This window comes from Trachurus japonicus, chromosome 17 (genome assembly GCF_045865225.1).
Source record: "Trachurus japonicus isolate A0001 chromosome 17, Traja_1.0".
Taxonomy (NCBI): domain Eukaryota; kingdom Metazoa; phylum Chordata; class Actinopteri; order Carangiformes; family Carangidae; genus Trachurus; species Trachurus japonicus.
Window position 1 is genome coordinate 26,396,043 of NC_140923.1, and position 59,515 is coordinate 26,455,557.

Genomic DNA, 59,515 nt, shown 5'->3' on the forward strand with positions numbered 1-59,515 from the left:
CAAAGTGCAACTTTCTACTGCAAAAATGATTTTTTCAGAAAATAAACATAAAACTGATTAACCCATGCAACAGCATCAGCAAACTAAACAACATCAACAAAATGCTACTGTATTAAAATGAAAGAATAGACTGCTCTGTTGAGGCTGCAGGAGCTGTTTATTTGATTTAGCATCTCTAGCAATTGACATTAACTGTAATCAAAACCAGAGACTTAAAGGGATAGTTCAACATTTTGGAAAATTGGCCCTTTGCCATAATCCCTATAGTCATAGCAGTAGGCTTGTTACCTTTAATTGTTGGTGCTATATTACGGCGGAGCAGAGCTGCGAGCTGCTCAGAGCTACGCTATGGAGGCTAATGGGATTTCTTTGTTTCCCTCATCAAACTCATCAAATACACAATCCAACAACTCCAAAACGCTCTCGTGGACAAGTTGTGACCTGCACATTCACCACGCTATGAGATAATAACAGAACGTTACCAAACAGAGCAAAATTAGCTTGTACTGACAATTAAAGGTAACAAAACTTCTTCTAAAACTATTGGGATTATGGCAATGGGCCAGTTTGTTGAACTATCCCTTTAAACAACCAGGACAAAACCATGAGCCCGCAAACAACTTTTTTAATTATTATTTTTATCTCTTATTAAATATCAAAATCGGGGACATTTTCAGGGGACAGCTTTCACCGGGGACAGGTCAGCCAAATTGGGCACTTCCCCCGAAAATGGGGGACACCTGGTCATCCATATCCTTGTTGGCTATGTTTACAAGTTTGAAAATATGCTGGCCTTCCCTCTGCTGCTGCTGCAGAGCCAAGATGGCCGCCACTGGGGGTGTGAAGTGGGAGGCACTTCTGCACTAGCTGATTCTAACATTTGCTAGTTAACACTAAACACAAATGGACACTGATGTCAGTAAGTATTTAGTCATCATTTTTGATGTGGTTTCAAAAGTCATATCCTGGGGGATGTGCAAAATAGAGATCCATCCATTGTCTGTTGATATGGTAAGCTATTTCTGTCAAAGTCTTATTGAATTTGGATGCCTGGAAAATGTCATGGTAATTCATCCAATTGCTTTCAGATATCTGAACCAGAGCGGTTGGACCAACACTGGCATCCATACGGCTACTGTACCTCGTTAGCACCAACAAGCGGTGAAATGTAACTTAGTATACTCATCACTGCAAAAATCTCAGTGCAATTGTAAGGTAGGCTATTTAGACTTTGTTTCACATTTATTTTAGCAATATTCACTTTACAGATAGGAATTTAACAAACAGCACATACACCATGACTTGTAACTGTTTATTTTTACATAGGCGAATTGTTGTCTTTATTTGAATACCGGCCGACTGAAGCTGATCACAGCCCGGCATCCAGAAAAAAACCTCAGGTCTCTGTATCTATCCCTTTACTCAATGCAAAGGAGTGATGAGAAGATGTGCATGACTAGATCCTGCAAATATTTCCTCACTCTCGTTCCTTTCCTTCATCCTGTGCCCCGTAGCCCTCTGTGAGAAACATCAATATCGCTGACAGATGGTTGAAACACAGCGAGAGAGTGGGGGAATAAAAGAGAGTATCAGCCACATACAGTAGGACTATTTGTGCAACGTGTGCAGCCTCATCTTGTTTAATTTAAAGCCAAAGAATTTCCATTTTTGCTTGTGTTAATACTAAATGAGGCTCTGATTCCTGAATATTCATCCACTGACGCTGCAGCACACTCGACTGGCTGATACAAACTATAGCAACACATTAGAGTCAGTGCCATCTTAACAAATTCACTTTCACCTGTCACATTAATGCAAACGACTGACACTTAATGTTGTGCATGATGCAACAAGACACTCACACACACACAAACACACACACACACACACACACACACACACACACACACACACTCAGAGCTGACATGGAGCTAAGCTTTAATAAGGGGATTTTGATTTTGAATGGATCATCGTGCACAGGCATGTTTTGTGTGGCTATTTGTCAGCAGCATGTATAAAAAGTTGACTGTGTGGCTTGTTGTTGAGAATATGCTGGAGTTTATAGGGGCTACATGATGAATAGCTGGTGTCAGGTGTTACCATGGGGATGATTACTTGAAAGCAGCCAAGGCAGTATAAGCATTTGGGATTTCTAGCCAACCCATCAAATGCTTGGCAGGCCATTTATTTCAAATATACAGGTAGTTTCAGGCAATAAGAATCTGCCTGTGTTCGTGTTTGTTTGTGTCTCTTTGTGACACAGCAGACAAAAAGAGATCACGCTGCATTTCAGTCAAGCAGCCTCTTCCCATTTAATTACAAACTTGCAGTGACACATATCACTGTCAGCATCGGCGCCGTTGACCCTGGTAACAGGACGAGACAGTGCGACATACTGGCTTGTCGCTGCTCTCAGCACGGACGGCGAGGAAGTGTTTTTGTTCCTTGTCTCTCCTCATCTTTCCAGCGAACTGTAAAGCCCTCCACATGTAGAGGAGAGTCCCTGAAGCCAGCCAGCCAGCCTTCTCACTCACGGCCTTGTTGCTAACACGCCCCACAGGCCACAACAAAAGGGGCTCTGAAAACAACCTCTCAAAACTTTGACTGGCAGCCCGGTGGTGTGAACCGCCCCGACGCTCCGCACAGATACTTTACAGATTTAGAAAGATAGGAGTTAAGCCTAGGATCCACCAGTCCCTTTGGTCTTCTTTTCTATTCTTTGCCAATTTGGGACATCTGCTCTGAAACCACAGCATCTCACACCCCCACTACGTTTACTCAAAAGCCTAAAGTCTGTCTCTTCCTTCTCTATCCATGGCCTTTCCCCTCCCCTGGTGGGGATTTGTGATTCAAACTGGGCTGAGGGACCTAAACCCCTCTATCTCATCAGCAAACATACAAATGCATAATCTGGTCTTTCTTTCCATCCCATTCACATGCATGCTAATGATCTGTGTTGGCCCCTCTTTTCACCGGGAGTTCACTGCTTTGGTGTTTGAGACACACCCTGGCAGGCTGATACGGCCCTTTAGATGCTTCATCTGCCTGGATTTTGTTATGTTTTACAGTGTACAATAGACAGTGTCACAGTGTCTGATGATTTTTCACCTCATGGCAACACGACAGCACAGTCATGGCCTCCTGGTCGATCACACAGACAGCTCAGCTGTGAAATGCTGCATCTTTCCCCAATCACAGTCACAGCAGCAGCCACCAATTAAAAGAACAGCTTGATTTTTTAAAAACAAAATAAGCTTCTTCATTTTCATGCCTAAGTGATACCACTCTCTTATAGTGCCTTTGTAAAGATGCAGCTGGAGATAGCCGCTGGTTAGCTTAGCTTAGCAAAGAGACTGAAGAGTAACAGGTTGGTTCTGTCAGACAGTAATAAAATCTGTCTGCAGCACCTCCAGCGCTCAATAATCAACAGGTTGTATCTGGTTTGTTTCATCTGCAGTTATAGTTACAATTTGCCATGTCACAGGAAACTGAAGTCCTGCGGTCATGTAAAGTGGCTTCCTCTGGTTTACTTTCCATTAGACATTCACAGTATCCACAACAACACATGCTGTGTAGTCTAGGGCTTATGGGAAATGGTGTGTTTTTTTAAAGGTGTTATAAATACACAATATTGTGGTAGTCTGCCTCCACCACTCTGGTTTCAGCTTTCAGTCCTGTTTATCAAGTCACATGAAATATGAAGCATTTGAGTGAACATTTGTCATAATTGCATCGTCGCTTATCACCGTCAGAGTAAATATGACCTTTGGCCACCAAAGTCTAATTTTCTTCCTTGAGTCCAAGTGAATGTGATAAATGTGAAGAAATTCTCTTGTTCTGATTGGTCGAGTTGTGGTGGTTGGTAGACTCACAATGTTGCAAGAAACCATACACATGCACCAAGCACAGCAACAGATCAACCAATCAAAATAAGGCTACAAACGAGCTTGGCTTTTAATCTTTAAACACCAAAATCTAATCAGTTTGTTACTGAGGAGAACATAGGTACCAAATTTGTGGAAATTCCCTCAGGGCGTTAACTGAAATATGAGACTCACAAGGCCAAAACCGGGTTTGTGAGTTCACTGTGACCTTGATTTTTGATCACCAAAATCCAATCAGTTCACGGTTGAATCCTAGCGAATGTTTGTGCCAGAGTCCCTTTTTGCGTTACTGGCGTGATATTCACGAGAATGGGACGGACAGACAATCCAAAAACATTACGCCCTTGGCTTCGGCTGTCGCTGGCACAGAGACATAGAAATGTGCCGTCCATATCTAGACGTATGCAGCAAAAGATCCAAAGCTGGATTTTCACTTATTATCAGTTATCGGCTACAAATGGATTTTGGATGAAGTTTTCCTGGTGCGGCAGCAGAACCTGGAAGTTCATGTTTCACTTTGATTCTCTATTTCTAACACAGGTAACACAACTAGCTTGCAACAAAGACTCAAACTAATAATGACTTATCCCCTTGCACTCTCCCACTCTCCTCCCCTGCTCTTTTCCTCCTCCTGACCTCATTCGCTGCTCTGTCCCCGCTGATTCTCCTCAAACTGTGGGTGGCTGCGGCCCAGAGATCAGCAGCCCTGGCAGCATCAGTAATGTATCAGAGGTGGAGGGATGGAGAGGGGTTAGCGGCGAACAGCCACTTTTCTGATGCGCGGTATCCTGTCCTTCAAATCCAACTGGGTACTGACACCCGTTAATCAATGGTCAGGGCTTAATGGATCACACACTGCAGTGACTGAGCCACAGACAGGCAGAGGTGGGGAAGCCTCTCAGAGCACTGAGTGCACTGTCATGCTAATCATCAGCTCCTGCAGCACTGAGGGCTTTTATGAGGAGTGCTGGGAGGTAAAGGAGAAATCGGGAAGCATTATTTACCACCACCACGGATGTGTGCGTACGTGTGGCTGTGTGTGTGAGCTTGTTTCTGTGCTGCAGCTTTTTTAATTAAATGTGAACAAATCATTTGAGGGGAAAATTATTTTTCTGTATTTCTGTAATGAGATGTTTGTAGCCTTCCATTTATATTTTTCATTAGTCGTGACGCTGCAGCAGAGATTATGGTCGCATTTAGTGCCAGCTGCTATACGCTGAAATGTTCAGATATAATACTTGAAGACCAGGGTTAGGGAGTGACGGATTATCTTTAACAAGATTACAATAATCTGGTTACAAGAAATGCTAAATGTAATCCATTAATTTAGATTTAAAAAGAAGAATGTCTTTTAACTTTATGGCTTTATTATGAAATGTAGATTTAGGAGAAAAAGGGAAATTATATAGCTTTCCCCAAAGCTTCCTAATGGTTAATTAGTGTCTGTCAGTATGGGAAATTAAATCAATGTCTTAAGTTACATGTAAGTGACCAATATATCACATATTAGACTACATTTTTAGTTGATAGAAGAAAGAACTGCTGCAGTGATCAAATTTTCATGCCATGAGGAGTGTGGGAAGTGATCATGAAGGTTGAGCTTCATTGAGAGACTCTACAGCTCTAATTCTGGTGCATAATATTGATGATATGAATATGCATTATTAAAATCTGACACTTTGGGATTCATACAAGGAACATTTTATAGACAATATAGCTAACATTTTAAAGAAAGAGTAAGGTGAACTAAAATAGGTGATTGACAAAGTGAAATCAAAGCTGATTAAAGTAGAAATATAACAGTTTCCCCTCAACTGTCCCATATATAGGGTATTTATTGAGACGTGTTCATGCGTGCACGTCCCTCATTTGCTGCCTTCACATGATGACACTTTCATTAAAACAGAGCCCGTGCTACATAAAAAATGATTGCTGAAAAGACTTTGATTTCCATTTGTGCTTGCAGTGCAGAGATGCAGACATTCCTCTGCACAGTGTGAAAAAGAGCCGGTACCGAGTCGTTAAAAAGCCTGATATTTTTGTGTCTCTCCTCACAGCTTCGGCTTAGTGCTGCATGCGCTTCACCATAAAGAGGGTAGTTTTCCATTGATGAGCCGGTACAGGCGGCTTCAGCACCAGCAGCAGCAAATCACTTCTCTGTTAAAAGGCCCTGATGCGTAGCAAACTCTCCTGCCAAGCCTCCTCGCTCCAAATCTGCCTGCTTGCAGACCCCCTGTAATTGGAGGCATTAAACTTGCTTTGGACAGGATGGCAAATGAGTGCTTTGAGCTCGGAAGAAAACTGACTGGTGCATTCAGAAGGGGTACACAAGGAGATGCAGCTAAATCTAACAAATCACTGCCAATCCAGCAGATCTGTTAGAGTGCACGAGCGTGTACAGTTATGCATTTGAATGTCTATGTATGTGTGTGTCGTTTTTTTTTTTCATGTGTCCTGTCTTGACTGGTGTTCGTGCATGATTTTACAGCCTACATCCGGTATAACGGCAGAGCTGCTGTTAATCTTGCAGTAATCGTCGGGAATCACTCTGGTGATGTAGGGATTTGACGTTGAACCGCAAACTGTCTGGTCACTGACGAGCAACCAGCAGCCATGAAATAAAAACTGTCTGTCATCCTGCCATCACTTCCTCAGCTTTCACTCCACCAAGCACGCTCATTAAAATCTCTGTGAGAAAGTGTCGCAGTTGATTTCTCATCACTTAATGGTCTGTAATAAGATAATGAGATCTTTTCCTTTAGGTTTGCTGCCATTTTGCATCATCTTTAAGATGCAGCAGCGAAAAAAAAAAACATTACAGCTCCAGCTCTGCGGAGATGCAGAGGCTGCGAATCTCAACTCTGGTGTAAGCAGCCAGCCACAGCAGGCCGCGAGGCTGGAAACGCTTCAAATGTTTAATGGTAAGCAGGATGCAGAATCTCACTTTTGACATTGTGTCAGAGCTCAGACGTGATAGGAAACACCAAGAAAACGCATTTAGAATAAGCCTTTTGTTGTGTTTTTAGCTCTTGATTAAAAGCTGGGTGCTGTTCAAAACAGGCTCTGTGAAAAAGAAAAACACAACTTTTCACTGGAAGACTTCCTTCTCAGTTGTGTGCATGCATAATATTCTGCTCCAAGGTTGACATTTTTTTCTACACATCTTCTTTCTTGCATCGACAGAAAGAGCAGCCATACCACCACAAAGCATGTCTGCTCTCTGCCTGCAAAAGCTTTGACACAGGATAAATATCACGCTTCGCAGGTCACCCGGTGGAATTACATTCACTGGCTCGGTGTCTGCATATATTGCACATTGCGATGTGTGTGCTGCTGTGGGCCTTTGTGTTGACCTGGTGTGTGTACATCCTGTGAGAGCAGCAGACATGATTAAAGAACATGTGCAGAACACAACACCACCAGTCCTCCCTTTGGTGGATGATCATACAGCTGCTGCCTGAGCAGCCAGTCAAAAATGGTTAAGTATGAACCCTCAGAGCCCCCCTCCTCCTCCCCCCCCCTCCCTTCCCAGTAGACCAGCTTCCTCTCAGTCACTAAAAGCAGGAGGTGACGGCTTCACTCATCTGCAGCGCGATGGAAAGAGACCCGGTTTGTGTCCTAGTTGACAGATTAAAGCCAAACAACACTGACATTTGGTGTGAAGCCAGATTAACTTTGCTTCGTTGAAGCCTCTCCAGAAGCAGCAGAGACTGAAATCCCCAGAATAGTCCTGTGGTCTCGCTAATTGGCGAGCTGCGTGGACCGGCCTTTGATTAATCTCAAATCTTAATGAGTCCATCCAAAGCTGCTGTGATATTCTGACTGAGGAGGTAAAACACACTTACTATTCCCTCTTTTCATCCCTTGGCCGGATGAGAGGAGACCTGGAACTTCAGCCTAGTGAACCCGCGGAAAAATCAAAGAGAATACCAGAGATCCATTTAATAATTTATTTGCATATGATTATCGTAAAAATACTGAAAGAGAAATGCTTATTTTTGTTCTAGTTTTCTGGCAATTTTTTTTTACAATCTAATACACCTTTAATTGCACAGGAAAAAGTCTGCCCTAACAGACACACATTTCATTTTCTGCTTTCCTTGTGACACATAGTTTCAGATATGTAATGACCATTAAACTGTAATTTGTCCATTTGTTTGCTCCTCCACAATAAACAAACAAGCATATAAACGAGGGTCATAGAGAGGCCAAAGTCAGGTCAGATAGTTGTAAATGCTGAGCGGATTGGTCTAATAGAAATATAGTATTATATACAGGCAGTTGTATTAAATAGGAACTGCACTGATAGCCGGCGTGCTGAAGAAAACACATGTCAGGAGAAATGAACCCATGAGTGATTTGTTCTACATCAGTGTTTGTAGGTCAGGTCAATATTAAGGTCACGAAGCTATCATCTGATCATCTGGATAGTGACCTTTTTAATTCTCGCTGATCTGCAACACATGTGCCAAAAGTAAAATATACAACACAGCACTTCCACGGGCGCTTTTTCATAAAATGAAAAATAAAATAAGATAAAAACATGTCAAACAGCAATCTGGACAAAATCTCCTCAGTGTTTTTAAAGGTAATTTTTCCTGTCGGAGAATGCGTCCTCCTTACTTCAAATCATTCATGTCTGTCCGGTTTGTTAATGTGTGAAAAAACAAGCATTGTAATAAAAAAGTTAAGCCCCCTGGTACTTGTTAAAAAAACACACACCAAAAAAAACACCTCTTTGTAATAATAGATAATAACTTAGCATTCAAAAACAATGCGTATATGAATCAAATAAGATTAAGAAAACATGGACGTTAAAGCCCATACAGCAAAATGCCACCAAAGCAACAGTTAATGTGGAAACTATTTGTACTTTTCTCATGAAGAAGCTTCCACTTTGGCATGCACATGATGTGTCCCGCACAGTGTCAGTTACGTCTCCCCTCTGACAGACAGAGAGACAGTGTGAAGACTCAGATGCTTTGTACAGGTTTGTAACACTTATAGCTCCCAGTACATGTGGAAGACAGTATTTAAGAGGAAGCAGATGAGAAGTGTGTTTTTTTTTCTTTCCAAAAAACAAAACAAAACAAAACAAAACAAAACAAAAGCAAACTAAAATAAGAAAGTTGGTTGGGTTTGAAAAAAAAGGAAGAAAAAAGATCGATTGGATTGAAGGTCTACAGATGTCGAGCTGTCTCAGGAGTTTGTTTTAAGCAAATGTTTGCTTTATCTTGGCACTGTTGTCTCATCTAGACACTGAATCCTATCATCTGTGTGAGCTCTCCCATCCTCAGTCTGAGGGTGAGCAGAGGGAAGAAGAATTGATTCCCAACCAGCAGAAAACACATGCAGACATGCAAACACAACCTGAGAGGGGGGGCAATAGGAAGTTTGGCTTTTTATGTCAATAGTCACAAATCCACAAGTGTCTAGTAATGAACACACACACTGCGATGGAAAGTTCGGACATTAAATCTCCAGCCGGGAGGAAATCTCCAAAAGCGGTCCTCTGTCTCTGTAGCCGGAGCTTCCTTCTTTTCTTTTCTTCTTTTTATTTTACATCAGGCTCTTTGCGTCAGAGTTTCTAGGTAGTTTCTTTTTCTTTTTTTTCTTCATTTTATTATCATCGGTTCCGAATCCTCAGCTTTGCAGCAGCTCACACTCGGATGGGAAGAGTTTGGCTCATCTGTTGCCGAACGATTTCCTGACTGCTGTCCGGACTCTTTCTGTTGTGTCCCGGCAGCGTCCCTCCGAGCCGCAGCAGGTCCCTGCCAAGGCAAGATCCACACAGGTCAGCAGCAGGTTGACACACACACTTTAAACAGAAGATACAGCTCATTATTACTGTGCTAAGTGATCTCATTGGAGGTGGATTAAGGCCTAAATCCAGCTCAGTGTCAGCGTTGCTCACAGTTAAAAACAATGCAAGAAGAAAAAGAAAAAAAAAAAAACAGCACCATGCTCAAAGCCTCAGCTGCTGTAAACAAAGTCCAGCTCAAATGACGAGCCAAATCTATTCATCACATTTCCAGTTTTAATAAAAGTTGTGTATTTCTCAGCTATCTTGGAAAAACCCGCGGCAGCCTCGCAGTGTCCTTTGTTCCTCGGCCAGTGTCCTTGTTTTTAAGGCCCTCGTGGCTGAAGATACTCCACAGATAGCGCTGCATCTCATATCCTCCCCCTCCCTCTGTTATCTGGCCCAGCATCATCCAACAGCCAATGGCAGGTGAGCAGCAGCGAGCGTTTCGCCGCCTCACATGCACACGCAAACACGGGAGACGCTCTCTAAATCATGCTCTGACAACATGATCCTTTCTCTCTCCTCCTCTTCCTCCCGCTCCTGTGCCGTCTATCTCTCTTGCTGTTGCATACAGATGAGGCTATAAATTAATCATTGGCGTGTCATCTGCACACAGAGACACGTAGCATAACATGCACAAACAGACACACACACACAAAACATCACACACACGTATCCCTCTCTTACTCGCCCATCACAGCATCGGGCGCGCCCTCCCCTGATGCATTAAAAAGCTCATTAGCAACCTAATTAAACACATTCCTCTCTTTTAGCTTCTCCTCAATCTCCCTTATTACTCACACTTCATCACTTCCTGCTTTTCCACATCAGCAGCTCTGGCTGCTGTCTGTCCTATCACCTATATTCCAGCATCCAGCCAAGTATAGGGGAATTAAACTGAGGTCAGCCATTACATTTCCACACACAATTAGCTTCGCTGAGCCCAAATCCTGGCATAGGAATCGCCCTTGGGGCTCGGTGTTAGAGTGAAACTGTGAGCCAAGGAGCTGGCACAGGACCTGGAAACTGCATGTATGAATCCTGCCTTTTGTGCCTGAAACAGGAAACGATCGCATAGTCAGAGCCACAGAGTTGAAGATGTGCGTTTGATTCATTATACATCACTACAGAGCTGAGGAGCCGGCATCTAAACCAGCGCTAATCACACTGTTGACTGGATGCCAGGCGAACAAAATTCAGAACAAACGCATCGGTAAAGATGGTGTCACTGCCAGAGACTCGTATGAGGCAAGGACGTCCACCTCTGAGTGAGTCACCCTCTACATTTCCAAGGGAAGTGTCAGTAAGCAAAAGGCAAAAAAAAAACTCTCAGCTCAGAGTAAAAAAGTAAATAGAGTAAAGTATCCTCCCAAATCAAGCTCAAGTAGAAAAAACAAACCGGGCCCAACAAGCACGAACCTTGTGCCTCTCTTTAGGCCAGCCATAATTTTTTTTCTCTGTGACATCTTATTCCAACAACCCAGAGGCTCTGTGTGCTGCTCGTCTCCCCGCCGGGAGGAGTCTTCACCCTCAGCTTCACAGCTGTCACATGCAGTGCAGGGGACAATTTCACACAAGGTGAAAGAGAAGAAATTGCATCACCCCATTTTTTGGTGTTTGCGCAATTTCTGCTGCTATTGTGAACAAAAAACAAAAAAGCACAAAAACAAACAAAAAAAAAACATTTTGTGCGGCGCCTATGTGGATAAACCAGCAGTATAATGCATATATTTCAACAAAGGTCAGCTGCAGTTGCTGCCAAGTCAGCCAACTGAGCAACAGACTGCACCACACAGACTTCAGACTTAATGATTACAGTTCCAGCAAATTGGTGACCCAATATTATAACGTTTCAACCACAAGCCTCTGCCTTTACCTCTCTTTACCTTTGCTGTAGTGCACTGAGACTCCTCGGATGTCAGGCTCTGTCCATTTCTTACAACAGCACAGAAACCCACTGAGATTTCTGTGCTGCAACAAATCAGAACGTCAGCTCTGAAAGTTTGTCTGGAAAGTTGCTAAATCACACAACAAACTTGCCAAGGTGGCAACTGTGAAGTGCTTTGTTCTTCCTAAAAAGAAGTAAGATATAGCACATTTCCAAAAGCAAACACTCTCGCTCGCTCCCCGTTCACTTCAGCGTGTGAGAGGCAGTCTGAGAACAAAGCCAAGGCTCAAATGACTTGACATGAATCTTTCTTTATTTAAGAAAAGTGTGTGTGAGAAAGCTACTTCCATCTCCAAATGACGGATTGCGGTGTCAGTTTGCTTCAAACAAGGTGCTTGTTGATTGGCTGAGCGGCATCTTAAAACCCCCTCCACCCACATGTTTTCGACATTGGAATTTGAGGTGGTGGGGGGGGGCTGCAATCAATCAATTTCTGTGACTGACATCTCAACAAGCGCGCCCACTGAAAGCAGCAAGAGAGGAAGCAGCGCCTGAACTGACTCTGCTTTTGCACATCTGAGCGCAGCATAAAACATCTGAAAGTGTGTTTTCACCACCGGAGCAGTTATCCCATCTCATTCAGCTCACTGGTGGCCACAGACTTTGTTCCAACCTTCAGGTCCTCATGGTAGGACACTAGCCAGGTTCATATGTTTCAAGCATGCACTGACAACTGCAGTTCTGGATGTGGACTCACCCTGAGTTGGCGCTGGTCACCACCTTGAGGCTGGCAGCGTTGCGGAGCAGCTTGTCCAGGGTGCTGACGATGCGCGAGAACTTGGGCCTCAGGTTCCTCTCCTTCATCCAGCACTCCAGCATCAGCTGATGCAGCACCATGGGACAGTCCATGGGTGGAGGCAGCCGGTAGTCCTGCTCGACCGCCGTCATGACCTGAGCAGCAGGAAGCCATTGTTAACAAGTGTCACCAGCTACGCTAGCAGCTCAGTAAGTCATTTTTACTGTCGCATTATTAAAACATTGCATTTTCACACAGCACTGTTAGATGAGTCCATTATATAGAGGGTATATAATTCTCACTAAAGATTCAGACAGCACTACAAAATATATTCCACTATATAGTGAGTAATGAGTGATTTCGGACACAGCAGTGACTCTTTGTCTAAATGCTAACATCAACATGCTAACATGCTCCCAGCGACAACATTGGCACGCTGATGTCGTTTTTTTTTCTGCTAATTGGCACTGAAATAACCACAACTAAAGATTTTAAAATGTCAATGGTTCATCCTCAGGGTACCATGAATATCTGTGTCAAATTTTACTTGAATCCGTTAAAAAATAATTCCATCTGAGAGAAAAAAAAATTAGCATCCACACTGCAAGCAGAGCTACACAGAAACACATTCAAATCAATGTACATTTTTTTTACATTTACTGTGCTGATTGTTGATGTTGATGTGGTGCGAACAGTGCTGGCTCTGACTCATTCGTATTACCGCTCGCTGCGTTTGGCCTTTGTTAGCGCGGCGGAAGAATAATCCCCAGCCAGCGTATTATGTCCTACATGAGGCAGTTCCTCGACTCATGCTGTCACATATTCCAATCTTCCTTTCAATATCTTTACAAAACTACAAAAACAATATTCTCAAGTGTTATCAAAGTTGTCACTTCCAAACTGGCATGATTGATAGGAGAGACAATAAGTGGGGGATGAAAACGCTCGCTCCTTGATTTGATTTTGCCTAGCAACTGCCTTTCCCTCCATAAGCTCTGTACGGGTTTTAACTCCCCACAACAATAAAAAATTGCCATTTGGGAACAATAAAGCATTTCTGCCGCACTCCTCTTCTCCTGCTGCTTGTCCTTTTGATTTTTATGTCGTGCTTGTAGCCGGCGACTACTTCTGTTTATATCTCGTATTTGTTGACTCTGTTGCTTATTGAGCGACGACTGTGGCACAAAGGCTGTTGGGAACAATAGAGGGCCTCTACTTTGATGCTTTCATTACTGTGGGTTTTGTTATGAAAGTTATACATACATTACTGGTGTTTTTCATTTTGGCTCCTCTTTTTTTTTTGCTTTATTGCTATCAGCGTTACAACTCTCTTTTTGAAGCACAATACAGAGCAGATATTCCTCTGAGAATAAAGTGGAGGTGTACACATTGCTTCAGTACTTTGTTCAGGGAGGAGGAACCAAGAGATTTCTTTTTCTTTCCTGCAAGCTCACTGCTGTAGTTATGATGTCTGTGCAGTGCAGATAGCCTACAGGTAACAACGCCCGTAAAAAAAAAAGCCTTTCCTGGGTATGCCTTTGTGTGTGTCTGCGAGGGGGGGAGGGGGCGCTTTGCAGTATGGATTTGTAGAGGGTGGGCAGGATAGGGCTGTAAATAAGGTGGTAAAAAGTAGAACACAGGCACACAGTTGCACCGGCATCTGCAATGAGGAGATAAAGACAGCAGAACAGGCCCAGGTCCAGTATGTCACGCTGGAAATCAAAGCCACAGCAGCTCAGAGAAACTCTCAGCTGGCCCTAAACTTAGACATACAACTCCTGTGTGTGTGCATCGGGTCAATAGACATGTGTTTGCAACATGAGACTGTCATGGTTACTCACATCCTGGTTGCTCATGTCCCAGTATGGTCTCTCTCCGTAGGACACCACCTCCCACATGACGATGCCGTAGCTCCACACATCACTGGCAGAGGTGAACTTCCTGAAGGCGATGGCCTCTGGTGCCGTCCACCGAATGGGAATCTTCCCTCCCTGCTCAAACACACCGACACACACACAGAGGGGGATGGTATCAACACCCTGGGAGACACCAGAGTCTGATAACAACATCGGGAGACAGCTCGAACACACACACATGCAGAAGCTAATGCAAATTTCACAGGCGGTCTCGCATGCTAAGGCAAATATTGGCACAAATGAGCAGTCAGACATGCATCCATATGCACATGTGAAACAAGTGAGGGGGATCAAATTAACAAGCTCAATTAAACATGCACAGAGTGTACAAACACAGAAGAGCAGAGCACACACATGCATATTACTGACCAGGGAGCTTGTGTAAGTGGGGTCAGCTGAAGTGTCGTCCAGGAAACGCGACAGGCCGAAGTCGGAGACCTTGCAGACCAAGTTGCTGTTGACCAGGATATTGCGGGCGGCGAGGTCCCTGTGAACGTAGTTCATGTCTGACAGGTACTTCATCCCCGCAGCGATGCCGCGCAGCATCCCGACCAGCTGTGTCATGGTGAAGCGTCCATCATTCAGCTACCAAGAGCGCAATCAGAGCAAGAGGGAGGAAGAGAGTGGAAGAGAGGGGCAGTTAACGACGAGGGAGATCAGCGATGGGAGTGAAAAACAAAAACAGGATGTGTTGAAATATGAAGAGTGCTGGGGATAAAGAGAAGGGCAAAACACCAGAGAGCCAATCAGTCAGCGAGGCAACATAAACATGACATCTGTCATAGCGCTTCACGGCTGCTACCGACAATCACTGACAGCTGACCTTTTCACGCATGCTGTCTAATTTGCTGATTAATTAGACTCTTTACTATCATACTAAACCCATTACAGCCTAATATTGACTCCACATGAAAACAGAAAAAAGAGCAGCTGCAGGAATGAAAACCAGACCACTGCAAGGTACGGTATATTTTCTTTTTCATTCTGCGACTGACCGACAAACTAGTTGCAGGTTCAAGGCAGCGGCACACCATGAAATCTTTTAGGCTAAAAGCTTTGCTTGCATTCTTTTTTTTCTTGTGGACATTTTCTTGGAAATGAAATCAAAATCTGCCGGCCGACTGAATTACATCTGCTCAAAGCTCATTTTGCCCATTTTAAAATGCACGATTTGCAGATTTTTGCCCTTTTATGTTAACATTTGAGAAGCATGAAACAAATCTGAGATTAAAGCTTTCAGGGTTTAAATCTGAATTCTCCACGTTTGTGAAGCGTGCCTCACATCTGCACAGTCACTTGTGAAGGCTCCCGAAGCCTGATGTTCCTGTGTTGGACTAAAACCAATCAATGAAATGTCAATATGCAGTTAAACAGCAGTAAGGTTTTCTTTCTTGACATGAATATATGATATACATATGTAGGTAAAAAAAAGCATAATCAATCCCTTCTTTGACTCCACAATAAGAAAGCTAAGAACACAAGATGTGACATGACAAAGCCATAAACACTCTGCTTTGTAGTCTGCACACTCCAATGAAGTCTGACAGGAAAACAAGCCGGGATGGATGGATGTATAAACAGCCATGATTCATAACAGGCCCTCAAAGCCGTGGTGGCATGTATGTATGACTGTGTGTGCGTGTGTGTGCGTGTTGGATTTCTGCAGTTCTACATGTGCATACGTCGTGTGTGAGTCTAAGCGTGTCAGTGTCTCCACGGAGCTGCTGTACACATTCTCATGTGTGCGACACACTCTGGGAGTTTGTACTTGTGTGAGTGAGTTAACTCTATAGTGTCTTCATTAGAGCAGAGCTCAGAGTTGCTCTGAGTCACGGGCAGGAGAGCGGCGGTGAGACAGAGGGTTTTTTCACTGTTATTTGTGGGACAGCTGACTGAGAGGAGTGAGAAGGAGGGAAGAAGCTCAGGCTGGACTATCGGCTGTACAACCGTCAGCGTCGTGGTCCAAGAGGCCACTGGCAATTATGTGTGGTAAAAATAGTAAACTAGATAGAACAGGCCACCGTGGTTCTCCTGTGATGAGTATTTTTCACTTTCTCCTGGCAGAAATAATTGATTACTTGAGAAAGAATTGACAGATATGCTGTTAATGAAAGTAACTGTTAGCTGCAGCTGTTTCATCACATGACCCAGAGACACTGAGAAGCAGCAAGTTCACACATATTTCAGGAGCTGATAACAGCAAAGGAAAATTTGCTTGATTAATTACTTAAATCATTATTCAATGACCAAAGCTGTTTTTGGTGCAGACTGAAATGTATCTGTGGCTCCGAGTAGCAGCAGAGCATCAGTTTTCAGCGCTGAACATCTAATCGCTCTTTAATCATAGATCCAGTAGTTATTTACACTAAAGGATTTTGCGGTTTATGCTTGAATTAAAGCATTGGGGGGAAAAATACCCACAAGACACAGTGACACACAAGATACAAGATAACTTAAGAAATGTGGGGCAGCGACCAACATGTTTTTTTTTAATTATGTATTTATCAGTATTTTAAAGGATCAAACTGTTGAAAATGACATAAAACTGAGATAAGTAGGAAATCTTTGCAGAAACCAGAAACCAAAGAATGTCTTCATTCACGATCCATAAACTATTAATTAATCATCATTTATGAAAGGACAGAAGAAGCTCAGGCTGAACTCTCAGAGGTCGGGCTTTATCTAACCATTATCTCCATGCCATAGATGCTTAATCAATTCTGTTCATCAGCATTTCCCACATACTTCTAGGGCCTTTGTCTAATCACCTTCCAAAACCCAAAGGATTCTGGACATTTGTGAGGCAAGAGGCAACTGTGCTTGATACAATACACAATTAATCAAATTCAAATGTACAGGGAAATATAAGTTCTTACATTGTATCTACTCATGATTTGATTTACATGATCAAATATGTGCCCATACGGAGAAGGAGCAAAAGAAAGGTACGACAATACAACACAGGTCCCAGGCCTCCAGAAATCAAAGCCAGCTGGTCGATGTCAAGACACATCGATATCATTGATAACTCTACCCAAAACCTCTCATTGGCTATGCAACGAATCCGAATTTCACTTAATGATAAACTGCATTTAAGAGCAGCAGCATGGCATTGATTCCCCACAAGCATTAATTAACCTCATTCAGCCTAACAGCTACAGGACGTCGACTTGGTCACAGTGCGGCCATGCGAGAAAACACATTTCATTGGATGTAAATGACATGTAAAAACCCCGGTGCAGCTGGAAATGTACTGTGTGACACCTCATTTCTCATCCTGCCTTTGTTCAGCGCTTTGTGTAGGTGGTGGTAGTCTGAACCAAAAACTCTGATCACAAATGTATTCTGCACTTGTACAAAGACTCTCTAATACACTGAAGCAAACCTATCCAAAGATCTGCTGTGTGACAGTTTTCCACCAGGAGTTTGTGCATTGGAAAGCCTGTCAGCATCAGTCAGTCACGTCAAGCAGAGACACTATGCCTGTCTCCAGGCGTTATACTGCACATTTAATCTCTATCACTCAGCAAGCGAGCGCCTCAGGGCGTTTTACAGAGAGTAAAACATTCCGATAACCCGGAGGTGTGGTGAACGACTGTCTGTGTGTGTGTTCCTCCCAGCTTTGATACAAACAGAAAGTAATCTTCCCTGTCAGAGGTGTTGTGACACGCGCCTCCCGTCAAGCTTACCCTGAGGAAGGAATCGAGCGCTCCGTTCTCCATGAATTCGGTGATGATGAGGACGGGGCAGCTCCGCGTCAGGACGCCCTCCAGCCGGATCACGTTGGGGTGGTCGAACTGTCCCATGATCGACGCCTCGCCGAGGAAGTCCCGCCTCTGGCGCTCAGTGTAGCCCGCCTTCAGCGTCTTGATGGCCACCACCATCTCCCTGCGTCCGGCCTGCTTGAGACGCCCGCGACACACTTCACCGAATTCACCTGGATTGAGAGAACAAGGTGGTGGGGTGAGGGGAGGAGGGGGTGAGGGTGATGGGGGAGAGGGATTGAGTGAGCAGAGGAAAAAACGGGAAGGGAGGGGGTGAAGGGAAAGAGGAAGTTGGGGGAGGGGGGGTGCAGGGAAAGGGAGCGTTACTGGCTGGACTCGGGAGTGAAGGAGCTGATTTGAAAGAGTTGAGGGTCAGCGTCAACTGTGGGAGAGGATTAGAAAAGAGACGGGAGGTCAGAGGTCAGAGATGTTGGGGAGAGAGGGAGTGACTGGTATCGATCGAGTGTGCAACCTGGGAGCGGTGGAGGGAGACAGAGGACGGACGAGGAACTTGGGGGGTTTGTATCTGGTGCCTGAGTTTGAATGTTTTCAGGGGAAAGAGAGAAAGAGAAGGAAAGAAAGAAAAGACAAGGAGGGAGGAAGGTTGAACGAGCAGGAGCAGACTGTCATTTGAGGTGAAGTTAGGATACAACATGCTGCTGAAGAGAAGAAGTAGAAGAAGAAAAACAAAAAAACAGACTAAAGGGGGGAGAGCTACAGAAAAGATTTTCACTTGAATCCTTCCCACCCGCAGCTCTCATGCGCACTCTGTATCCTAAACCTTTTCTCCCAGAGAGGACTCTTAAAGTCCTCAGGGCTTGATGGCACACGCCTGTTCAAATAAATTATTTATAAACCTGAATCATTCTCCATCCTCTTGGACAAAAACAGTGACCCTGTTTACCTGCACCGATGACTTCTTCTATTTTCACACAGGAGATGTCTATCTCTTTGGCAAACTCATGGACGGCATCGTTGGGGTCCTCGTAGGTGAAGGGATCGATGTACACTTTGACCCCTGGAGAAACTGAGGAAGAGGAGCCAAACACAAGTCAGCATCCACAATGTAGCCTATATTATATATATAAATATACTATCACATTTATGACTGATCATCTGAATGCTTTCAAGACACTGATCCTGTGGTGATCCCCTCGTTATTAATCTAGCCATACCATCAGGTAAAATAAATGAATGTCAATTCATTTCAATTTGGTACTCATAAGAACATGGTAGCATACACGCTAAACAGTGACCATGTAAAACAACCCAGAAACTACACCTTTTAAAAAAAAATCAAAATATGATCATATTTAATTATTAATTATTAAAGGGATAGTTCACCCAAAATTCGGAGGACTCTGAAACTTCTCCCAGCCCTTGGTCGACATGAGGGTGAGTAGATAATGAGTGCAATTTGAATTTTGGATGAACTATCCCTTTAAGTAAAATACTTTTTAGGTCAAAAGCAAACCTAGAAGCAACCTTATGTCTACTTCATATTTAAACTCAGTTGATCTGGTCTGGACTTCCTCTGAGCACACAGGGAAATAGTTTTCTGCCTCAATCAGGTGATTGGATAATTGATTGAATCAGTTGCTTAACTGTAAAGGCATGACCAAAAGGGTCACACGGGAGACACTTACTGTATTGCTGCAGTTTCTCAGTGTACTCCAGCTCCGAGCCGCTGCGCTGCTTCCTGTAAACAAGCAGCACATAAACAAAGTCACATTCACATAATCAGTCTTGACCCTTTCCAGGTACAGCAAAACTAATATGTAACTCAACTATCAGATGGAACTGCAGATTGCTGCAGGAAAAAAAAAAAACCCTCACAGAGCAGCTCTGTGTTTTCTCCACCTTTTTGGAGCTTAAGAGTAAGTATGCACTTTGAAGGCATGTTAAAATTTAATGAGCCTCTTTGTTAAGGGCCTAACTAACAAAATGAAACATGTAGTTCATACTGTCAGTAATAAAAATCAAACACTTACTTAAGGCAGACAACAGCGATAACCACCAAGGCAACTATGACCACCAGGCCTGCAGAGGCCGAGCCGACGATGAGGGGCAGCTGGTCCTGCACCGACTTCTGAGGGTCACCTGGACCAAATAACACACAATCAGACACAAATGAGCAGATATCAGCAGAAACACCACTTCAGAGATTAAAGGGTGGCCTGTTCTGCATGTGTAATGGCTACCAATTAAGGTGGCTATAAAAACTATTAAGCTGGAGCCCTCATAAAGAAAACTGTAGCAGCATCAAGAACAAACTGTAAAGCAGGCGAGAGGATGTCCGTACTGTGCAGGCTGGTGCTGAAGTCCATGGGGTTGCTATAGCGTCCGTATCCAGCCACGGTGCGAGCTCGGACCTGCACCACATAGGGTGTTGCTGCCCGCAGACCCTCCACCTTAGCTGAGCTGTGCTGGGATGTTACAGTGTGAGACATCGCCTGGCCCTGAAGTACAAAGAAGGAGCAGGAAATCAATCATAACACAATCAAATCAAGTATCAAATAACACAGTCTTCATGCAGCAAATTTAAAAGTTTAATTTGTGATTAATAAAATGCACCATTGTTCATTTGAACAGACTGAGAGGAGTGGTGGTGGGTTGCGAGTGTGGTATGTATGAGAAGTCTGGTAGCTTGTGGCGGCTAATTACAGCCTAATCTGAAATAATTTGGTTGCTCGGTATCCAGAAGAAACTATTTTCTCCTTGCATTACATAGTTTATTTTTTTCCTTCTCTTCTGTTATCCTGTAATTCACACTTGTGGCCACAGCAGTCTCTGGGACGCTGCAAACAGGCTTAGCTTAAACTAACAGGTTAGCTGGACTAGCTGACTAAAAGGTAGCTAGCTTCAGCACAAGACACAAGTGCAAGCACACATCATGTCTTTTATTCAGACAAATGAAAATCATCCAGAAACAACACACATTATTGTTCAGAATAAAATCCAAATGTTTTGCTAGTAGCTTTTCTCTGTTTTGTATAGCCAAGTCTCCGCAAGAGCAGGGAAATTGGTTTGTTTTTTCAAGGTGGCAAGAACAAGAGCATGTTAGTTCTGACTGGACATTTCATACTTCACGAGACCCTCAAATGCAGAACTTAAAATTTCTGAACAATCACACAAGTTGTCGGACACCATACAAGAAAAATGTTCAGCCCAAATGAGGCATCAAGAACAAGCTGCAAGACCATTCTTTTCTTGCAGCCTTGGGAGAGTATGCACAATTCAAAGACAGCAGGATCAGTACCAAATGATTTGGTTTGTTCAGTTTTTGTCTAAGCTCACATTCAGTAACTAGCTGGTTTTCTGTAAAAATCTTTAAATATTGAAACTGCTCATCCTGTTGAGCTGAATTGTACTTTCAGTCCACTATAACTCTAATGCAACAACTACTGTTACAGAAACACTGGGTTCTTGAGGGTTTTGGGTTGAAGCTTTCGATGATTTGTTCATACGCGAGTTCAACATTTCAACATCTGCACCTTGTTACTTTCAAAAATCCAGGGTCGCTCAGCAAAAAAAGTTGAACCTGGATCAAGTTTAGTCACAGTTCAATGTGAAGTCATCCAGCAAGGCTCAACTAATGAAACACAGGCAAATGCACCTGAAGTACCCTGCCTACACGTGAACAGTGTAAGACCTGTCTGCTTCAGCGTTATTGCTGTTGACAAGAAATCTTTCTGTAAAGTCTTCCCACAAATGGGCCTAAAACTGTCTCCGTGGTTCCTGAAGCAACACACCCCAACCAATACAAAGGGTTAGCTTTTTACCATCAAAGGTTAAATGTCTAGATCAGCACGGCTTTGCTAGGAAATTTGATCAATACATTACCTCATCAATTGTTTAGTTGCACTGGCCCATACTCACATGATTCCTGACTTTACCAGCCCATATCACATCACATCTCAACTGTTTCATAAAAATAAATGCTGAAAAAGACAACAGCTAAAAAACTCAGAGCTTACCCTCTCATGGTATTTTATCTCGTAGTCAAGGATGACCCCGTTTGGTTTCTCCGGTGGCAGCCACGACAGACTGAGAGTATCTGAGGTGGAGCGCATCAGATGAACGGTGGGCACTGCTGAAGGTGCTGTGGGTGGACACCGAGAGGAAAGGTTTATATTACACTGGCACTGGGAAGCCACTACATCTGTGAGTTGGGAGGGTGGGTGGGGGGGGGGATCATCGCTTTAAGCTCTGAGGTAGCAAGATTTTATCTTTTGAAGTCTCAAACCATCACAGAGAGATAATTATTACTCAAAATACCTCAACCAGAACGGTTTAAGAAACGCGGTACATGTTTCACCTTCACTGTTGTGCAGTTTATTGATTTGTGAAGCCTGAAAGTGACTCAATTGACACTCATTGTCCCAGGTCCATAAACTGCAGGAAGGTGGATTAAGTGCAGGTTTACTGGAAGAGTAATTACAGACTGTGAAAGGTGCCGAGCAGTTGGTTGATGATGATGCTGCAAATATTAAGAGGCGATGTTGAAAGGTGACATTGTCAGTGATGTAACATGGGGCTGACAGTGGGGATATTCCTGCATTTTTCCCACCTTTCCTGAAACCGGCTCATTAAAATGCCGCTCCAGGTGAGTCTTTCCATCTGTCACTCTGACTGAGCTTGTTCAACAATGTTAACTGTTGATGCTTAGGACACCATGAGCTCATTAAGACGTTCAGTTCACTGGCATTGACTGAACGGAGGATCCACTAACCAGCCTGTTTTATTGAGATGTTAAATGTTATTGATTGGAGTGGCTCTATGAATTAACTTGGTTGGGAGGCACATTCATTGTTATTGACAGATCCTCTTCAACTCACCGGCTTGGTTGGTAGTGATGTTGACTGTGGAGTAGCTCGGTGAGGTGGGGTTCTTCCCGGAGACCCCGTTGACGGCCTGCACCTCGAAGCTGTAGCGCGTGTGAGCCTGCAGGTTCCTCACCACCACCTTCCTCTGCCTCAGCCCCAGCCTGCGAGGAGCGATGTCCACGTTGTCATCGCAGCGCGTGCACGGGATCCGGTCCCTCAGGCATTTCTTACACACCACGTTGTAGACCAGGTCGCTCCTCCCGCCCGTGTCCTCGGGCTCGTCCCACTCCAAGGACAGAGAGGTCTCGTTCACGCTGGATATAACATTGCGCGGCGCTGAGGGGATGGCTGCACACACACACACACACACACACACACACACACACACACATCGGTGTTTAAGAAGGTGGGTAGGCGAAGCAGAAAAACACACAACTGAGGTGTTAGCTACATTCTCTATACAGCGCTCACGTTATCCTCCCTCAATGGTGAGAATGTTTCATAAGACGGCAACAAGAGGTAGTATTTCATGTTCAGAAGGCAGAGAGTGTAATCCTATTCTTTTTATGAAATCCTTTTGCACAAATGAATGTGTTACATTGCTTTACATGCCTCAGACAAATCCTCTGTGTTGAGCAAAGGGCATGAAAACATGTGAAACATAACAATGGGGGGGAAAATCCTCCCCGGTGCGAATAAATAAATCAACACATGCTAAAACAGGAGATAAGCACAGCTCGTCGTGGAAAAGCACAACATTACCAATTCATCACTAAGTATGTAATGTTGTTTAAAGAAACACACACTCCTGTTCAGCTGTAGCTCATGTCCATTTCTATGCATGACCCTTCTTAGTGCTTGTGGAACTTAGCTAATCCACTCATGATAGAAATTCATGTTCCAGTATCAGTATAACCCAAGGCCAACTCGTTTCAATAAGCAGAGGTGCGTTTGGACTGAAGAGTATTTGAAACCTGGATAAAGTATAATAACCACAGAGGGAGGCAACAGAGATTGGCTCAGCGAATGTGCTTTTCATCCTATTACAGCCACAGAGGAGAGAGGGGCTCTACCTTTAAGCTGCCAGCCAGAGAAAGTCTAACCTGTCTCTGGAGTTGGGGGAGGGGATGGAGCGAGGTGGGGTGGGGGAGGTCCCTCAAGCCATCATCTGAAAACTGCCTGTTGTCAGCCGACTCGCCCCGAGCTGCATCTCACTTGCCCTGTCCTTTCTAATTAGGCAGACACAGTTCAGAGTGGAGGCTCTTCTAATTGGACACCCATCTTAAACACACGCTGAGTCCAAGCTGCCGGCCATTGACTGGCCGAGCCGCTCTCTTGTGCAACACACCACCGCCAACACAAAGCACAGGCTGCCTGGCACAGGCTCTGACACACCGCGGGGACAGAACTGTCAGGCCAGTGTTTTTCTGTGTGTGTGCATGTGTGTGTGTTAACGTGTTTAGTCGGCACTGGTCAGTGTCAGAGTTCACAGTGTTCCTGTGACGAGGATCTGGGGAAGACAGTTGTGGGCCGAGTGTGTCACTTAACGTGGCGAAAGGCCCCCGGGGGGGGATTTTACACGGTCAAGGCAGCACATGTCGCTCTCCATCAGCATGACTGCTGGACTCTCGGAGCCCGGTGCATGCACGATGAGCACGGATGCTGCAGTCTGCACCGGCTAACACCAAACACACAGCTTCCAGTTTCATTATTGACGTGCAGCTGCACATTTTGTCATTTGCCATACAGTTGAACTGAGGTCATGAATTCTCTTCTCTTTTTGTCTCAGACAAAAGACACTAAATTGACACTTTTAAAAAAATGTTCAAAACAGAATAAAAAGCTACTTTGTGTTTAAAAAGCAACATGTGTATCCCAGCTGCTTAGCTGCCTGTGTGTGTACACTGGAAGCACAGAGCAACCACAAACTAATATCAAACAGATATTGCACTGATTTATAATAAATGTTACTGAGTAAATTAATTGTAAAATAATCCAATGACAGTAGCTATTAATATAATCTAAATCCACACTCAGTTAAATGCCAGTGTAGAAGGCATCATGATGGCAGAAAACATAATAATTAAGAACTATAATAATCATTTTCTAAATTAATTTCAGACTAAAGGATCAATACATCTAATAATTTCTGGTATTTTACGCAAGTCCCTCTCTGTGTTTTTTTGCAGGATGACTTACTGGTGCAGGCAGAGTCAGGAGGGTCACTGTCAGCGCGGTAGAAGCCACTTTGGCAGGAACAGATATTGGCTCCTCGTGCACTGGTACGACTGTTGGCCGGGCAGGGAGCACAGGATCCCTCCCCAAATTTGGATTTGAAGGTCCCAGGAATGCAAGCTGAGTGGGCGAGAGAGAAAACAAAGAGAACAATAAGAGAAAAAAAAAGAAAAACAATTTTGCTGTCACTTATCTTGAAGACAAGCGGCTGTCACATCCGTCTCAGGACACGAGCCGTACCTGCAGAGCTCAGTATGTACGGAGAGCGTGCTGATACATAAGTGAGAAATGGTGAACCCATAAGCATGAGGTCTTATCTATACATTTGCATCTGTTCTTTCATTCTAACTCTCCTCGCCAGGTGACATTAAGCTCTCCAGAAGAGAGTCGCGATGACAGCAAAGTTTCATGTTGAAGAGGAGGAAAAGGAGGATGAAGATGAAGATAGACTACTGACAGGAGATTGCTGTTGTCAGACAAACAGGGATGGAGAATGCTTCTGAGAAAAGGGATACACCCTAAACCCATCAATCAATGTCTGCTCGGTCCTCAGCTCTCCAAACCACACCACCGAATACAAACAAGTCCTCCACAGGCATGCAGAACAGCTCCATAATAAGCTCGTAAATCAATGCAAATGAAGGGACATCCGACCAGACGTAAATTAGCTGAGGGGAGTTATTAGAAAAATATACAAAGACGATGTGTCCAAGCCTTTAATTTGAATTCCAAAGTGTCGCGCTGAAGGTTGGCTGATATTGAGTCTTAAGGATAAACCAGCATAAGCCCAGACTAAAGAAGGATTCAGATAAAGGGGATTAGCAGCAAAAGGTCTGGATATATCAGCCTCCAGAGCCCCGCGTTTTACTGTTTCCCACATTCCTGACTGGTGGTGTAAAAGTGGGGTCTCTGGCAAACATCTGTCCTGTCAGCGTGAGGGCTCATAAAAGCCAGCCAGTGAGAGAGGGAGTGTGATTAACTAGTTAGGCTAAGTGGTCTTTCAGTTTGAACTCAAGTTCCACCCTAATTCCCAACAATGGCACTTTTAGGAAAATCAGCACGGCTAATGGCCCCACATTGTAGCTCTAAAACCGAGCAATAAAAACCCAAAGAAGATGAGATGAGAATGTACGTTTTTTTTCTCCTCTTATAACTCACAGAGACCTTTAGGCTTTACACACTCTGATCTGATTTATTTTCCTCCGATTAGACAGTGCATCATTACTTTCTTTTATTTGTTTGTTTTCCTCGCTCTTTTTCGAGTGGGAGCTGAATCACCCCACTGTCCTGCTCCAATCCATTAACCTCTTTGGAGGGCACAATGATTTTCCTGTTTTGGATACACTAATGTTTTCCTCTCCCCCTCCATTGTCTCCTTCCTCTCCTTTCTTCCTCTTCTTCTTCTTCTTCTTCTTCACCCTCTCTCCATCTCATGCGGTGTTTGGCTGCGAGCGAGCGAGCGAGCGAACGGCGGGACTGAGGTAAGAAATGAAATGTCTGAGTGATTAATGTTAGCGTGGCAGTGTTGGCTCACGTTGGTCTGAATGGTGTTAATGAGCATGGCCGCCTGTAGATTAACTAACGGGAGGCCGCAGAGGAAATTACACTTCCTCATCGCAACCGCTGGCTGAAGCCCTGGAGAGTTTTTTATCAGGCATTGTCGGCAAGCTTTTAACCTTGAGCCGCCAAATGGCAACGAATGAGCTCTCCGGCTCATGTTAGACACTATTTCTCACGCCCAGGTGAGAGGAGGCTTCGCTTGTCTCTCTTTGACTTCCTGTACCCCTCCCTCTCTTCCTTTTCATTCTTCTCCTTTGGCTTCTGTTCCCGTCCTATCTTTGGCAATTCACACCTCTTAACTCGCGCTATCTCTCTTAATATCGCTCTTCTCTGGACATCCAGCGCCGTTCCTTTCTATTATCTGCGTTTTCCTCACACAAATGCATTGGCTCTCTCTCTATTTTGTGCCTTCCCCGCTATCTTTCTCTTCCCCCCCGTCCTGCTCTCACAATATTTGTATGCTGCTCCTCTCTGCAACACCTCATTAATTCATACTCTCCTCCACCCTCCTTCACCCCCTTTCAGGAGCCACACAATAAATGCAGAGAAGAGGGCACAGACTGAGGTGACTTGCACTGAGCATATAAAGAAGGTTTGGTTAAATAAAAGTCCAAATGTCTGTTAAATACACATACCCTGGCACTGAGTGCTGTCTCCAGAAGGTTCAAAGCCAGCGACACAGGTGCAGGAGCCAACGGGAACCATCCACTCGCCGTCCCCGTTGCAGTACAGCTTCAGCGGAACGGACACCTCCATTGCATTGGTCACGCAGGCCCCCGGAGCGATCACCAAGGAAGTGGCCTCCGCCCCCGTAGCAGTCTCAGGGAAGACGGCGAAATTAGCAATGGTGGTGGAGCACTTTTTGAAGAAAACCCTGACTGAGATGAGAGACATGCAGGCGCCCAGGTCCTGGAAGGCCAGGTAGAAGCCGGCCTTGGAGAGCGGGCCAAAGCTGCGCACTTTGGTGTTGATCCTGCCTGCCTCCAGCAGAGAGAAACTCTCGTCTGGGGCGATAGTATCCACTTTCACATAGGGGTTCTCCCTCCACAGAGGGCTGGTGTCTGTGGCCATGTCCCCCTCTGACTCATAGTAAAACAGATTAAAGGTCTCTTTGCAGGAGCCGGGGATGTTGGGGATGCTGGCGCAGTCGCGGACAGAGAACTTGAGCTCCACGTACACGCGCAGCACGCCCTTCCGCGGGATGAAGTCCGTCCTCAGCCAGTTGTTCTGGTTGGGCTGTCGGACGTTACACACCTGGTAGGTTCTGATGGGGCTCATGGAGTCGTCGTAGCCGCTAACCTCCTCCCACTGTGGAAACAAGAGGGAGAAACACTGTGATGAAACAGGATTAAGACAACAGGAAGATAGGAATAGAGTAGGTTTCAACGCAATCGTATTGATTTAAAGCTGAATTATTTAATGCTCTCTCCTAATGCAACAACAATTTTATTTGTCATCCAGAAGCTACTCAGCTATACAGCAGAAATGTGTTGTTAATTAATATTGAGTAATGTTAACTGCAGTGCATCCTAATGCAAACCAGCCAAGCATAGAGGACACTGAAAACAGTCAAGGGATGTGTGATGCAAACAGAATATCAAATCGCAGCACATGCACAAGGCAACACGTTCCCACAGCGTCTTGTGTACTTGTTGCGCTGCTGCGAGGAATCATTTGCAGCTGAAATGCATGAATCATTCAGAAAATTCCAATCATTACAAACTATTAATAGAAAACATGAGAACACATTTTCACGCATTACGTCTGTTTGACCAACACTTCAGATGCCCCGTCACGTGTCTGTCTCACTTTGTTTAGGACTTCACCAAAGTCTGGCAGCTGGTAGTTACGGCGCAAAGCACAGGCGCACCTACAGGACGCTCACATTCACCGTATCAATGCTGCAGTGCAATCACAACAGCCTCAAGAGGAGATTTACTTTCCATAACATACACATTTGTTATTTGTGCTGAGAGAGATGAGAGTATCAAAGTGTACATTTAAATGGAAACATCTCGTATATCTATAATGCAGGGAGCGAGTTATTTATTAAAATGGCCATCTAAATGCAATACTGCCAGTGTGATTACACCACAGCAGCACTACTGAACACTTGAGGTTACGCAGAATATATTAAATATAGCCTAGATGTATACTCTGTATAAATATATATATATATATATATATATATATATATATATATATATATATATATATATATATTCTTCCATGCCTAGCCTCACATTGTTGTGGCTCATATATATTTACATAATGTAGCTTTGAAAATAGCTATTTAAAGACCAACATGACAAGGACAGGGTTTCTGTCTATGAGTCAACTTTAAAGATCTGACCAACAGCTTTATCTGTAGGTAACACTGATCTTAGTATGTGGTAACTAACATTACAGGCTATGATAAATGACTTCATTGGTCAATAAAATTTAGTCCATTAGGAAATAACCTTGCGAAAAGTCAATCTTGATTTTTTCCCCCCGTAATTCCCTCTTGGACCGAATGCTTCGTTTCCATAACAAATGAGCTCCCCAGAAATTGATTATTTCAACTGGAAGAAAATAATGCATAACTCATCTCATGTCTCTGAGCTCCTGTGCAATTTATTCCCAAACGATGAGCCCAAGAGTCAGCATTAGATGTCGTAAATCACCAGCAACACGTTGATGCACTACCTGACAAATATGATAATTGCTGGCCCCCAAACGTATGGGCTTGTCAGGCCTGAGGAGAGGGGCTGCCTCGCCAGTCGTGACATATGACTTCATGGATGCTAGGGACATTCAGAGCCGGCCCTTGTAGAGAAAAGGAAGGAGCCCGGGCTGCCGACCGTCGTTTCCATGGAAACCCACCATTTCCATTGACTGACTTTGCGCTCACGTAGCGAAGACAAATTACACTGGCCAGGAGTGGGGGAGGTCTGTCAGGCTGTTAGCCCTGGGGTCAAATTCATGTTGTTTTATTTTCTCACCATTCCTATAGGGGGGTATCAACTGAAAACCTTAATTTCTGCCCGTAATGCGCTCTTGGGCCCATATTATAAAAGACACAGACACATGCTTTCAATTATCTGCCTCTATATCCTGCAAGATAGAGCCTAGTACCTTATAGTCCTGACACACTGGGGGTTTGCTTTGTGTGTCTGTGTGTTTGTTTGTTTGTTTAGAGTAGCCTACAACATGCACAGACTTTATGCAGTTTTTCTAGAAGCTTCTTTACATTGTGTAAATACAAAAAGTCTCAGCATTTCTCCACACAATGTCACACGGTGTGGTTCTCATTTGCTTTTAGTGTCCAAGAAAAGCAAACATACACTGCAAAAACAAAGATATAAAACAGTAGGAGGTGTGCTGTTCAAGGCAAACTGGGCTCTATTAACAAGCAAATGGAACAAATGTTGTAAAAGAGAGAGAGAAGAAGAAAAAGAAAAAAAGCTAAACACACACACACGCACACATTAACTCACCCCACTCTCTGGGAACGTGGTCCAAGCCAGCTCTGTGGTTGCCCACCGACTGTCCATAAGGGTTTCTGCAAATTAAGAGTAGGAGGAAGGTTGACAAAACTGAATTAAATGGTGTGAGGAACAAAAAACCAAATCATTACACAGCATTTAAGACCACACACACACAAGTTCTCGCTGCCTAACAAAGGATGCAGGTAAAAGTTCCTCTCCTTCTCTTCTCTTTCACAACTTCCACCCACTTGCACTCAGTTTTTGAAAGCACTGACAATCGTGGCATGTTTGTGATGCCTCCTAATTAAGGCCTACTGTGTGTGTGTGTGTGTGTGTGTGTGTGTGTGTGTGTGTGTGTATGTGCACTTCTTTCATATTCATTTGTGGTGCTAAGAACAAAGCATCCTCCAAGATGCCTTCAGTGGGAAATATTCCATTAGCAAGCACCGGTTCAGACAGGTCACATAAGCACAAGGAACTGTAATGTTACACATTTCGGGGCAGGCTTTCACCTGAAAACACCCCGCAGCTACGGAAACGCGTTGCCTTTTTCGCCTCGGCGTTGTCAGATCTGTGCTAACAGGTGATCTGAGCAACGTGTCCTTCAGATCGCCGCTTTTTTACAACTTCGCAGGGAGGTGAGAGCCGGGCCAGACGATCACAAGAGAAGCTGAGAATAAAACAGCAGGATCAATGGGAGATTGTTGTGTCAGCCTGTCAATCAGCTGTCACCTGAGTGGTGGTCCAGCGAGCTCATCGCACCTTAGAGGAAGACGAAGAAAAAGAAGTGGCCCCCTCTGTGGGTTTTTTTTTAACATACAGCTGTGGACACGTTTGGCTCCCATTGCTCCATTGTTGTTAGCACATAATTACTGAAACAATTACACTTTCTTCATGGAGACTCAATGACATGACGCCTGCTGTGCACCATTTGCTCACAAGTTGTTGATAACGGCGCTAAAGGATGGTGTGAGAGGGTAAACAAATAGCATGGCCCTGTGTCGAACAGCAGTAACACTCCTTCCAAGGCACATGGCTTTGTTCTGCTCCCACAATGCTGATGGTTGGCATTTTGCTTTAAAGACTGAGAACAGTGCGGTTATAGAAAAAAAAAGAGTCTGTCCTTGGCTTTAGAGTGTCAATAATAAAAGTTGTTTGACTGAGTGTGTAGATCACTGGTCCATCTGTAGCCGCTGAGCTACAGTTATGCACAGTGTTTACAGTCTGTGCTCTGTGTTCATTAGAGAAACCACAATGGCTTTTCTTCTTTTCAGAGGATGAGAGATAATGAATAGTGATCCGTATCCAACAGGATAGATTACATCTGTGGTTTTCTACTGTGTGTCGTGGAGAGCCAAGAGAAATCTAACCAAAGACAGTAAAAAGGCACTGATCATATTAGAACTAAATGGCACGATGGGTGTTTTCGAGTGCATCATGTGGTCACACTCACACTGCATTTATAGATCAGACCAAAAGCAAGTACTAAGACTTTCTGTGGTGTTCTTAGTTTCTGTTTGTTAATGGGAGCAGGATCTGACAAAGTGGTGTTTGATGTGCAACGATAAACATATGAAGTGATCCCCTTCATAATGATCCCAAGTTTGGTTGATCATTGTCCATCATGGTCAGAGGATGATCCAAAAACACACTGATCCATGTTCAATGACAGAATAAACACACAGATATGTCGCACTTAGATGAGAAGCATGATGCCGCTCCCTTTAGAAAAGTGGCAAACTCCAGCCAGCCCACATTATACAGTTTTTTACTTTAATCTATGAATAAAAGAACACAAAGTGTAAAAACAACAAATCACCCACTATAAATGGCATGCAAGTCATTACTTTGACCTTCAGTTTTTGTACAGATTCAACCAACATCTAACATTAAATGCTAAACTTAATACTTGGTATTTTGTTTCCTTTAGGACGGAGCCATGCTCGCTTCTTCCTCATGTTTTCAGGTTTTACGCTAAAGTATGTTAGCTGGCCGATGGTTGTAGCTTCATATTTAGCAGGCAGACTAACCTGCAACGGGATCGGACCAGTTAAATGGCCATTTGTGTTGTTTATGTTTGGATTTTTGTACAAATCAATCAACATTTCGAGTGTTCATTAATTATCCTGTAGTGTTCCCAGGAGCTGGATTTAGTTCCCTCCAGACAGAGGCAGGCCTCCTTTCCCCCCCGCCTGTTCCCAGCCTTTATGTTAAGCTAAGCTAACTGGCTGCCAGCCACGGCTGCATGTTTAGACCACAGACAGACTGATATTGATCTTCTCATCTAAACCTCTGGCGAGAGCGTGAATATAAGGCTGAATGTTTCCTTTGACTAATGTGCAGCTGCAGCATGATTCTCTGTGATTTACTGCATAAATTCATGCTGGGGCATTATGAATTCCCACTTTTCACCATTAAGAAGTGATCAACTCTCTCTGGGGTTATGTGTTTAGCTAATGCTCGACAGATCATCGACTGCCACGTGTGACTGGTGGATCATGCAGCAACATGTATATGAGCATCAGGGCAATATTTCTATTAGGGCAGCTACAGTTTTGATTTTAAGCTAATTTTTGGCTCTGAAATGTACTTTTCATTGTAACTTCATTTGGCGGCATATTAGTGTATTAAGTATTTGAATTAACAATCATTAAGTGACGAGCCATTAAGCATTAAGTCATCACATTTACACTCACAGCAACTCCGTCATTTCTTAATGGGGAGCAACAGGAGTCAGGCATTAGTTAAACATGTGATTGTGATTGTGGCCTTGAACAGAAATATTTTATGTGCAGATAACAGTGTTTTAAGAGGGGGAAAGTGGGCTGCTGGGCTGGAATTAATAGACGACTACTGCTGCATAAAGTCTTTTAATCTAAAAAGGAAAAAGAAAGTGGCTCCCTCCATATTTGTTAACAATGGAAATTACATTTTTCTTCAGCATTTTATTTAATCAGTCACATTTATGCACAAAGAAACTGTGCATTAACTGACAGGGCTATGAATACAAAAGCAAGCCCTGACAGTCATTTATAAAAGCATTCTCCCACTTACATTAGTGTGCATAAGGACATGAGCGACAGCAGTTAATAACCACGCTTGTCGAGCCCAAATATACGTCTGTGAACAAGGTTGTTTTACTGATTAGCACGACTTCAGCCACAGACGAGGAACTAATCAGTGAAATCAGCGGCTGTTGTCTTTGCTTGGCTACACTCTGCCCTCGGTGGCACACAGCTGAGTGAACACTCCCGGGCTACTTGCTGCTGCCGCTGCTGATCCATGGATGCAGCCCCTCCCCTGGGTCCCTGATCTGGTCCGTCGCCCCGTCCCTTCTCTCTCTTCTGGCGCCCAGAGGCAACACAGAGAGAATCACTGAGCCTCAGCTAAGCAGAAGTTTGAAGCTGCTGCTCCTTTAACCAGGCTTCACCTCACACAAAGCACACACATGGGGGCAGCAGGGGTGACCATCCTACATCTGTAGAGGCTGGGTTCAAGCCCCCGTGTAAGCAGGATTTCACCCTGCCCAGGCATTCTTGATCAAAGAGCCTAATCCCAAGCAGCTCTGCAGGTGCGAGCCTGCATCCTGACCTTCGACCTCCACGTGAAGCAGGAGAAGGAGAATTTCTCTATCAACATCTTACAGAAACGCGGCGTTCTCACAAAATGCCAAACCAGCCAGCAGGAGAGAACGACAGCATGTATCTCCAAGCTGAACATCTGAGTCCAGGCTGACGTTGCCTCTGAAGCACTAACATTTCATTAGGAAAAAAAGCTTTTCGTTCAGCTACGACTCCCTCCACCAAAGTGTGATATCGTCAACTCACTAAATCCCAGAAACCGGTTAAGACTGAAAAAGATCCCATTTGTTCCACAGTTCTCTCGCTTTCCTGTTAAATTTACAATGCCTCTGAGATTGCCTCGCTCCTATAACTCAAATCCAGAAATCTCCCCCCTCTCTCATAAAAACTACAGCAGCGGTGGAGTCATTCTGCCCCTGGGGTAAGAAAACAATGTTGCAGTGGGAACTTTAGAGCATCACCACCAGTGGCATTTACTGATTTTTTTTTTTTTTTTTTTCCTTGATCGCCCGCTGGAGCCAAAATGCCACACAACTCTGCATTCTCAGTGCGCTTTGGGGAGCTCACACATGCTAATGTTTTATTCACTTTGTGAGAGCGGGTGCATCATGAAAGGGAGGCCTCGCCTTGTACTACACTGACACTCACTGCCAACAAGCAAACATATGAAATATTAACAGCCAAACATCATCATCAGTGATCGGAGCATGATCAAATGTGCGGCTATAAATATGTGTAACCAAAAAAACAAACCTGGTGTTTTTGTTTTTGTCTTAAAAAATGTCACTCAAAGAAAGAAAGGGTTTGTTTGTTACTGTTTGGAGAACAGTGGAGTGTGATGCTCAGTTTCACGACTGATGAGCGTTTTTTGAACAAGTCAAGCTGACCTAATTCAATCTCTCTTCAGGCCTGCCTGCATCTGTTTTTACAGGTCAACAAATTACTATTCTTGTTGATATTCTGATACAGAAACCAGGGAGACATAAATGAAATCTTCCTATGACCACACACATGCTGTAGATCATTCCTCAAAAATGCTTTCTGAGTGGTCATCCATCTGCTTTATGGGCTTTTAAAATAGGAGTACAGTAAACGCTGACTGTAAATGAGATTAATACAGCATAAAAATGTCACAATAGCTGAAGCTTTTACTGCAGTGTGTTGGTGCGAACTGGAGATAAGTCATCACTGTAGCTTTTGGAAATAAACACACACACACTTCAAGTTGCAGTCCAGCTTGCATCATCCATGCGCAAACACTTGCCAGTCTGAAAAAACAAATTTCAGATTCAAGCCATGTGGTGAAATCCACTGAGCAAGCAGCAAAATAACGACATGTAACATATATTAAAAAAAAAAGAAGAGGCCTCCCTTTTCTCCCTCTCATTTAAAACCATCCGCTCATCTGCCCTTCATGTTTATCCTCAGAGGACAAACATTAGTTAACCCCTGAGCTGTGAGTAACAGTTAGTGGTGAGGTTGGGGGGAAACGGGACTGATCATCTCGCCGTGAGAGAGCCCACTGGGACTTGGAGTGCTTGCTGCCGCTGCATTGATTTACTTGCTGACACCAGAATTGATGAGGGATCAGGCTGGCCACGGTCCAGGAGAGGCAGATTGGACAGGGGAGGGGGGGGGAAAGGGAAGGAGGGAGGGAGGCAAGGCAGAGAAATGTAGCTACAGCTCAGAGAGGGAGAGTCGCTGGGTGGGGAGCAGAGCTGGGCGAGGGTGGGCTTCTCCCTGGAGCAACAGTCCCTCGATCATGGAGAGAGAGGGAGGGAGGGAGGGAGAGAGAGAGAGAGAGGGAGCCTTGGGGACTGGTGCATACTTGTTAAGCCATTGACCTTTAATTCACACTTGTCATCTAATATATTTCACATGTGTGTCCCTGTGGCGCTCCAGGGGCCGGGATTGATCCGCTCTGGTCTGTGTTTAAGCGTCCACACAGCACTGATTGGTGCCTGAACTCAACAGCCCGTTTTAATGCTTTGACATGCATCATATGAGGAGTCAGTGTGGGAGCTGTTTCACAGTGAGAGTGGAGGAGGAATCCACCACCAGCAACACCAACACCACCACCACCACCACCCTCTCCCTCTCTCCCTCTGTCTCTCTGGTGTGAATCTAACCTGGGGTGGTGGTGGAGGAGAGAGGAATGGGGGCTTAGGTAGGCATCCTCACTCATCTTGTGGGTGTGACAACAACAGGGACAATAGCAACAGGGACAGTCCTTCAGCCGCAATGGAAACACTGGGATGTCATCACACACACAGACACACACACACACACCTAACACACTGCCACACGCAGAGGGAACGGGCCGCGCTGATGCATGTGTACATGGATTACAATCAGAGAGCTAATTGATGCATATTTAACATATTGGATTGTTAATAGGAGCTTTAATTGGGATAAACATGCACATGCGTCTCGCGCGCAGGTCTCGTTACACCTATGGAAACAGCTGGACTGATGTGGGAGCAGATTGAAACTGACGTGATGCGCTGACCCCAGCATTATTAAACTGTCAGAAATATAAACCAACACCACTGTGTCCACTCCTTGCTATCCGTGGGTTTCCTTATGTTAATGGCATTTTTTTTTAAAATCATTATTATTTTATTTATTTATTTCTACCTTAGGGACAATAGCGTGTTTCATGATCAAATCCTAATCCATCCATTGTTCATCTGCGGGAAACAAAAGTAGTGATAAAAGCAGAGAGCGACATACCTTCTACAGCCAGCACCGCGGGGACAATGAGGCTGCACACCCACAGCAAGTAATCCATTGTCATAAAACAGGCTTTTGCAACATGAAGAAAGGTGTGGAGACTGGACCCTCCGGATGGATGGAGACTCAAACACGGAGCCCCGCAGCTGAGCTTTTTGTTCCTCGCCCCATTCGCATGTCTTCCTCGGACAGAGGGGCTGTCTCTCTCACCGCCCCATTCCTCCACAATCCTCCTCACACGAAATAATAACCGAGCGCGTCTCTGCGTTGCATTCAATCAGGTCCCGGTTCGTCCGCTGCTACACTGCTCTCACATTGTCTTTGTATGTGACTTTACCGACACCGACCCCCTGTCCAGGGGCGCATCTCCGGGCTGCTGCTGCTCTCTCCCCGCGGGCAGAGGACTGGACTCCGGGCTACGAGGTGGCCTGTGTCCGCACAGCAGCGAGCGTGTGTGTGTGTATGGACGTGTGTGTGTGTGTGTGAGTGTGTAGTCCACTTTGACCAACTCCGTGTAGCTGTTGCTCCACTGTGAGGGATGTGCGTCGGAATGGCAACACTGAGGAGACAAGAAGGGGGCTGGGGGCTCAGGCTCAGGTGAAGCCTGCACCGCCCACCTCAAGCTTCCGGTCAAGATTTTCAAATTAATAGCACACGAATTTCTATAGCCTTGTAGAAGTCTGTCATTGGGATTCATATGATTATTTATGTAGCGAGTTGTAACACACATAGCCTACATATCATATTCTGTTTTTTTGTGTAGGCTATTGGGCTATTGACTGCATGATATACATATTGTCCAAATATCTCTATATCTATTTAGCTACCTGATGGGATGTTTTATCGTATTTTATCAAAACAGGAGGGCCTAATAGGCTATTGAATACATAGCCTGATCGTTATTTTATTCTTATAGGCTATAATAAAATAGATAACATGTAAAGCAGCTGTTTTACCTCCGCAGAGTGTAATGACCATTCTTCTTAATTCTTCATTATTGCTTTGTATCATTTTGAACTATCGATGATTATGAAATTAAATAATTTTTGTGAACCCCATTGGAAATATGTTTAGTTATAAAATGTAGACAGGCCTATACTAACACACCTTTGCAAGGAATTCTGGCCCCCCTGAAAGAATACTAAAGTGGGCCCCTGACCTTTCCACTTTTTTTCTTAGACTACGTATGTAGATTATAATTTTTTATTTAGCCTACTTTGTTTTGATGCTAATGCAGCATTACTATGAGTAGTATTAGTCAGGGTCTTATGCAGAATAATTCAGTCATATAAAGATTAGACTACTGGGGGTTTTTGTGGGCCCTATGGGCTCTGGGCCCCTAGAATTATCATCACCTTTCTCCCTACACAACGGCCCTGCTAACACACAATATTAAATAGCCTATATGTTAAACATACAACCACCTTAATTGTGATTGTGTCACAACACAATTACCCTAAACAGTTTGTGATTGTCATGGCTTCTCATTCAAGGGTTGTAATCATTGTGAAATGATACTTCTTGTAACAAACTGTTTATCACAGAACAAGATGAGTCACACTAAGGACACAGCAGCTGTTTTGCCCTGTGAATGAAGATGACCTCATCCCCGTCAGTGACGTCACAGCAGCTGTTTTACATCACCAGTAAAAGTCTGTCATCACTGACTGGGGTGATCAGCTCGATTAGTAATTAGGTGATAATCAATTCTGAGAAAATACGTGTGACGCATTCACGCACACACACAAACACACACACACACACACACACACACACACACACACACACACGCACACACACACACACACACACACACTCACACACACTCACACAAAAACATATTGCTTTTATTTTGAAGTCCCCACAACCAGACTACCGGCTTTCTCCTGGATGTTGGTGTTTGGTTTGATGCAGCTGGCGGGCAGGAGGAGGAGGAGGGGGGGGGGGGGTAGTGGCGGAGGAGGAGGAGAGGGTGAGGAGGTGGGAGGAGGACATGGAGAGAGGAGGGGGCGGCTGGTCGGTCGGTTGGTTGGTTGGTCGGTTGGTTGGCCGGCAGACTGAGGCAGAGCTTGTCCGTCCTGGCAGCAGGTAACACCGGCCTGGACTGTGCGCTCTCTCCGCCGCTGAGCACCGATCAATCCTGGCATTAAATGGACTGTGGTCGCATTGGCGGAGAACATCAATACGGGCTTTGATAAAAATTCATAGACAGCGCCTCCCGCGGGTTTACTGAGTGGCCTTTGAGGCTGATCCTGCATAATAATCAGAAGTGATTTAAGGTGAGCTCGCTGATTTTAACAAAGCAAACCCCACAGATTTTACTTTGTCTTATGAGGTGAACAAAACCACCCGTTTGATCAATCTCACAAACAAAGTCTTATTGTGGACCTGCACTGGTACCACAGACAGCTCAATAGTCACAGCAAGAGTCCCACAGGAAACAACTGCTGGAACATACAGTAGGTGTTTTTTCAGTGGGGAAGGTTTGTGAAAGACAGATACAGTTGACTACCCATCAAAGTGATATCTTAAGGGTGAAGCGGTGTCTCGACAGACTGCCTGCCCTCATTAGTTCATGCCATACTTTGACCTTTTGCAGTCTCTGTCCCACAGTCTCTCCTTTTAGGTCCCTTTCCATCAGACCCGCTCAGACCCTTTGTCCCTCCAGCTGAGACTGTGTGTGAGCTGGCTGGTGTAGTAGCTCAGCTCGGGGACAAGGCTCCCCTTCACACTGCTAATTCATCCGTCTGTGTGTCTCCACTCCCACTGCTTAAGCCTTCCCACCCCCCCTCTTGCTTGCCCCGTCACCCACAACACCACCCCCATCCATCCCACACAGGAACACACACGTACACATGCAAAGCTCCCCCCCTCACTGACCCACCCCCCAAAAAAAGGCCCTCTGTGCTGCAAACTGAAGACGCCCCCCACCTCCCTCTCACCGCCTCCAAATCTTCACCCACACACACAAACACCCCTACTACTTCCAAGTAACTTCCCCATCACCTCCACCCCCCAAAAGTTTCTTTTGTCCCCGAGGCTTTGTGCACTAATTAACTACAGTTCAGTTCCCAGCAGGCTTGGGTCAGCCTCCACTACTGAAACCAGTGATGGACAGCTCTCTTTAACCAGCCCACATTCAAGCTGAGACAAAAAGGACCAAAAAACAGGGACAGACACTGTCCCTCGTTGGTACAGTCACCGTGCACGGGACATGCACAGTGCAGAAACCATCCCTGCTTGAGTGCGTGTGTGGCTCTCATTTGTTAAACATCCTTCAAAGCTTGCTTGTTTGTGTGTTTTTATGAGGTTCCTCAGAGACTAAGAGAGGGTTTAAGTAAGAAAAATTACAAACCTGCTCATGAATTCAGCTTCATAACATTCATTGAATTCCCACAGTATCTTAAAGTAGCCTACACAGTGCAGAGCCCAATTTCAACCTATTAATGGGTAAAAAAAAATCCAATAAAACTGCCATGTTCATTCTTCATCTTATTTTGAAATATCCTGACAAGCCTGCTTTTGACTGATGGAGATTGCAGAGAGAGCCAAGCCTGTTATATTTACTTTCCCCCTGTGGAGGGGAAAAAAGAAGAGTGTGATTGTATCTTTGACTGAGAGGAGACTCCATGCAGTCAAGCGTTTCAAGTTCATCTTCACCTCAAGTGTTGTCCAGTGCAACCTTTCACCCTGCTCCGACATGATGAACTGGCAGTCAAATCCCAAGCTTTTGAGTTGCTGACTGGACTTGGACTTGGTGTGTGTGTATGTGCTTCAGTTGTTGCCGCGACAGGTGGAATAAGGGATTGCTGCTCTGGAGAGTCTTACCATCCCTGCTGCAGATGAGAAATCAGTTCTCGGGCTCAGGGGGAAAAATACATATTTTACAGAGCATGGAGAGGAGACATGAAGAGTCAAGGATGAGGTGGAAGGAATGAAAATTAGCTCTGTGGGACAGTGGTGTTAAGCTGACAGGAAGGGATGACAGAAGCCAGACTGTCTGCTGCAAGCTACTCGTGAATTATGGAGTCTGTCCAGTCCAGCGCGCTGCGAGTATGATAAACACGCATGTGCGCACAGAACTATGTGCATATGTAGCACATGTAGATTTATGGGAGAAGCCCGCAGCCATTTTTCTATTAGTTTTACGTGAACGCAGCAAGTTCCTCACTGATGTTTATGCTCTACGCGTGTTGTATATTTCTCAGTTTTGCACTTAAAACACCTATCAGTGGAATAAAAATGTCAGGAATAAAAAACTACAACCCATAATTATTATGCAGCACATTCTTCCCAGATGCATAATTTACATTACAGTAATATCCTACAGCAGGGAACAAATGGCTTATGTGAGACAGTCAGAGGAACGGCTCCAAAAAGATCTTGTTCAATCCATGAAAGAATAACCAAAGGTAAAGGTATCATTTAGATTTAAAAGAGATTCATTTCACCTATAAGTGAAAGTAATGAACTGGACTAAAAGTAGTAATTTCAACCCCCTTTAGTATCTGTGGTGGTGCTTTTGATAAGATGTCATGATCGTCATCAGCAGAGACAGAGCTCAGTCACATTTTTATCTACATTTCCGTGGCGACAGGACAAGACCATGTGATTGAATCAGAAGCTCCACCGCAGCCACTTATTAAAAGGACCTCGCATTGCGAATGTTTGACAAATGGCCGACAATGAACTCTGAACTTCAGAGTTCAGCTCGCAGCAAGCCAATTAAACATGACCTATGATTTAAAGCGGTAGTCTGACACTTTGAGGAATACACTTAACTCACGTCATCCAGAGAAAAAAATCGATGCAACTCACATCTGTTACCATCACAGTTTTCCCCCCTTTGGTGAAATAGTGTGACAGAGAATAGCTTCATATTTACTCCACAGAGAGAGTGGTATCAATCTTTTCATCTAACTCTCAGCGAGGGGGTGAAGAGCGTTTCTCAAGATTTATATAAGAATTACATTATTTCATTTGAAATGTGAAGCCTCTGTAGGTCACAGTGAAAACATTAACACTATAAAGTCATATATATTTTATATAAGACTGACTCTTTTCACTCATGCTGCAGCTCATGAGAGTGCTCTGTCACCAATCACCGGAGATAGAGTTAATTCATCGACAGAGACGGATTATGAAGAGGAAACATTCAGGGGAGGACACTTCTCAAAAGAGTTTTCACATGATTTTGCATTTATTTAGATTTCTGTCAGTGTGTCCGAGCTCCCGGTTTGCTAACAAAGCTAGAATGAAAAGCTCAGAGTCATGAAATGAGACATGAGATAGAGCAGGAGTGGCCGTTTTGCTTCATTGATTGGAGAAGTAATGATACATGATTATATTCAGACAGGGAGCTGGCTGTTAGCTGGAGCTTAAGGGCACAGGCACCGCTGGGCTCCTCTCAGTCTGCTGTCAGCGTGTTGCTCTGTGCACCACTGACTGATTAAACAGGAATTGGTGTTGTTTGGAGGAGCATGTTGTGTTTGTGTGAGTGAACAACCACTCCCGAATCCACTCCTCTCATGAAACTGTCTTGTGTCAGCCCCACAGCTCCAGGTTGGGGTGTGTGTCCCTGTGTGTTTGTGTGTGTGTGTGTGTGTGTGTGTGTGTGTGTGTGTGTGTGTGTGTGTGGAGCTCCACCAAAACTCCAGCTGTACTTCCTCCGACTTTCCGGCTCCAACAGCTAATCAGCGGAAAGCTGCCAGTTATTTTACAGGAACTCGCATAACGGGAGGATTTTCAGCTGGAGATTTCAGGATTGCAGGTAATCTAAGGTGCAAATGAGCAGAAGCTTGCTTGTGAAATAATGAGCGCTCATCCGGAGAGTGAGGCAATACACAGCAAAAACTAATTAAGAACAATTCCATTTTAGTGGGCACAGACAGTTTTTCAGCAGAAGTCTTTTTCCTTCAGAATTATTCACAGGAGGCGTTATTGATGATTCGCCACATTCGGCAATTTTCCCACCATTCTCCTCCTCCATTATTCATCCACCTCTACTTTTTAATCTCCTGTGAGCTGACTCAGAACTCCACTTCCATTTGCAGACTGTTCCTCCTCTAAGCTCATGTCTGTAGCATTGATTAAATGGACCCCAGTGGGCTGGGGATTACATTGGGGTCTATTTGAAATGGCATTTCTACAGTGTTTTTCCATTACTGAGCATACTATTGGAATTTAGATAAACTGGGTCTGGGTATAGGCTCTGTTGATTTCTGAGTTTATTTGCCTGGTTCGCATGGGGTCCATTTGCTGCAATTTAACAATTACTAGCTTTGGCGTGTTTGCTAATTCTCTGTGTTCACATCCCTCACCAGCTTAAAGTGCAGCCAACTGGGCTCCCACAGGAAGGCAGTGGAGAGGATGAGGGAATAGTGGAGGCAGAAAATGAATACAGACAATTGTTTTTCATCAGCTGAGACGGAGCAGGGACACGATCAAAGAGGACTGAGACAAATTAGATAAGAGAGGACGGAGAGTGAAAGACGGCGCGCCTGCTGTTTCCGCCTCTGCGTCTGCCTTGTAAACATATTTGTGTTTTAAACCATGAGCTGGTTGTTAATGAACGCCCGCTCCGCCTTTTTTTTCTTTGGCTTTAAATGGAGGAGCAGGTTCACACTGAGCAGCCACAGCCGCTCAGAGTTAAGTGCTCTGTGTGAGCTTGTGGTCTTCAGAGGGCAGAAAAGAAACACTTTTAATGTATTTTCTTTTATTATTATGATCTATTACTGGAGAAATCTGATCCCTTTTGATTGAAGCGCATGTATCACAGGTACTTTTTCCTCCTCCAGCTTCCCCACTTTTCTGCCACAGGTGGAGAACCTGGCAACAGATGGTTTTTGCCTCTTCTCATTTGGATTATAAAAAAAAAAAATACAGATGTGTCCTAGCTTTGGTTTGGCAATTTCATCTTCAGGTCCACACTTGAGCTGGCTGTATTTTCTCACCCTGAACAACCTGCAAGATGTTGCAGCAGCGTCCTCCACTATACTTGAGCACAAAAAATGATCAGAGGGGCTGAGCAGACTTCTGCAGAGGCTGCACATGTGTTCCCCCGAGGCCTGTGCCCTTTTCTCCTGGAGCCCTGATGAGCAGGTTAACTCCAAATTACCCGCACACTTTGATGTATTTTAGGTTTCATAATTAAACCCACATGTCTGCATTAGTCAAGAGAGGGCACCCACTGACTCTCCTTGATATTTAATCATTTTGTGATCTTGATATAACATACCACATCCATCCTATGTATAAAAATGTGTACATTGCATCAAAACTCAAAAGGTGCACTGACATTTTTGATGAAACTATTAGTATTGGTAGTAGAAGTAGTAGTCTCACAGATCAGAGTTCAGTGAAACCAAATTGAACATGTTGGGTTTTGCAGCTAATACTGTAGTTTTAAAACTTCTCTCCTCCTGTGACATTTACAAAAATTGATGGATAAATGAACCTAATGTGCCACAAAAGACTTTCTGCTGCTGCTGCGTCATTATTTTCGCAAACACAAACCAGACAGGATAGTCTGTTTCACCCTCCATAAACTGTTTGTGGTGTGTGTTTATAGACAAAGTTGTTGGCTGTTCATCAAACACACATTACTTTCCCCCCAAGATGCACCTAACGTGACCTCATGAAGCTCGGCTTGGAGGAAATAGCTCAGGAGTCAATCTGTGGGTCGCGGACCTTTTCATAATGAGGACCTGGTGAGAGAGAGAGAGAGAGAGAGAGAGAGAGAGAGAGAGAGAGAGAGAGAGAGAGAGTCAAATGCCTTGAGATGTGTGAGCCGATAAACTTGACAACCCCCTGGGATTATTTGCAGGCTGCAGCAACTAGTAGCAGAAATGACTCCACAGCCAAATTTAAAGGTAGCAGTGATGATGATGAGCACTTGTGACTGTCTCCCCCTCCTCCTCCTCCCCCTCCCCCTCCTCTTCCTCCTCCTCCTCCTCCTCCTCTGCGATGGTGAGGAGAGGGAGAGGCCTGGTCGTTACACAAACTGAAATTTGGGTTTGGGACTCAGTGATTTTATCTGGCATGAGGACACTGGGAGAATTACATCATGAAGCAACCCGCTGTATCGTCACTGGGTGTCTTCATGCTCTCGGCTGAGGAACACTCACCCGTGGAACATGAGCGCCTCCTAGAGCTTGAAAGGAAAACTGCACCATGACATGATTCATGCTGAACAGCAGAACATTCAGGCTGGAAAAGTGACTATTATGTGGATTCAGGAACATCTGCACACTAAATTCACATGTTTATTTTATTTATTTATCTTTGAGTGTGCCGTTTCCACACAATGCAATGCACAAAGCGAATGTAGCAGCTGTGAGACATGAAAAGAAATTGTGAGTGGTGTTGATGAACAATCAAAATTGTAATGAATCGACAAAAACCCCAGACATAACAGATGATTGTTCTACGTAGGGCTGAAGGCAGTGTTCAAGACAGCGAGCTCATAGGTAACAAAACTCTAAATGTGAGGGTTTTTATAATAATATCAAGATGAGTTTATGGTCTAAGTATCTGTTTTAGGCATTACTGTAAATCAGGCATTTTTTTTTCTAAATTTCCAATTTTCTAAAATCTATTGAAAATACAGCAACTATTAAATAAGGTATTGCTTTAATAATTCTGAGAGGTTTGTTGATCGCTGAGGACTCTGGTTCTGCTGCAAAGATTTTACTGTAACTTGTATCTGCAGTATTTTCTATTATCTTGACAAAAGCTCTGACTCTCTGATGAATTAATCAAAATCAGTAGAATTGCTGCATTAAATCTAATGTGTTAGTTCTCTGGAAAAATATAATTAAAATGTGAAAACATTCATGGGAAAGCAAAGCATAATACCCTGAAAATGATTGTTTGAATGAGCTTCAACACATGTCACTTCCTGATGGTGCACAACAGTGATTTCTTGAGTGCTAACCTCAGAGCACCCTCACTACCTGAGAGGCAAAGAGAGTGAGTCTTCAGACTACAGCTGTTTGCTTGTGGCAGCCATCTATGTTCAACTAACAGTGAAAAGACCAGATGGGTGTCAGAGTTAAAATGTGTGGTTGTGTGAGTATGAAGTCAGCCACAGGCTCAAAAATAAAGGCTTCAGCTTCTCGTCCCGTGAGAAGAGCCCTTGTAAACAAAGCCATCATGTTATTGTGATGGCTGTGGAGCACAGGGGCCATTCAACCCTGTAATGCTGGAAGAAAAATCAAAGGTTTATTGACAGAGAAAAGAACTGGACGTCGTCTTATATGATGGAGCAAGTAGTGTATATAAACCCTGAAGGTGTAATTTTGACTGAATACGCTCCAGATGTTGGTTTAACCTCAGTTGGAGTCATTCAGTCAGCTGAGGTGTGTAGCACCTGTCACCTCATCCTGTGTTCATAAGGCCATATCGTACTTGCACCATGAACGTAACTGTCACAAAGGCCTCCAGCGCCACTTGATTTTAGTTCATCTCTGTTTATACATCTCTCAATTATTTCCCACAGAATGATAATGTGATTCCTGTTTATCATGTTGTACATAATTGTTTCACCAGCTGGAGGCACCTGCACCTAAACAACTTAAACTGTCGGCTGTCTGTGATGAGTCGTTCATGAAAGATTTTTTTGTGAAGAATGCCCCTTTACTATTTTCTTGTCTGTAACAACATCTATTGCACGTCTGTCCGTCCTGGGTGAGGGATTCCTCCTCTGTTGCTCACCCTTAGGTTTCTCCGATTTTTCCCTGGTAAAAGGCTTTTCTATGGAGTTCTTCCTCAGTCGATGTGATGTGAGGGTCTAAGGACAGAGGGTGTTGTTATGATGCCATGTAAAGCCCTTTGAAACAAACTGTTTGTAAAAACGGGCTATACAAATAAAATTGCCTTGCCTTGCCTTTACTAAGCACCAATGCTCTGAGTGTTTGAAAGGAGAGGATGTAACCAGCACCAACACTCTTCTGTAAACTGTGGTTGGATCTAGAGAAAGAAAAAAAAGCCTCTATCCTTGTTTGGAGGAGCAATAGTATGACAGTGTCACTGCTGAACCTTTCCATAAAGCCATAGGCAATGACAGCTCTAACCTCTGCAAAAGAGGGGATAAACATAATTATGGATTACATGTATCCACTTATTAAGAGCTCTTGCAGACGACAGACAGCTGAACTGCACCGCCAGTTTGTGGTACTGCAACAATCCATCTACAGTATACACCCCGCATGGCTCTGAGGTAACATTAGGTCATCCTGAAATCATCCTGTTCACTGTCGTGCTGAGTTTTCTCTTTTGAGCACAGACACAGTCTTCAGCCAGTCTGCCTAGGTTATACTTTCGCCTGGCTCCGTTGGCAGTTGGCGCGCGCACCTCGGCAGAGCGCACAGGCGTTTATACTTGCCGCATTCACCGTTGCAATATTCGTAGCAAAGACAGGGGGCGGTAGATAAAAAAATACAATAGGAAGTAGCAGAAGCAACTAAAAACAGAGAAGAAGTAAGCAGGATTTCTCCTATAGCTCTACTATTTACCTTAATTAAAAAGCTCCGGTGTAATTGTGATAGTTAACTACATGATTTGAAAACCAACCGTCCTTGCAACATCAGTGTAGTAGTTATATAACGTTATCGATCGCTCCATGTATTGATTTTTCGCCGGCTTGTTGTAAACAGATGCACATGGAGGAGAGGAGGGACCGGATTTGCATAGTTCCTCGAGTTCTGGGTCATTTGATGGTGTTTATAACTTAATTACGAGTTGTACAAATGCTAGAGCGTACCAGCTCAGCCAGTCTTCCCTCAAATTCATCCATTTTGAACCGAGCGACACTCGCGCGGCGCGCGCCAAGTTTCAAAATCCTGGAGGTGCGCGACAGCGCGACGCGCCAGCGCGCGACGCCGTCGCGAGGTGCGCGTTTACGTCATTTGTGGCGCGCGAGCCTCGCGCACTCGCGACTGCGTCGAGCATAAAGCCTAGGTTATACTTTCGCCTGGCTCCGTTGGCAGTTGGCGCGCGCACCTCGGCAGAGCGCACAGGCGTTTATACTTGCCGCATTCACCGTTGCAATATTCGTAGCAAAGACAGGGGGCGGTAGATAAAAAAATACAATAGGAAGTAGCAGAAGCAACTAAAAACAGAGAAGAAGTAAGCAGGATTTCTCCTATAGCTCTACTATTTACCTTAATTAAAAAGCTCCGGTGTAATTGTGATAGTTAACTACATGATTTGAAAACCAACCGTCCTTGCAACATCAGTGTAGTAGTTATATAACGTTATCGATCGCTCCATGTATTGATTTTTCGCCGGCTTGTTGTAAACAGATGCACATGGAGGAGAGGAGGGACCGGATTTGCATAGTTCCTCGAGTTCTGGGTCATTTGATGGTGTTTATAACTTAAAGCAGATATCAGTGGCACGGCCGTTTCGGCTAATGCTGTGTTCAAGGCAGGCTTTTGAAACCGTAAGTTACAGCTTCAAGTCACAACTACGACTTGGTAGCGTTCCAGGTAACCCGTAGCTCGTGTTTTTACCGTCCTGTTGTCTGTGAAAGTTCCCTATAACGGCCACTCGTAACTTCCGACCCGTGAACTCGTACCAGATCGAACTGGTATGACTTCACAGGAAGGAAAAACACAAAGTACGAGTTTCCTTGAACGCACCATGAGTTAGCAGCCCCCGCCCTTGTCAGGCATCAATTGGTCCTCGTGCTACGTCACCACATTCACGCGCATCCCTTGGCTGCACACACAGCCCTTCATGCCGTTCTCTCCCCTCATTGGATAACACTTGTATCCCACAAGGAAAATTTTCTCCTCGGGTTACAGCAGAGCAGAGTGACGGAGAGACTCGTGTTTAGGCTGAAATACTTCATGTAAGTGATTGCTGACGGAAAATAGGACTATTTAGGACTTATATTAACAAAAACATTCCACTGATATCTGCTTTAATTACGAGTTGTACAAATGCTAGAGCGTACCAGCTCAGCCAGTCTTCCCTCAAATTCATCCATTTTGAACCGAGCGACACTCGCGCGGCGCGCGCCAAGTTTCAAAATCCTGGAGGTGCGCGACAGCGCGGCGCGCCAGCGCGCGACGCCGTCGCGAGGTGCGCGTTTACGTCATTTGTGGCGCGCGAGCCTCGCGCACTCGCGACTGCGTCGAGCATAAACCAGGCTTTAACCAGGCTTAATGAGCCGACTGTAAGCCCGCCATGCGTTTGTATCACACCAGCAGTGTTGTGCAGTGTCAGACTGGCAGCACATGAGAATGAAATACATAATTTACACGCTCATAAACACCCTCTCGTAGTTGAGCTGACATTTTGTATTTGTGTGTTGTTTGAGTCGTTTTTTTGTTGTTGTTTTTTTTGGCTCGTCTTTGTGGAGAGGGTTCAGTTTTGTAATAGGTTTACACAAGTACAAAAGGCCACAGCATTTCCCCATGTTCCTGTAAGCAGAGTCAAGAGCTCCTCCAAGAGAAGTTAAAGATCAACACAACAGGCCACAAAGTGACCGAGCAGCGAGGCCATAAAATCAAATGACCAAAGATAATTTGTCTTTTTTGTCTTTTCCATTCCACTGTTATCAGGTTTGTCGCAGTCCTGTGAACTGTGTGTGCGTGTGCAGAGGTTTATCAAATAGTAACAAAGCCTGATTGCATTATAAAACATTTTTTTGCGAGGAGCCGTAGGATTGTAATGAAAATCCTCTTTACTCATTACTACAACTATGTTGTTTTGTAGCACGTAGCTTGTATAGATTTGTCAATAAAATGAAAATGACTGAATTGCGTATTTTTAGTTTGAGCGGTGATTAAAGGAGCACTCCCCTAGTTTTACACATGAAGTTCAATTTACAAGGAGTAATAGTAATGTCCTCTGAGTCCCTGGGGGAGCACAGTCTTAAAAGAGCAGGTGTGAGACTTGAAGTTACATTATGTGATAAATAATGAATAATAATAATAATAAATCCTCCAACCAAAACAATCAAATATGTCATTTTTTTGTTTGTTTGTTTTTCCAACTCAGCAATACCGCATGGAACCAGATAAATGTGTTAATATTGTGTCTCAACCATCTAATTTAAAGAATGTAATGCTATCTATCATTTTTCTAGACAAAAAATGTTTTTATACTCACAATACATTTAAGCTGATGTTCACTGACACATACATATTATCTAAAATCAATATGAAACAGTCTGAAGCTTGTAAATGTAGCCATGAACCGCAGTAAAATCAGACAGATCCACTGCTGATGACAGGTCACAGTGTGATATAAGTTCAACGCCAGCAGATTTCCCAGCTGTGTCTCTATCCATAATGGACTGGATAGACTCACAGGGGGGGAATAAAAGACTGAGAGCATCTCCACCATCCATTTTGATAGATTTACTCATTAAACAGTCAAAACACGCACACACACACACACGCACTCACAAATGTAGGCTATGTTAAAGATGCAATTAGCAACATGGAGAGAGTGCTCGTAAATGTCAAATTTGTTTAAAAGTGGCTGCGTTCGGTGCTATAAAAATGCCAGCCCCCGAGTACCCTGCTCCTATTCTGTGTATAAACAAAGGCCTTTCATTTAAAGCTGTTCGTAGCATTTTTTGTTCTGAGTTGGCATCTGTTTCCAAGGCAGCGGTGTTAATAAAAGCACTGATATTTAAAAACATATTGATATTTAATATGATGAAGATATAATTAAAGCTTTTGTTGATAACAACACACAATCACATACTCTTATGAAATGCAGTGGCATTGATCAAGCAGAAAAACACAGTAGATTAACAGATTAGCTGGTGGTTGGTTTAACAGTCCTCAAAGAAGAGAGGTGGAGTCTATATTATAATTATTCTACTGTATATGGACAGCTTTACACGACAGTGGCACTTACTTTGTTCATGCTGGACAGAGTTCACTTCACATTTAGTCAATTAAATCTGCAAGTCAAAGATCAGATACAAACATAGAACACCCCCCCCCCCTTCAGAAAAGCTGTGCAGATTTGAAATAAAAGCTCCTGACAGAAATCCTCCTGGTTTCTGTTATTATGAAATCTTGCAAACAAAACTGTGCTGGCATGATGGAAATGTCACACTGTGTGCCACCACCCTGTCACCCTTGTCTTAATGCTCCTCAGGATAGTTCACAAAGAGCAGAAGCATGGACAACCAGAGCAGTCAAACTACATTGTTATGTGTGACATTTTCCCACAATCATGCTGCCAGTGTCCACTGTAGGTCCACAAACTACTAATCATACGTCTGTTTTATTCCTCTGTGTTTTCATATGACAGATTTGATATCAGCGGGTGAAACTTCTCCAGTTCTGCACATGTTTCCTGGATAGGACCAGCACTTCCTGTGATGTATGAAAACCTGTGACTCCATCTGACCAGAGGCCAAAGGCTGACGTCAGGTCAGGTGAAGTGGTCACAAGATGTTTTTATTTTCTTTGTAGATATATTGCATAGTGGAAGGCAATGTGTTTTCAATAGCGGTTCATTTTAAAGCAGAAGTAAGCGATCCAGTCGTTTTGGCTAACTTTTTGTCAGCCGATGGAGTTAGCAGTCCCCACCCTCGTCATGGATCTATTGGTCCTCGTCCCTACGTCACCACATTCACGCGCATCCATTGGCTGCACACACAGAGAGGACCGCCCCTTTATGCCGTTCTCTCTCCTCATTGGATAAAGGTTGTAGGATACAAGGAAAGTTTTCTCCTCGGCTTACAGCAGAGCAGAGTGACTGACAGACCCGTGTTTCAGACCAAACACTGTATGTAAGTGATTGCCATCAGAAGATATAACTATTTAAGACTTATATTAACACAATTATTCCGCTTACTTCTGCTTTAAGTATCAGCCATTCGAAAATAGAGGTGCGCCTCATGATCTGAGAGTTCAGATGCTGTTGACATGCAGCATCCTGAGTCCAACTAGTGACCTTTGTTACAAATCATTCCTACTCACTCTTTCTCACATCTCTCTGCTGCCCTTAACAGTATCTGATGAAGGCATAAAAGTAGCCACATAAAAGATGAGGTGTACAGTACAGTTTGGTAGAAAACACATATAGTCACATACGGTTCACAGCAGTATATCACGTTTCCATAGTAATCTGGTTTTAACCCTTAAACAGGCAACGTGCACTGGGAGATACACCCACTTTAACATCCTGTAGGGGGTGTGCTGGGAGGTTTTCACTAATGAAGTTTGCATTTATCAAAAGTCTTGTCTGGTATTAGCATCTAGATGATATGATTTGGTTCAGGCTATCTTTCATCGTTTCGTCAGCCTGATCTGAAAACATCATGGCTGCCGGTGGTGGAGAACCTGCTTCCTTCCGTGCAACTTATCATATATTAATCATACTTATTTTCAATAAAACAACAGTATAAATTCCTAAAATGAATTAGAACAGTTGTCTAAACATTCTCATGAAGAAAAAATGTTCCAACTGTGTTTGGGGTGTTACTTAGCAGCTTTTGAAATGTATGTATCCCATGAGATACGTTGCCAGATTAGGGGTAGAAATTTGGTCAATGTTCATTATTCAAAATGTTGTTTCAAACTGGAAGGAATGCTAATAATTACTGCAGTATCAGATATTATCATGCACAGCTTTGCCCATTACAACAGTATAACTGTATTTTACTTAAATAAATATATTTATTTTCAAGCAGGGCATCTCGGCTAGGTCATTTTATGGGAAAAGAAAGGATGTGGTCAACTGCTGTCACAGAACCAGTCACACACAACACAACAATAAATACAGACTATAAATAGCTAAAAAATAAATAATAACTGGTGGTATGTATGTAGTTAGGGGTGTAACAAATAGTCAATTCACGATACGTTACGAAATATGACATAGGGCTCACGATATGAAATAGTCACGGTATAATGTAAAGTGGGGGGGTACCCAATGAAGATCTGTGTAACAAATTTTTGTTGATGAAAAACAATTTGACTGCAAATGGACTTTATGCACAGTTCCACTACTTCCTGAAATAAGCCAGCTTGTTTATTTCCTGTCTTACATTACTGGACCAACTAATTAATCCAGGTGTGTCTGACCTCACAACTATGGTCAGGCACACCTGGATTAATTAGTTGGTACCTGAACCTGAACCTGAACCACAAGAGGTCTTTTTGTTTTTCAGTCTTTTCCTAACTATGTGCACAAAACAAGCAAGTATTTTGCCATCTTCTGCCATTCCCAGGTGCAAAATGTTAGAATAAAATGTTATTATGAGTTAATTTAAGATTAGTGCGAAATACAAACATAAAATTCTGTCTCTCTAAAGGTAAATGCAAAAATATTATTTTTTAATTTCTCCCTTATGCAGACTTGAAAACATACAAAAGTTTGTTGCCTGTCTTCACTATAAAACAGTGTTTCCACTAGGATTTTTTGATGGAGTAGCAGCATGGCGTGTTACTTCTTTATGAGACTGCTTTCTAATGAGATTACAAAATTGGATTGGAAAAAATGAATAAAATCAACTTTAAAAGGGCTATGTGTAATGTAAATGACCAAGGAATACAAGAATGTATAACTTATCTTCATCAAAATGAGCATTAATATGTTTATCATTTGGGCTCTTTTTATACCTTAATAGGGCAACGTATCCCGGGAGATACAACTCATAAAATCCAAAATATTTAATATATATATATTTTGAATTTTGAAATATTTTTCTTAGGGCCTAAAGAGATGAGTGATAACATTAAATTATTTTTTGCAACTTATTTTCCACTCCTGCCTGTTTAAGGGTAGCAAACATCAAAAAATGTGTCATAAGAAATGTACCGATCTCAGGGGGACATTTGAACTTGGTTTCATTGAAATGCTTCTGTTTTTTTCACTTGGCTTCATCTTATTTTTCGAGACTGGGGATACAATTGAACAATTTCAAAGGAAAAAAAACAGTTGAGGAAAAATGAATGGAACATTTTGTATAGCAGCATATTGTATAGCATTTTCGGTTATCTGACGCTGGGATTTTGGCCGTTGCTCAACACTATGGAGGCTGATGGGATTTTGTTTGCAGAGCTCACGTTGAAAACATTCTCCTGTAAAAATAGTTCCAATGAAACTGTGAATCTGTTGACTATGAGGTCTGTGGATTGTCCTGAGTCATGTGGACACAAGTGCTGACAAACTGTAAGACAAATTATAGCTGCTGCGCAGCGATGGGTCGGGTCCGGGCTACTTTTGGGCAAATTTAGGCAATTCTGAGCAACAAACAGGAGAATAGGAAGACAAGACAGTTGTCCTTATAATGTCCAATTTGCATCAGTTGAGGATTGAACCCACAACCTCGGGAACCAAAGACCGTTGTCTATCGCACTGAGCTAATTGACAAATTGCATTCAACAGTGGCTTCACAAATTGAGTAAGCCATTCACTGTCGTGTAGGCAGAAAAAGAAAAATCAGTTTTTGAGGTAAAATAATGATATGTATTTGTCAAACATCTACTATGAGTCTAAGATATTAGGAGCCTTCGCACATGGTCCAGTCCAAGCTATTTGGATTTTTAAATTTAGAAGCTTGCTGTGATGCCACCATTAGGACAATTGTCTTGTGTTTCGTGTTGAGAACATTTGACATTTTGATCTATCATCATCACCCTGGCTGGGTCTTGAACTCACAACCTCTGACACCAAGAACCAGCGCTTAACTCAGTGAGCTAATTATCTGGAAGTGAGACATGGTGTGTGTCTTCTCAAATAGACTCAGGGAGTCAGTGTCCGGGCAGCAGTTGTGAACGCAGATTTCTGTTATCTAAACAAAAATCTGTTAATACATAAATTGCATTTAGACAGCAAAATAGCTTGAGGACATCTGCCATTTCGAACTGTCATCATCATCATCTTCACCCTCGCTGGGTCTCGAACTCACAATCTCTGACACCAAGAACCAGCTCCTAACTCGCTGAGCTAATTAGCTGGTAGTGAGACCTGCTGTGTATCTTCATTTATCCACTCAGGTGAGCCAGTGCCCGGGCAGCTGTTGTGATGAAATGGTCAAAATGTCAATAATTCAGTCATCTAAACAAAAATCTGATAATACATAAATTGCATCTTGACAGCATGGAAATGTTGGTGATTTGTTTTTAATGATAAGTGTTTTGCTTCATAAGAGAAAATATGATGTTTATAAATTCCAGTCTCACATTGACTGCAGTTGTTCCCATGAGAGCAGAATTCAAAATGTTCTCAAAAATTCAGTTTTTGAATTAAAATTCTGATATTTGCCAAACTTCATCAACCATGACTCCAGAATATTCTCATTTTTTTTCAGGAAGTTTGAAAATGTATTTAGCAAGAATTTGATGGTATATGTTTATAGTACTGTTTACAGTCAAACGTTTTCATGCACTGTAGGCTCAATTTTTGCTTAATCAAAAATCCGAGAAACAAGTTTTGTGGAGGACAGTCTGGAGATGCTCTGTAGCAAGTTTGGTGTCAATTGAGCAAAAATTGTGGGAGGAGATACATTTTAAAAGTTTTACAGTTATTGAAAAAAACAGAGTGATGGACTTCATAATTTGTAATAAGTTTAAGTTGACAAAAGTTTCAGCAGTATTGAGGCGACATTGTGGTGAAGTTTCAACACTGTAGCATCTACCGTTGGTTTGGTAGGAATTTTTAAAGTTTTTAAATTTAAACGCTTATTGTGCCCCCCCTGGGAGGGGGGGGCACATGTCCTTGGAGTTGAGTGAATCTGGCATGGGACTGAACCTTTGTGCAAAGTTTGGTGAGTTTTCGCCCATGGGAAGTATGACTTCCTTGGAAGAAGAAGAAAGAAAGAAAGAAGAAGAAGAAGAAGAAGAAGAAGAAGAAGAAGAAGAAGAAGAAGAAGAATTCCTAGGAATACAATAGTGTCCTGGCAGCTGCGCTGCCCGGACCCTAATAAATCCAAATCTTGAGTAGATACCAAGTCAGAAAATACCTAAGAGGAAATGTCATTATCACTTACAGCATTATACATCCTCTGGGTATATGAATATATAAGTTTAGAACATTTATGAAACACATAGGAAAATGTGATTATGTGATGTATAGCATTGTATCAATTTACATATGAAAAATTAAATGATATACATATCAAAAATCTCTACACTTATGTCCTTATTTTTGATTTCTCATTTATTTCAATGTGTGTCTTCCCAGCTTGGGAAAGTCTCAGACCTTTGGACTTCACTGTACATGACTTCAATATTGAAGACCTTGTCTATAGTATGAGTATGCATATATAAACATCCATATTCATATGGGGTGGACTAGTTTCACATGCACATTTTTACATGTGCTTTTTATTTCTATAAATTGTATATATTTCATATATTTAAAATTCAAAATACATATTACATTTGCTTTTTGGGAGAACTGTGATAAGTGCACACTCTGACAGACAAATGCAGTCTCACCATGAGCCTGGAGAAGACAGTGCTGTCCTTGCAGGCATGTTGAGGGAGTCTCACAATCAGAGCTTTTTGTCTTAGTTACTCTGACACAGAGGCCCAATTAAAGCTTGACTAAATGGAGGCACCGATGAGAGCATGTCAGTTTCCTGCCAGGGAGGCATCGGAGCCCCTGCATCGGGATTAAAAGCTGTGATTGAATTAGACGCCACCGCAGAGGAAGGCAGAGATACAGGGAGAGGTGGGGATTCACAACACAGTGGTGAGGGCGTGCACTCGGCTCAAACTGCAAATTGTCTGTCCTCTGACTAAAGCTCTGTGGATGATTTATTGCACACAGATTTCCCTGTTCCTGTCCTGTAAATGCTCCGCGTAGGATGTGTCCCATTGGTCTGATCTATTAGCCAAGGCAGTACTCAGCATATCAAATATTTCCTCAGCTCTCCCGACATTCACAAAACATCCTTACAAAGTGTCTTCTTAATTAATCTTCTGGTTGCAATGGGGAGAAAAAATACTCATCTGGGTCCTACGGATTAAAATATTTTACTGCCTCATGCTCCAATATGATAACACATTCGATAACACACGTGCTGTATGTTTAACACGGACAGACTTGAAAGCATCTGCTCACACATTGAGATATTTCTACCCAGATTCTCATTCTGTGGCAGCAAGTGACAGCAGAAGTGATGAAACAAGATGTAACGAGACAGAGCAGCTTATGAAGGCGAGATCTTGTGTGTTTTGTCTGTTTGTTTGTTTTTTAAATCCAAATATTACAGTAATTAATGAATACCTGTATTTTTTAAATGAATAAAACAGTAATAATTATGTATATACTTAAAGCGATAGTTCACCCAAAATTCAAATTTCACACATTTTCTAGACTCATCCATGCCTTTTTGGAGTTACAGCCCGTGCAGCACTGCACTGCCATATGACGGTAGCGAACGGGGCTCACTTTTCTTCGTCCAAAAAGACACACCAAAAAACATCCAAATACCTCCATACTGCTCGTCTGTAATGTCTCTCTGGGAGCACTGGGAGCTTGCGCTACAAACAAGCTCAAAACATATACTTATTTAATTTTTTTTGGACCAATTTCTCATGTCGGGGCTTCAATACAAGAGGGACATTACAGACGAGCAGTATGGAGGTATTTGGATGTTTTTTGATGTGTCTTTTTGGACGAAGAAAAGTGAGCCACGTTCTCAACCGTCATATGGACATGCAGTGCTGCACGGAGCCCCGCTGTAACTCAGAGAAGGCACGGAGGACTCTGAAACTTCTCCCAGCCCTTAGTCGACATGAGGGTGAGATAATGAGTGAAATTTGAATTTTGGGTGAACTATCCCTTTATGTCTCAGTTACTATTCTGTGTCATATTTCATGAACATCTGTAACACATTACGTCATCTGGAAAATGTTCAATTTTTTTTGTTGGTTGTGCTACAGAACAATCAAGGGAATTATCAGTTTTGTTTTGTTTTTCCTTCGACCCCACTGTCAACATTCGCACATTGGCTGCCTACTCTCTGAGCAAATATGACTTCATTCTCTGTAACATCAACATCTTCAGAGGCAATTGTGTGTTTCGTGTTTGACTTGGAATAAAAGGAAATGGGAACACATTTTCCTGCACACACCTCCACACCATACACACACACACACACACACACACACACACACACTCGAGACACAGGTCAAGGCAATCTCAACCATAATTTTCACAATGGTGCAATATGAGGTCTTTCAATGGGGAAAGAAATTGAAGACAGGAAGAAAAGACACAGAGTTTCTGTAGATTCATGCATGCATGTGTGTGTGTGTGTGTAAGTGTGTGAGTGTGAGGGAGAATAAAAGAGAGGAAGGTGAAATGAAGTTGAACTAGAGGATAAAGGCGAGTAATGATCGAGGCAGAAAACAGGGAGCATTGGTCATGGAAAGAGAGAGAGAGAAGAGAGAGAAGAGAGGGAGGGAGAGAGAGGAGCGGTGAACGCCACTGCTCATATATATTCGGGAAGTCAAAGCAGCTGTGAAGCACTGAGGCACCTAAGCAGAAAAGAAAAAGTAGCAGAAGAGGAACTATGTCAACGATGAAAAGATTTACAGTGGTCACACGTATTTTCATATTTCTTTAAATTATTTGTTCATCTTGTAATTAAGAAGAGGACGAGAAGAAGAGGAGCACATAAGCTGCAGGTGGGTTTGGCTGTTTGTTCGTTTGTCAGTTTGTAGTTATTTTCTCAATAACTCTCCTGCATGTTGAATGGATAATGAAATCCAGTGTGTGAATCCAAACAAAAGCCTCTCTGGAATTTTCTTCTTTCTACTGAGCGGACACTGTGAGAGCATTACTTCCTTTTAAGTACATTTTAGCGTCAGGACAAGAGATTAAAGTAAACATATGTAGGAAATATGTAGTAAAATTACATGGTGTTGAGATCAGACTTATTGTTTAGTGGACGCCGCTCTGATTTTTGTCACTCAGATTCTCTCGATAAACATGGTGAGAGGATCATGTATCTCATCCTGTTGGCTCGCTCCTTACATTCAAACTTCTCTGCTTGGTGGATGCACATCTCTCACACTCAGCACCTCCAGTTTCTTTATTAAAATGTCAGATGGGGATCCACAGATTAACACAAAGAAATAGTTAACAATACAACCTCTGTTACATGACTTTCTGAGCAAACACACAGTGAGAACGCACCTCCATACACTGCCCATCGTAATATCTAAGTTAACTGGCAGAATCATCATGTCACTCATCCTGTTATCTTACGTATGCTCATTACTTTTTTTTATCATTGAGATGTGACAACTAGTGCAGCAGACTATTTTAAGGTTATTTTAAATGTTTTTAATTATAAGGTCATTTTCAATTTGCAACAAAAGCAAGCCACCACTCCTATTTATTTAGACATGCTGCTATGGATGGATTGTTGCCAAACTAAATTTCGATAATAAAGGTATCTTGAATTTTGTAGTGCAGAAAAATATCTTCTTTTTTTTAATATTAATAACTCCGCACAGCAGGTTAAGTAGTTATGATTACTTAAATTTAAAGCTATGGTCGACACTGTGAAAGATGATGAGAAAGATTTGAAAAAAGCAACCACCCCCACCCACACATACACACACACACACACACACACACACACACACACACCCCTCCCCTCCGAGTTCGTATCGCTGTCCCCTCACAGCCTCCTAACAACACACCCCCTCCCGCAGAGAAACAAGTCGGCCAGCAGTGCCAGTTTTGAATGCGGAGTATCAATGTCGGATTCACAAGTCACAACTTCCACAATAATAGGCTACCAAAGATTACCTGTACCTGCAAAGCTTTTTCCATCGGTCAAACGATGACCCAATGTTTACTTTCATTTTGTCGCATCTCCTCTTCGTCTCTGCCTTTTCAGTGGCAGACTAACGGTTTCTTTTGGCCTTTGCCGGGGCAAGCAGAGGCCGGTAAATTCAAGTATTCAATGTATGTCTACTTTATGGCTAAATTGCTCAGGGCGGTTACAAACCGCTCGTAGTTTCAAATGCGGAAGGGGGTCGGGACGAGGAGCAGGGGAGTGTCAAAATTGAGCAAGGGGATTGGATGGAGAGAGAGAGTGTGACCAATCACAGCC

At 43.4% G+C, this 59,515-nt stretch overlaps 1 protein-coding gene across 1 annotated transcript; it reads right to left on the reverse strand.

Moving 5' to 3' along the window:
* Positions 1–7,820: 7,820 nt before the first annotated feature.
* ephb3a (eph receptor B3a) lies at positions 7,821–37,110 on the reverse strand. Its single transcript, XM_085804439.1, has 15 exons — positions 36,457–37,110; positions 30,152–30,216; positions 27,308–27,980; positions 25,077–25,232; positions 22,890–23,225; positions 22,029–22,153; positions 20,354–20,510; positions 20,043–20,151; positions 19,698–19,750; positions 18,956–19,078; positions 17,977–18,224; positions 14,657–14,872; positions 14,213–14,362; positions 12,333–12,526; positions 7,821–9,655 (listed from the first exon to the last, which is right to left on the reverse strand). Exons 1-15 carry the CDS (start codon positions 36,518–36,520, stop codon positions 9,544–9,546), a joined length of 2,781 nt encoding a protein of 926 aa, XP_085660565.1. The 5' UTR covers positions 36,521–37,110; the 3' UTR covers positions 7,821–9,543.
* Between the last annotated feature and the right edge of the window lie 22,405 nt (positions 37,111–59,515).

Bases quoted from the DNA above. Each gene is read 5' to 3' on its own strand.
- ephb3a (XM_085804439.1), bottom strand. From the start codon at position 36,520: ATGACAATGGATTACTTGCTGTGGGTGTGCAGCCTCATTGTCCCCGCG. The intron at 20,511-22,028 runs GTAAGCTCTGAG...TTTGTACTTCAG, and splicing joins AGATAAAATACCATGAGAGG to GGCCAGGCGATGTCTCACAC. The intron at 19,751-20,042 runs GTAAGTGTTTGA...GCTTGTTTACAG, and splicing joins ATCGCTGTTGTCTGCCTTAA to GAAGCAGCGCAGCGGCTCGG.